This window comes from Coturnix japonica, chromosome 4, assembly GCF_001577835.2.
Source record: "Coturnix japonica isolate 7356 chromosome 4, Coturnix japonica 2.1, whole genome shotgun sequence".
Taxonomy (NCBI): domain Eukaryota; kingdom Metazoa; phylum Chordata; class Aves; order Galliformes; family Phasianidae; genus Coturnix; species Coturnix japonica.
In genome coordinates, this window is record NC_029519.1 from 2880377 (window position 1) to 2949932 (window position 69556).

Here is a 69556-nt window from a genome sequence, read left to right on the forward strand (position 1 = left end):
TTGCAGCTATGAATACCCTTCTGTCCCTATCAGCACTAACAAAGAGAGCAAGATGGGCTGCTGGTGGGAGGAATTCCGTCCTGGAGCTGCTGCTGAGAAATACTTTTTATGAGCTGTTTACTGTCCTCTTCCAGTAACCGACTCTTTTTTTATAGAGCATATTGGTCAAAACCTGCAGACTATTGTGAGGCTGCAATGTGAAATGCCAAGGCAGCTCCAGACACAAGCTGCTGGGATGGGAGTTCTGGGAGTGCAGGAGATGAGGTTTCTGCTCACCCATCCTAATTGGCAGAAATGCTTTTCAGTGCCAATAGATCAAACATCCATGCAAAAGACAGAGAGAATTCACAGATATTTGCCCATCCAGATGAGTTCTTAGCCTTCTTCATTGCTGAGCACACACACGGGTTAAAGCACAGCTCTGCTTTTGGAGAGCCCCTCACACAGACCATCCCAAGGCTGCACACTGCTCAGGGGACTAACTGAAATCCAGCCTGAAGGCCTGTGCTTGCTCTCAGACCTGCAGACTGCTTTTGTAGCAAAGTTTCACGTTTCCTAAGGTGGCTGTCATCACATAGAGCTGTTGGTTTGTCCTCATCTCGTCCCACTTAGGAAACATTAAACATTAGCTGCAGACTACTGACTGAGGAGGAGGCATATGGAAAAGACTTTCTGCTCTATTGGAAATAAGCGTGGCTGTGACTGCAGAATGCAGAGCAGAGGGGAAATGAGCTGGGCTCTTGCCATCTGACGGCTGATCATTTTACAACACAGAACTGCAGTTTTCTTTTTTTTTTTCTTTTTTTCTTTTTTTGGAAGAAAATATGCCTTGTTTTTAAAATGAAGCTTGCAGTAGTTTTGATGTTGATTAGTCACTGTTCCAAGTGAGGTATGCGGAGGGTTACTGACCTGCAGCCTAATGTAAATGATTTCAGCAGCTGACAGCCACGTACTGCAATGACCCAGCTACCTAATAACCTTGCCTAGAGTCAGGCACCAAGAGAAAAATTCATTTTAACATGTCTGGATCAGCAAAAAATAGAACAGCAAGGGCTGAGCACAGGGAGTACAGTGGTGAGGTGGGGAGGGAGGGAGCTCTGCTGCCAACTGGAGCCAGCACTCTGTGTGCTGCTTCCCTGAGGATAAATCCATGCTGCTGTGCAGTGAGGACAGAGCTGAGCACCTCTTACCGGGCTGAGGTTGGGGCTAAAGCCGTTGCACACAGCACATCCTGCAGCTGCTCCATGCATCGCTGCTATACTCGCTGTGCTGAGTGGAGTTCTGTGCAGGTGAGGAGAGAGAGAAAGCCCAGCCTGGCTGGTGCTGCAACAACCAGAAACTGAAGTCCCAGAAAATGGGGCTGGAAATCCTTGGAGAAGGCAGCTGCTCTGTTCCATGCCCCATAGCAGGATCACCCCAACCCCAACCACTGATTGCTGTTTGCCCTATCCCTGCAGTTCCTCACGCTCTTCCCATCCACTGCAAGCAGTTCCTCTGCTCTCTGCCCTGTCCTGCACATCAGTTACAGTGAAAGCCTCTTTATTCTCAGCCACTTCTCTCTTTATCTTCTGTGACCATAGCAATAGCACTTGGAGTATGCAAAGCTCTGATATGTAAATGTTGTCCGAGGCACCAGCAGCCACCCACCTTCACACTCAGGAGAGCATCCCTGCTTAGCACTGTGCTGGGACACAGCAGCTCAGCCCTGCAGCAAAGCAAGCCTGCAGTGTCAGGGTGCTTGGACAGCTCTGCGGGACACAGGAGGAAGAAACAAAGCCTTTAATCACTAGATCTGCAGGAGAAACTGTTCTACTTGCTGTGCTCTGGCCACTGCCTTGGGTTTCCTGTGCACTGGACCCAGCCAGAGCTACACAGGTGTTTGCTTTGGCAAGATGTTGTGCAGCCTGACCTCAGAGCTGTGGACAGCCACCTCCAACCCCAGCCTGGAACATGGTGAGGTTACAGCGGGTCCTCAGTCTCCTACTGGGTATAAGGCACACATGGCCTGTGCAGATTGCCCCCTGTACCCCGGGTTGCACTGGGAGCAGCTCTTGCAATGTGGCCTGAGGGCAGCAGAGCAAAGGCATCCATCGCAGGCAGACGGCATCACTCACACTGCTGCCTTCATACACAGCGCAGCGCCTGCGCAAACACACTGGACAAAGAGATATCCAAGTAAGGACAGGCTATTTTTCCCCTTTGGTAAATATCCTTATCCAAGATCAGCAAGTGGGAATTCTGTGAGTCTTATCTCGGTCTGCAATTTTCCTGCTTTGCACAGTCATTAATAATTCCCTATTTATTAGCACTGGCACATGTCCACGCTGTCTCCCAAGCGCCAGGCTTGCAGGAATGCAGACAGCACTGCTCTGCTTCCTCTCACTGTGGGGTTGGGAGCTGGTGGGATTGCAGAGTTCTGGAGGAGCCGGGGGAGTTCTGTGGCAGTGTGAGTGAAACGGGGGAGGAGACAAGAGGTAGAGGGAAAAATAAAACAGGGAAGGTGAGAAAAAGGTTTAAAGGAAAGGAGAATACGATATCCAACAATGTATTCTGGACTAGGAAAAAATAGCTCTAATTTGGCTGTGATCAAATGGGGGGAATATGAAGAACACTAGAGGAGGTCAGAGCCCTCGAGAGGCAAAAACACTTCCCCGGTGGTTGAGCACAGCCTTGTATTCTCATCCACAGCTGATGGATGTCACTCACCAGCTGCCATGCAGCTCTTTTGTGCCTTACTTAAGCTTCCGCCAAGGGAAGGCAGAGAAGGCTGGTGAGGACCCAGAGCTGTGCAGGTGAGTCCTCTGTGGATACCCTGTCCACATCCCAGCTCTTTCCATCTCAAGCTTCCTTACACCATGCAATGAATATTGGGTGTTTTATTTCCCCCCTTCAGTCCTGTCCCAGTGCAGAACCAGCTGCGTGAAGTACCGCCTTGGTATCACTCCCAGCATGCCAAAACTCCTGCCTCCTCCTCTCCCAAACTCCTCCTAAAAACTCATTCTGGAGGGATGTTGTCCAGCTCCAAACATGCTGGCAGGATTTAAGAAGAAGCTGCAGTCATAACCATTCTAACACCTGCAAAATACTCAACCTAGGTAACTGACCCAAGTACCCAAAAGGCAGTTGCATGGGTAGGGACTGTATATTCCACAGCCTGCCAGCCAACTCTGCTTGGTTGTGTGTTTGACCTTCTGCTGCTGGTGCTCTCTAGAAGCACAGTTTGCTGTGCAGACAGTTGTTTGCACCTCAGAGTCTGGCCTTGCTGGGTCAGTGCATTAAGTAAAGATACAAAAGCACCTTCTCACTGCCGTGCTGTGTTTTGTTCTGAGGTTTGTTTGGTTTTTTTTTGGTCTACAACAATGAAGGAGGGAAGTTCGTCCTGTTGATGGGAACTGCAGATAAAGGCTCAAGGCAGCCTCTCTCCTGCGGGCTTCAAAGGTCCATGGACCATACAAACAGCAGGTAGGGCTGCACAAAGACACGACACACAGCTTTGCCTTGCTGCTTCTATACTGGATGGGCAATCACTGCAAAACTCTCCTTGACTAGAAACGCACCACAACATACAGTAGAAAGTAGAATAGAGACAGTGTGAAACACCAGGTGACCCCAGAGGCCCACAAGCAAGCAAGCAGGGGCAATGGTGGTTTCACAGTGTGGTGCAGAGTCCCACCATGCGGCACAATACTGGGCAGTGGGGGTGGCAGCAGTGGTTGCATTGACCAGGTCTGCTGGATACACTGATATTTATTTCCCCAAAGCTCCTTTTAAGCAAGGAAGTGCCCAGAATTATTTGAGTAAGTGTTTCTAGCAGCACATAAATCCAGTTTGCTCCACCCCCAAAACATGATGCTGATTTCCATCTGCTTTTATTACTATTATTATTACTATTTGCAATAAGGAAAAAAGCAGTTCCAGCTTATTACCGCACCCATAGTGCTGCTCTGTTGTTCTCCCTGATTGATGACAAGTGTTTTGGACATGAATATTGCGGCCCCTCAGTTCTGCTAATGTTGTAAATAAGTGCCCGCAGAAAACAAAACAAAGACCTAGTTGAGAACAGATGCCCTAATTCTAATGGCAGGGCTTCCCACCAGCTCCTTTAAGGGCTGCTTCTTTAAAGCCCGCTTCTGATGTGGGCTTTGCTGCTCCCTCCGTATGCTTTGCAGCTCCTCTGCACACCCCACATCACAAACACACGTTTTTAATGACCCTGCCTTCCCTCCATCCAGATTGTTGCCACCCCTCAGCTACACTCTATGAGGGTTTAAAGGAGCTGCTTTACACGTGGGATGTCAGGCATACCTTGAAAAGACGCCCGCCATGCGGTGCTGGGCTCCATCTCTGAGGGCCGTGTTGTTTCCTCTATGCTGGTTTCAAAAGGCACCATCTCCACTTAAGCAAAATGTGGTTTTCCTTGGCAGTGGTGCAGCAGCTCTCAGCCTGAAAGCAGGGAGTGCTGCCACCGAGCAGACAAGCATTATTTACCCTCACAGTCCCCTCATTTCATGTGACTATTGCCATGATACAACAGCCGTATGCAAATGGCCATAATTATCAGCTAAATGTACGTATTATTCAGTAACACAGCCGCATGAGAAGACTTCACATTGGTGCAGTTACATCTGTGCAGGGAAATGGTACAGATGTATTACTGAGCTGCCGTAAGGGAGGCTTCCATTTAAGCAGGCGTACTTACAACTCATGTAACTCACTTGTGTAGCACTGAGCCTGCAGAGGGTCAGTGCTGCTCCATGCCATGCCCAGCTGACACACATCTGCAGATTACCTAAGGATGGGCAGCTTCTTTGGCTTTGGAAAGTGGGTATTCATTGGTTATATAGAAACTAATCTTCACTGAACATTTTAGCGTCCCACTCAGAACAGAGAAATTACATTGGGTGTGCAATAAGCCTGGGGACCGGAGTGTGATGTCTATATCAGGATAATAAGGGGTGGTTGTATTCCTGCTGAATGAATGGACTTGCCCTCTGGAGCCAAACTTTCATTGTGTCCGAAGACGTGGGGAAATCCTAATGAAGAGACAACTGGTACATGTTCAATATGTTTAACACTTCACTCCCTCATTCTGAGAACAAAGAGTGGCCTGTTTCATAGTCCTGCTGTGGACAAAAGCAGGGCACGCAAAAGTGTAATCTGCATTTGCTGAATGGTGCGGATCTACCAAGATGATTTCCTGTCTTTCGCTCTGTTCTGTTGCTGTTCTTCCAAAACCTGACCCTAAAAAAACCCCCAACAACCCTCAAGTGTCTTTTCTCCCCTCCTAAAGTTCATAACCAGAATCAAAACCATAGGCAGCTCTGTCATGCTGGTGCTGAAATGTGCCCAGTACCAGCGCAGGACTCCCACCATAGCATGCCAAGTATAGATGGCTATAAAATTACTACAGCGATCTCCAGAGAGCTGCTCTGATAAACTGATGAATATGTAATTCTTCCTGACACCCAATGGGAAATTCAGCTGTAAGAGGAGAATAAAAGGGTGGGAGCAAGAGAGCCTGATTCTCCTCGGGAGCTGCTCCAGCTAATGGGATGAGGAACCTCCTGCTGTGAGCTGTGTTGTTCCCATCATGTGGAACCACTCTGCCAGATCCTTTCATTGCACAGCTTTGGAAAATGAGCTGCAAAATGTTTTTTTCCTGATGGTTTTGACAATGAAATGTGATTTTCTTTATTCTGTCATGACCAGACCGGCAGACTTGCTGTAAATAATTCATGCAAAGCCATATCATTTGTGACCGTACATTTCTGATCTGGAAATGTGCACCTCTAACATTGGTAATGTGCATAAATATTCATCACGATGGATCCTGCTGGCCAGTCCAAGCTAAATATGTCCTACATCTATTTAAGTTTTAAACAGAAGAAAGGGAATGATCTACTGCTGGTGTGGGCCATATCTAATTGTAGTTTGTTAAGTAACCAGTGCCCTTCTGCAAGCTCAGTTTTCTCACCATGGTGGAAAATAGCGAAGCACAAAGAAATGGGACAAGTGTTATTGCTCTCTACAAGACCTAACTAACGTCTCACATTCACACTCCTGTTTACACCTGTGCTGTTCTCACCTCTGGGCTTATCTTTCTGAACTGAAACAGGTTGTGTGTCACACCTCCCTCCTCCCAAAAGCAGAAGGCATTCAGGCATCAGCCTGTGTTTTGTGCTGCTGGAGGTGGCAGTGCCACGCTGGTGGCTCATGATGCTGGGAGGTGTGAGGTCTCATATTTGGGACACAGCTTTCAGGCCCAGCTCCAGACTGCAGCTCCAGACCCATTCTTTCTATTCACCTCCTTCCACCCTGAGTAGGTTTTGTTTTTCTTTCTTAGCTCAAGGCTTTCCTTCTGAATTAACTTCTGCTCTTCATCACTTTTGTGCAGCAGCATCCCCAGGGCCCCTGGCTTCCAGCAGTTCTCAGTGTGAATGTCTGTGCAGCAAACACAGAAATGAGGCCAGGTATGAGGCCACCTATCCCAAATCGGGTGGCTGGAAAGCAGGGAAAGGCCACAGCAATGCTCCATGTGCAGAGTGTGGAGTGCAAGGAGATAGACACACACACACACCCACTGCTGGGGGGGGTCTCTTGGGAGCCCCCTACCCGCTGTACCCACCAGCATCAGCTCCACCTGGGCATCCTCAGCACCTGCAGCTCAGGGTGGGGGTGGTAAGATTGATAGAGGAGCTCTGAGCCGGGAGGAGGAACGCATACCCAGGGATGCTTGCAGGACAGAAGGGATGGCAGCCAGTAGGGAAGGAGAAAAGCACGCAAGGGAAGAACGAGGAAAGCTTGCAAGATCGGAGCAACGCGTGGATGGGAGGTGGGATCCACGGAGCGGGGATGCTTGTGGGGTGGCGGGGCCACGCGGAGCAGGGCAGGACAAGTCAATGCGAGGCATAGCAAAGCAAAGCAAGGCGAGGCAGGCGGTGCTCCGGGCCGGCCGGCTCCTCCCCGCCCTGAGTGACTCCGCAGCTGCCTAATCGCCGCTGCGGGCCGCCGTGATGTGCGGCCTCCGGGGCCCAATCCGGAGGGGCGATGGGGCTGGGGCACACCGAGCGCGGGCAGCGGGGCTGGGGCACGGCACGGCACGGCACGGCACGGCACGGCACGGGGCGGCTCGGCTCGGCGTACGGGCGGTGAGTGCTGCTGGAAGTTCTCCCCAGCGCGGCTCTAACTTGGGGTAAAAAGTTGCTGTGCACTCTTTCCGGGCCGAGCATCCTTCCAGAGGACGCGGAGGTTCCGCGGGGTTCGGCCCGGTCCTGCTTGTTTCCCCCCTACCCCGTGGACGGCGAGTGGCCCCGGTGCGTTCCCGAGAGCGATGGGGCTCTGCGGGTCACGTTGCGGCCGTGGAAGGGACTTTGGGTGGTTGAACCCCGTGGAAAATGCCCCCCCGCTCCGGGCTGGTGAGCGGCCGAAGACCAACTTGTGCTAAAGTTCGGGTTAGTGAGAGCTGGGAAAGCTGCGGGGAGCCGAACTGCTGCTTTGGGATCCGGCAGGGCGGCACTGAAACGGGGACTGCGCTTCATTTTGGTCTTTTGTGCAGAAGAACGTGGCCGACGGCAGAAAAAAGCGAGGAAAGAGGAGCCGATGAAGGGGGTGGCGTAAAGCGAAGTCGTGGGGCGAGCGTGCGGGTTTATTTTTGTACGTTTCTAATTGGGGCCGGGAGAGGAAACGTCCCCGCGCTCCCCCGAACAATGGCTTCTTGTTGCGAGGCTGCGAATGGAAGGGGAGCGGTGGGGGCTTTCAGAGAGGGCGAGGCTTCGGGCTTTCTTTGGCACGGTGAAGGCTGGAGAGACCCGGTAGGAGGTAGCATCAAACCCTGATGCTGACAGAGGTAACGTGTCCTCCAGGGCGACTGAGTGACTCTTAAGTTTTAATCTGAGTGAGGGCAGTGGGGACGCGTGGAGGGGGATCCAGCTTCCACTTAGCGGTTGTGATTCTTTGGGAGAGGCTTCCACGTGTTCTGCTCTGCAGGAGCGTCCGTACGGTGGAGCAGAGCATCACTTTGGGCTCGTTTCGCTCTTTTTGGGGGAGCTGTTACATTTGCTCTGAGCAAATGCCATTGAATCAGCCTCGGGGTTGTTATTGCTGTTACACAATCCCAGAGGAATGTGTGTGCAAACTGGAGCTGGGCTTCCTGTTTTTGGTCAGTCTGGGGAAGAGGCTGTAAAAGATAATAGATATCTCAGATAAATTGCTTTAACACGAAAATTTGGAGCCGTTGTTCAGTGGGTAACACTTGTGACTCCTCAAGTGTGCCCGGTAACTTGAGAAGAAAACCTCCTTCGTGCTTGGGAGACTTATGGAGTCACTTTAAAGACAACAGCTGGAACCTGGATATAAAGAGGGAATAGTTGCCGAGATCAACATATGTTAGTGCTGCGCATAATGATGTATAGAAATTCAATCCGGTTTGAAAAGGCATCTTGTTCAAAGAGGAGCTGCCTGTAGTCTGGCAGCGGGCAGCAGCCGTGCAGGGGATTAGCTGCCACAGGGCCCGTCCCTTGGGTGCAATATTCTGCTCATTTCAGCCCCAGGGGCACCGCGGGGTGTGTGTGTGTGCAGGACTTAGGATGGCGTTGGAATGCTTTTAAAAAGTCTCGTTTGAGGCTCATTTGTGAAGGGCAATCTTTCTTTTTGTGGCACCGCTGCTCTTATCGCAGCCCGGTCATCTTGCCAGGAGTTGAACAATTTGAGGATGTTGCCTGGTTGTAACTGAGCTCCTAAGGAAGAATTCTCTGCTTGTGAAAGACTCGTTAGAATTACTCATTCTTTGTCTGGTGAAGAGATCATAACGTGATGATAGAATTCGGTTATTCAGTACGGGATATCAAGAGCCGTGCTTAGCCGGGGTCTTTGTTCTCTTATCAAAGCCAATCAGACAAAGTCACCCCTCCTATAAAGTAGGCAAATATCCACCTGGATTAAAGCATGCCCAGATCGCCAGAAACTTATTTGTTTGGTTTTGACTGGATTAGCTTCGCAGTGGGGAGGGCTGTGGGGACTGAAGACTTCATTAGGTGTTGCTCAGGTTTGGGATAAAGGCAGGGGACCGCCCCCCCGTCCCCTGGGGCTCCCTTCCTACCTCCTATGTTTCAATAGCGGTGAGATCAAGGCGGTGAGTGGAGGAACTGCGGCCTCTTCCAGCGGGTTTGATGCTGCATCCACTCCAACAGGATCTTCTCTGAACTTTTTCCTGTGTTTTCTTGGCCCTCGTGCAGCATCTTAACTTGCTGTAGACAAACGAGTAGCAAAGGAGAACGCTGCTTTTAATGACCGCTTAAAATGAATGTTAGGGGCAGTAATTTTGCTCAGCTGCCTTAAGTGACTTAAGTGCATAATGATGCAAATGCTCCAACTTCTTGGAGCATCAGTGCTCAGCATCGGTGGAGCAACATTTTGCATCCCTCGCCTTTAAAATGCTGAACGCTGTAGGCCAGAGCCCTGCAAGGAGGTTGGACCGTCTCTACATGTAGACCTGCCAGCTTGGCTTTTCCTTGGAGGTCGGTTTAACTTCCCATGCTACATTGTTACCTTGCAGTTTGCCAACGGGCCATTGCAGTTCGTTTCATGGGAAGGCAGATGTTCCTGGTTGTACTCAATGCCCGCTGCCCGAGCATGTGACTGCTGGGCTGTCAACCCCATGGTGCAATCACAGGTATTAATTTGTAACTTATTGGTTACAAGGCAGAAGTTCCTCACCACCCTGGGAGCAGCTGCGATAGGAGGTGTTAGTATATAGGAGCTGACTGCTAAGCTTTGTGTACTGGATACTGCTGCTTGTATGTGTTTAACTGCTCCGTGAGCTCTATGTCCATAAAGCTGCTAATGACATCAAAAAGCCAAATGTAAATCTAGCTGCAGAAGTTCCTGGATTCGTGTTAGAGATAAAACTGGGTGCTCATTTTGGAAGAAGCTCATTAAAACAACTTCAGCTCATGCACGGAACAAAACACTCATTCCAAGCAGATTAAAAAGAGCTGCTCCTGGTTTTGTGATGAGGGTGATGCAAGGATGTGTTAAGTAATGCTTTTTTATTTTTATTATTATTATTATTCTTTTAATTGGGTTAGTGTAATGAATGACACAACATCACCTTGCTGTGCTCCTCCCCCAACTATTAGATAGGCAGCTGTTGTTGACATCTGTGCACATACGTTCCTGTTGACCCTTGGGAGGATTGGAGCATTGCACAAGCAGCTGTGGCTGAGCTCAGCGTGCAGTGCTGGTGGCTGGGTGTGCATGAGGACCTCTGTCCCCTTCAATAGCCCCTGAGATTTGCTCAGGCTGTAACACACTGCCAGCATTCCCTGCCTGCATCCTTACCTTAAGGCCCTTTCCAGCCCAGAGAGGCACCTGCTGTTCTCATGACTGTTTACGGGAGCAGGTGGGAAGGTGAGAGGTGTGATCTCAGGACTGAAGGCAGCTGAGCAGTGATCTGAGCAGGGTTCTGGGTGGTGGAGCTGAGAGATGCTGATGGCTCTGAGCAGAGCAGCTCAGCTGACAGTGGGTGGCTGTAATTACTGCCAGCCCTGTGACTGCTGCCCATCACTGTGCCACTGTTGTGTCCTCTGCTGCACATGGTTGGGTTTTGTTCAGCTGGATGTTCCGTTTCTCTCGAGCTAATTGGATGGCAAGGGACTTAATGAAGGTGCCCCTGCTGTTGGCTTCTCTAGGGGAGTGCTGGGATGCTTTGGGATAGGTGAGGGCTGGGTTGTGCTTATGCGTGCCAGCATTTAGCATAGCTTTAGTCCTAGCTTGCAGTGCTGGCTTGTGCAGCCCTGTAGATACCCAGCCCTGTCCTGGTGTAGTCTGATGGTACAGCAAGGCTGATGCCATGCCTGGAGGGGATCAATCCCACATGCCCCCTGCTTTACATCAGTGCAAGGGATCTTGCTGTGTTGCTCAGCTCCTTCACAAAACTCTTTTCTACCAGGTTTTGTTTTCTCTGCTTGAGCAGCAAGCAGCATAAGACTGTGTAGCATTGCAATGGCCAGTGAGGGGTCAGGAAATCCTGTCTGTTAGTAGTGGTTGGGCCCCATCACAACCCCAGGATGGGCACTTTGCAGCCCTGTATGCCTGTTGCATACCTTCCTGACAAAGAGTGGCTTTGACAGCAGCCCCAGTATGGGACTTGGGCTGGTGTATGGCTGCAGGGCCCAGTGCTGGGCAGCAGGCACCACTGGCTGTGTGTCTGAGATACGTTCTCATGCTGGGTGTAGTGGGGTTGGTGAGCTCTGTGATCTGTCAGCCATACACGTGGCAAACCCTCTTCTCTGAGCGAGAAGCAATGGAGCAAGGAGGCAGAAATCTCTGCTTCAAAGGCTGGGAGAGCAGGACGTGCCAGTGTGTGCTCTGCCAACACCAGGCTGCTCAGTCCTGAGGTGTCAAAGCTCTTTGTGCACAGGGCAGGGGCTGCTCCCAGCATGGTGTGCCCAGGCTGGGCAGGGTGCTGGGGCATCCTGGCAGCCTGACAGCTGTTGGCTTTTTTGGTCACAGATTAAAAATGTGAAGAACGACAAGCAAGTCCTGTCTGGCCTGCTTGGGAGAATTAGATCGGGTGTGCTCCTCTAACAACTAGTGGGTCAGGTGTGTGTTTTGTGGGTCCAGCCCACTCTTTGTCACCGGGTTTGCAAGTGATGTAGGGATGAAGAGGCAGCCCACGTGTCCTTAATGGTGTTACTATCAGCAAAGAGCTGTTCTTTCCCTTTTTGCATGTGTTGCTGGTTGACTCCTGTTAGTTTATCTCTGTCTTTCAGCAGCTGGGAGTCACAAGGATGGTGGCTGCCTGTGGAAATGCAGCGTCCCAGGCAGGCTGGCTGCTGGGGCTGTGCCCAGGTGGGGTGCAGCAAACTCTTGCACCACCATGGCTGTCCCACAGGGCACGGTGGCCCTGTGTTATTACTGACATGAATTAAATAATGACTGGTTTGACATGCAGCTGAGGATGTGGGGAGCAGGACAACTGTCTGACATGGGAAGCTCTGGTCAGGGCTGCGGCCGCTTGCTCGCGTCAATCCATACGGGCCAGATGCTTATAAGCAGTCTCCTTGTCTCATTTCCTCCTTTGAAATGCTTACAGCTGTTTTTCCTGCCTCTTCAGTAGGTTTTTGTTCCTGTCAAGAGACCGACAGCTCACAGATGCTCCTGGGAGTCCCTGCTGCATAGCTGCGAAGAGAGGCTGTTACTGTGATCTTCAGAAGATAAGGTGCAGTGTCTCTGCTGGAAGGCTAATTTCGGATGTTTTGGAGTAAGCTGGTTTGTTTGTTTGTTTCTTTTAAAGCTGAAAGTGGCTCGCTGTGATGGGAAGCAGGAGAGCAGGTAGCAGGTGCCTTCCTTTGTGGGTGGAACAAGGTGGGAAGAAGGGATGCTGATTGTGAACATCACCTGGCATTAAGAGACATCTAGAGACCACTCATACTGCTTTGCTAATGAAATCTCATGTTGAGCTTCACAGCTTTGCGTCGATGTTTACTTTTTTCCTTGGAGACCAGTGAGTGAGATGCCGGTGGTGCATGGGGTGCAGCAGTGCTGGACCTCAGCTTTGTTCTGGTTCTCATTAGTCTGACAGCTCACAGATGGTCATTATTTCACTGAATATTCGCTTCTCTGATGGAGCTGGATTATGAGTGCAATTAAAGAGGGATGGCTAAACAGGAAAATAATGGAAACACACTTAGCCCAGTGGACTTTCTTTTCTCTTCTGCCCCTTTTTTATGCATTCTGCCAAGAGAAGTAATTGCAGACTTCTGTAATGATGTTAATAATCCAGCTCTGGTCAGGCAGGGAAGGAACTCTGGAGATACTGATGCCAGTGTTTTGTGGTCTGTGGATGGATGTTAAAGGAGCATCTGAAAGCTGTAAGAGGAGCTGTATGTACCCTGTTTTAGACCAAACTGTGCTGTGAGGAAGGTGGAGGTAACGTGGTAGGCAGAAATAGCGGTGTCAAGTTGGGTTGAATGCCTTTGTTTTAAGGAGCTGTTGGGATGTAACCTGTAATAAATAGAACTTAGGCGTCCTTTTATGTAGGAATTTTGTGTGGTCTGACTCTCTTGTAGGTGCTGAGAGTGTGTGAACCACCTCTGTTCATGGTGGGTTGCCTGTTGGCCATTACCATAAACATGCAAAACTTCTCTTATTTTCCAATTATCAGGTCACTTTGGCAACTCTTTGTCCTTTTCTTGCAATCCCAGCATCAGAAAAGAACAAGGTGTCTCAACAGATATTGCAGTGGTGTCAGAGAGGAAAGCTCCTTGCTTTGGATCCCAATTGTATGTCTATGGCTGGTGGCTGCTTTCCTGCCTCATCCTCCCAAGGGTCTCACTGTTGTGCAAGGAGCCTTGGTTTGAATTTTCCTCCTGTACAAAATATTTTGGGGCTGCACTCTTCTGTTCTCAGCCCGTGATATAAAGGATACCTTGTAAACTGTGTTTGGAAATAGAAAATAAAGCAGTTCTGATTCATAGTCTTTACAGCTTTGTTCTTTAGACCAAAATACATGGGATAAATCTGGCCCTTCCCTCTATTCACTTCTCATAGCCGTCTTTGTTTTTTAATTTATATATCTCTTTTTATTCTAAATTTCTCCTATCCCCAAAATAGAACAGACATCAGCCTGCAAGCAAAGGTTGCCAGGCATTGGTCTTGTGGATTGTAGTGGTTTTTTGGCCTGGTTGGACACTGAGCCCCACCCTACATGGGCTTGGATTGAAAATAGCTTTCAGCCTGCTGAAAAGAAAGGCTGTGCACAACACATCCGTGTCTTGGCTCCTGGGATGCTGGCAGCCATAGGAAGCCCTTCAGCTGCAAAATGCCTTAGAAAATCTGCTGTTAATGCACCTGAAAGCGTAAGGATGACCCTTGTCAGTGCACAGCCCAAAGTAACCTCTACCTATGCAGTTATTGCAGAGATGGAGTGTAATTTTTAGCTATGCTTCTTGGCAGGAATTGAGTTGAAAAGTGTAAGCCAGCAACCGTGGGCTTTGCAGTCCCTCTCTGCAGTGGCCTGGAGGAAACACCTGGTTCACCCTCATTAGTGGAGAGGGTTAGTTGGATGGGATGACCTTTAGGAGGACCCCAGCTCTCTGAGAGGAGAGTTTGGGGCTAAGAAGGGATCCTGGCTGGGGAGATGCTTTCGCAGAGGGAAGTTGCTGTGCTTCCTACATCTGTGAGCTTGGTAGAGAGTCTGGTGAGAAACTCTATATGTGCTGTGCATTCACTGGGAGGTAGCAGCCTTAGCCCCAAATCAAAGCTTTGTATCAGCCTGCATTCTTGGTGAGCAGCGTTTTTATGCCCAGCGTGAACCGCAGCAATGTTTTAGGGGGTGCTTTTGGCACTGGGCTGCCAACTGAGGTAAGTCTCAGCCCAGGAGAGCTGTAAGGCTTGGAGGCTGCTCCTGCCCTGCAGTTTCCCACATGGTCCTGTCTGTCTGGACCTGAGCTGCACAATCTTCCATCCTCTTATAAAACTAAACAACTGGAAAAAAACCACAAACAAACAAACCCAAACATTAAGGGCAGGAGATCGATCAGTGTCTGGGATGGTGATCTCATTCTGCCCCACGCCTATTAGAAAAGTCAAGTTCTAAAGCCAAGACTGCTCAGGCAAGTTGGAGTGGTTGGCTCTGGGATTGCTGTCCTTGCTTTGGGCATCGGTCCTTTGTGTAGTTAAACCTCGGCTGTTGACTTCTTGCCTCGTTTTATGTTGTAAGCATGGCCAAGGACAACAGAACGAGGCAGCGAGTTGCTCCTGCAGTGACAGCCAGTTGCTGTCTCCTGCCTGCTCTGCAGGGATGGTGGCAAGTGGTGCCTGTGGGACTTGGAGCAGCCTCCATCCTATGTGGATGTTCTGCATGAACTAAAGGAACGGAGGAACATGAGGGAGGAACAGGGACAGGAGGAGAGCAGGGAGCCCCTGCCTGGTGCCTGTTTCACAGCTATTTCTGACTAGCGTGCTTCACAGGCCTGGAATGGTTTACATGACCTTGATGATCAAACGTCTCTCTGAAGTGCCTTTTTCTCTTCCATTTCTTTGGACTCCGCCTCGGCCTGTTCTGTTTCTGGTTCTTCTAATCTAGGCTAGACTGCAGAAAAAAAAAAACTTCAAGATGAGGAAATATTGTCTAGTTTCTAAAACCTTTGTAAACAGTTGTGGAGCTGAGTGTGGAAGGGCAGCAGGAGGACTTTTTTCCTCCTCAAGTTGAGAGACAGAGCCTGCAGCTTTTGCTTAATTCAACTGTGTGTTTTTACTTAAGTTGAGAGTCAAGAGTCTGGTAGCTCACCTCTCCATTTCTTAAAGTGGAAAACCTGACTCCTGCAGTCCTTCCTTTACTACAGACGTTTTTGTGCTAAAGGGAACTGTTTTCTCTTTATTTCCCCTTGAAAAGAACGCTAGCAAGGCTGCCTTTAAACATTATATAAATGCAGGAACTTTTGTGAGGCAATGTGATTTGTTGCCTGCTGCAGAAGCAAGCCAAGAAAAGGAAAACCTGCAGGACACTGGGAGCAATGGGAGCAACTGCAAAATAAGCAGAAGGAAGTGAAAAACGTAAGGAAGAAAATCTAATGATGAGGGGTCCTCCAGGCAGGTGGTGTGACTGTTCTGTACCTGTTTCTCCAGCACTGGGTGCTGGTGAGGCTTTGCTTTGGGTGGATGCTCTGCAGGTGTGGGTGAAAACAGTGCAGCGATGGTGTGCTTGGCTCTGGGTGCTGGAGGTCACCCTCCCCATGCTCTGGGGTCCAGTTGTGTGGCTCCTGCCAGGTTTGTTGTGTACAACTGCTTCTCTTGCCTTGACTCCAAGTGATGGGGAGACCGTCCTGATAGGAGAACATAACTTGCAGTGCAGCGTGGATGTCCTTTGGATCCCTACTGGAATTACAGCATCTCATTGAGGTGGCAGGAAACGAAGCTTAAGGAAAATCCCCTTTGTTCTCCCTTCTTTAAAGATGGACATATGAAAAGTATTTAGATCCTAGAAGGGGGATAGGAAGGCACGTGATTCTGCACTCAAGTTTTTACATGTGGGACTGATTTTTGCCAGTATGTTTGGGCTTAATTTAGGGCTTGCCACAAGTGAGTGCACAAGAGATGCTTAAAATGGAAGACGATGGATGACAAACTCACACCTATCTGGCTCAGATGGAAGGTGATGCGCAATGTGGAGTCTGTGAAATAACTGTGTTGTCACCTGTATCCCACCTGTGTGTTCTGTGCTCATCTTGTTGGGATCAGGGAATTGTAGCTAAAATCCCACTTTTCTGTATGCCCTTTTCCTTCAGACATCTTTGTTGCTTGACACTGCAGGAGCTGACAAGTTGAGGTGCGATCCTGCTTGTGCATGCTGGAAGCCCCATGTTATACTGGCTTGTCAGTGGCAGGAAAAGAGGCTGGGAGTGACATTGTGTTGATGCGGTGGTCACACAAGTCCCAATTGCTCCCCTACTTTTGGGGCAGGTGAAGCTGCTGGGTGAGCACCAGAGTTTTCAGTGTCTCCAGAACAGCTCTGCCCAAGTGGAAACTTCAACTCGAGCACCCCATCCCTGTGACTGGCAGTTGCATTTCATGAAGCAGCATTTTAGCTGGGTCTCTGGCTAAACAACATCAGAAAGGTCATAAATCCCAGGTCCTTGTTTATGCTGCTGTTCCAATCTTGCACTCCTTCTGATAATCAGCTGGGAAGGGTCTGCTGAGCATTGTTTGGGTTTAGAGCAGTGCTGTGGTTTTGAGATTCCAGGATGCTGAGTCTTGTCCCAGGGACTGGCTTGGATGCTCTCCTGCCTTGGAACCTCTGTGGCAGGACCCTAATGAGCAGGCTGATGCTGGACTCTGTTGCTGTTTTCTTTGAGTTAAAACAGTGTTTGCCTTCTTCTATGGGCTGCTGGGCAGCTGCAGCACTGCAGTGGAATATGCGTGTGTGTGTGTATATATATATATACTGCTATAAATCCTGTAGTTAAACATTTCCAACATAGAACAAGGTGCTTGCCTCCAGCTGGTCACAGGAACAAAGGAAATGAGTTGAAAAGCAATATTACAATTAAGCTTTTTCTTCCTGAATTCTGCACAAAACATTTTTTTGCCTCCAAAAATAGACTGCCAGGACCTTATTTTGGGAAATACAGAAGGTGTGTGTAGAGTTATCCCATCATGATTGGTGTTGCAGATGGGCAAGGGAGAAGGTTGGTGTTGCTTTCCAGAGCTTTTTCTGTGGTCGTAACGCTTCTGAGTGCACGTCTAACTATTTCCATTTGCTTTCCATCAACCTCCTTCAAGTTCCTTAGTGTGCTTGGAAATAATGAGCAAATTTGGTCTTTGTTAAGGTAAAATCTACCTCTGCTTAGAGGAGAGAAGGGAAAGGAGGCCTTCTGAGGGCTGAAAATGTATTGAGTGAGTGTCCTGGATGTCTGACCTCAACTTTAGTCTGTTCCTTTCTGCTCTGTTTGGCCAAGGTTAGGCCTAAGCTCTCTCTGGGGACACAGATAGGACATTCCGGAGCAATCTTGCCTCTGCCCCGCTGCTGCCCACCCCCTTCGTAATGTTCTCGTCGATCTGATTTCCAGCTGGGCTCTTGCCACTGTTTAATACAAACCAAATGCTTTATTCAAGGCAGTGTAGCCAGACTACTTATTGAAAACTTGAAAAATGTACATTGCTTCTGCTTGGCTAAGAAGCTCTTGGGAGTTACCATTGCTCTTCTGGATGGGTGGTTACAGCAGCCCCCAGTTACAGCCATCGCTGATGGTGTGGCCTTGCAGGCCTCCCTCCCTCTGCCTTCTCCGAGGGGTGTATGACCTTTTGTTGGGTTCTAGGGGATTGTTTTAGTCAACCTCTTTGTTCACTGACTTCTGAAGGTCTATATAAGAAGTTCTTGGAAAGCCATTAAATGCACTGAGGTTCAGCAGTTCAGCCCTGTGCTAATGGCCTCGAAGCCCTCTCTTATGCAAGCATCTTTATGACTGGCACCAGTCAATAATTCACTTTAGTTGTTAAGACTTTGTCTATTGAACACCTAGTAGAGTAGTGCACTGTTAGCACATTGCTGTTTCATGTGTTATGTTCCCAGATAACACTCTGGATCAGCATTTGGATCTCTTTGGCCTAATCTGGGTTGTACCTCGTGATACTATTGCTTGCTGCTACAGCTTCTCTTCCTGCCTCACCTGCAGTTGCTTTGTGCCTGCTATGAAATAGTTTGCCTTAAGGCTTGGCTTCATGCAGGATCCATAAATGTATGTATTTATTTTTTATTAAACTTGGAAACGTGAGGGTGTTCTTTTTTTCCCCACAGTAATACATATATTATTATACTCAGTAGCAGTAATGGACTTTTAGAGCAATTGCACTCTTAGAGTACAAGAAATCAGCAAAGCAAAGAATGACTTCACAGCACAGAGATCAACCTGCTGCTAGTAGCTCTCTTTATGGTCCGGAAAATATGAGGAAGCTTACTAATTAGCAGCATAATGAGCTGCATGGTGAAGATAGCAGTCTAGGGACCTGAAGGCTATGAGTGACAAACTGCACTTCACATGCGAGTCAGTGGCAACCCAATCTAGTACTCTCATCTTTTTACACACCATAGAAATGTGCAGTGGATGTAGCACTGCTGGAGTTGGCCTTTCCAGTAGATCCAACCTACAGAGATATTCTATTGGGGCCTTTGGAAGGAACAGTTGTGGGAGAAGCCAACAAATCCAGCCAGAAAGCTAAATACCAGGAAAAGCTTCAAAGTCCCTTGAGATAAGACTGTGGACCAGTCCAAGGCAGCTCAGTTTGTAGGCCAACTTGCACAACTCAAAGAGTCGTGTGCCAAAACCTTCATGTCTTATGGCTCTTGGCTACCTCCAGCATCAGGCAGGATGCCTGGGTGAGATACCAGCAAATCCTTAAAGGTCCTGCAGGTCTGGGCTGGGCACCTGACTGCTCTGACTGCACAGTCTTTACCTTGACTTGTCAATGGTGGGACCTTCCTGACAGTGATATTCACCTGTTGGTGGGTTGAGTGAGGCTGAAGAGCCACCCAGTGGCTGCCTCCCACAGCCTCACCACCAGCCAGGATCATTCCACAGCAGACTGGTCTGGACAGTGGTCAGCAGCTGGTCAAATGCCTACTTACTGGTCTGAGAATGCCGTGATGAGTGCAGGGGAATAATCTTATCTTGCCTATAGGTGGAAGATATGAGCAGTTCTTGACCTCTTCTGCATAATTGCCAGTCTTGCTGCAGTCCACAGATTTATTTTGAGAGCCACATCCTTTTTGCTGTTGAAATCTTATTTTGAAGATTACACCTATTTACTTTCTGCTTAGTAATCTAATAGGCTGCTTTTGTGGGCAAGTCACTGGTTGTACTTGACACTGGGGATGGCTCTTGTTTGCTGTTGGCTTTCAGGTCAAAGTGAGGTAGAGTTGGTGGCTTTTGTACCAGTGTTTTAGTATTTGCTGAGTGGGTCTTCTCCTTGGAAAACTCCAGCTGAGGTTGCTGGAATGCCTGTGGAGATGTTGTCACCTCTCAGACTGCACAGCACTCAGTGGTGGTGGGAGGTGACAGGGCTCATGGCAGACTGGTAGGAAGATACAGATCTGTGCTGTACTTTGTATTGTGGTCCAATACAAAGAGCTGGGCTTTGGTGAATGCAGATTAACCTGAAGTTTATTTCATGAGCATGCAGTCTGTTTAGGCTTTCCATATGTCTCAGTTGTAAATGTGACTCAATTGGGTGCTGCCAGATAATGGAACGGAATAGCTTCTCTGTTCAGATGTCGTCTATGTGGGCAGTCCCTTGTGTTCTGTAGTGGCATGGGATGCCTAAGCCACATACAGGCTAAGCACCCCATAGTGCTGGTGCCCAGCTCAGCCCTGTGCAGTTTGCTTCTGCCCATGAAATGCAGCAGATCCAACAGCTGCTTTCTGCAGTGACAGTGCAGGAAGGGTTCCCAGCCCATCTGTAGCCTCTTGCTTTACAAACCAAACAAAGCCCTGCAAGTCCCCTTTGCCCGTGATCTCAATGGAATAGCTTGTTCTTTATTGTATATTTTTTCTCCACTACACATATCCCCTCTCCACACCCACCTCTGTCTTTAGAATTTAATCAAGTGGGTGACTCAGGACTAAATATAAAGCCTGCTTCCGGCATCATCTGCCTGTGGCTCATTTCCTGGAGCTGACATCAGTGGAGCCTCTGATTTCCTTATGAAATAGCAAGACATGAGAGATCCTTTGCACGGTGTTCTGGGCATACTTTCTGACTTCTGTGGTGACTGTGTGGCTCCCTGCTCTGAGCTGGGAATAAACTACTCAGTTAATTGCTGTGCTGAGCTTTGCCGCAGCGCAGGGAGGGTTGGGCAAATTTTTGAGTCTGTTTTACACTACAGATTCAGGCTTTGGTTTGCAGGCCCTTTAAAAATAAAGGCAAACTTTCAGACTCTACCACATATGCAGGTTTTTATTAAATAAGCATGAGCCTGACTAATGTCTTGCTTTCTTCCTGCTGACAGGCTTGTTGAAAGAGTGGCTCAGAAAGCTTTTAAGGGGCAAACCCAGCAAAGACATTTCTTTTTTCTTCTTTAAAGGGACTGATAAATTGAGGAGCTGAGGTCAAATGCTTGTTCCTTTGTTGTCAAAGCCTTCTATAGATGTTTACATTGATGGAATGTACTTTGCAGTTGATCAGCTGCGATGGTGAAGGCAAGAAGTGTATAAGACCTCAAGGTATGCTAAAAAGCACGGGGGAGAGTGCTTCCATCCATCGTACATAACTTCATTAAAACCCTTATCTTTAAAGAGAATGTGCACAGAATGGAGGAGGGGGGAGTGATGGTTTGGTAAGTGGTTTCCAATCCCAGCTACAAAATGGGATGCTGGCTGGTGATCAGCCTTGCTCTCAAAATCCCTGCCTTGCAACATGTGGGGGTTTTGTTAGAAGAGGCTATTTAGGTTTCCTGGTTTCTTTTCCAACTAGTTACTTTTTTCCTTATATCCTCTCTTTCCTTTTTGAAGTAGGAAGATGTACTTGAAAACACTTGGTTACGCCAAGGAGCTAAGACAGAGCGAGCAGGATGTGTTACTGTACTGCTACGGAGAGGCTGACAAGTTTAAATTACCCTGGCTTTTGGAGCTGCTTGTGACTTGCCCTCCTGTTTTCCCATCTCACAGAGCAGACCTGCAGCACTGAGCAGGCATGGGGTGGGCATGGCCCCTACAGCTGGCTGGATGTCAGGGTGTGGGGGAGGCTGTGGTGCAGCAGGCAGCTTTTTGCTGCAGGAGCTGGAGATGCCTGCAGGCAGAACCCTGCCCATGTTATACCCTAGGGCTGCTACAATGTGCTTTCTGGGAACTTGTGTTTCACCTTGGGTTTCATTGACTATCCTGTACAGTTTCCATTATTAATGTAGCATCTCTTGGCATTGCTAACTAGAGGTAGAAAGTCTTCCGGAGAGGCAGGAAAGCAAAGTGTCTGGGAGCAAGTGGAAGTTTTCTAGGATGATGTGAAGAGGGGGATGAGTTGAATCCTGGTTGCCCTCTGTGCTGCCTCACCTGGCTGGCAGCTCCTGCTCAGTAACCTCTGGAGGGCAAACGCACTTAGTGGCCTCCCAGTGAAACTTGGCAGCTGGAGCTGGGGAGGAGACGTGCCCTTGCCTTGCGCAATGATGCGCTGGAGGGATCCTGTCCCTGTGCGTCAGCATCAGCACCTCCCTGTGCTTGAAGGGCATTTTGCTGACCCTGACAGCACTGCTGTCCTCCCCCTGTGCAAATCTTGTGACCGTGGCGTGGTGCTTCCACATCCCTCCTGCACACGAGTGGTGTTGGCAAGCTTACAGGGAGGGGAAGTCTTCACCTTAACATTGTATCCTCTTGCTAGAGCCCTGCAACTGGGACTCGTGCAGGAGATCCTGCTCTTTTAGCAGGAGTGTGGTAAATCTTGGCTGTGTTGTGGTCAGATTGCTCCAGGTGTGTTGTGTGCTTCCAGGTCACTGGCAATGATGAGGGAAGGGCTCCTTGGCCTGGATATGTCCCTCACTGAGGAATGGGTGCCTTCTGCTTGGTGCAAGACGTGCTTTGTCACCCAACCAGAGCGACTTCCGAGCTCCTTGGGCATCCTGTGCTTCCCTAAAAGGCTTTCTTAGAGAGGGGAAGAGGAAAATACACTGGTGTGCTGAACTGACCATAGAACTCCTATTTTGGAAGAGGGCAGGAGCTGTTCTGGCTGTGCTGGAGGAAACGGGCTGGGAGCAGCGTGTCCCCAATGCCGTCACCCACCCGGGGTGTGCCGCAGCAAGAGCAGCGCTGGCACTGCCTGAGCACTATTTTGGGCTTGGGTGTAATTGCAGGTTGCAGCAATAGGGCTGGGTTTGGGGATATTTAGAGAGCTGAGTGCTTTTCATTCTGGCTGCCACTGGTTCTCTGCAAATATAGATAGTTTCATGCACGCCCTTGTGTGCATAACTTCGGCTTCTCCTCACCCGGGAGCTGCTGAGCATCTGTGCTGGCTGTGGGGTGTGATGCCTTTTCCCTACCCAGTAAAGGGATTGCTGGCGGCTATTTGCCACCTAGGGAGCATGACTGCCACCTGAATGTGAAAATGGAATTAGTGGAGCAGGAAGGTGCCCCTGCAGCACGGGGCTGCCACCTACAAACCTGCAGGTGTTGCTTTTCCATCCCAGCACCGTGGATATGCCAGAGGCAAAGGAAGGCTTTCCTTTGCTCTCCCTTACTCCTATGACAGCTCTGCCCTTCCTACAACAGGGCACGATAGAGGAAATTGCCATCTAGTTTAGGAGCTGAGCTTTTGCATGATCTCTCCAAGACCTGCAATGCCCCAAAGCTCCGGTGCATCCTAACACAGCATGAGTTTTTACTGTTTGCTGTACCTGAACGTAAAGCAAAAACAGAGAGGGATTAAACTTCCTGAAACAAAGCTTTTCTATTCTGATGCGTGTTTGTGCCAGGCTCCATCACTGCTGTGGTTGAGCTCCTTGCACCCAGCTCTGCCACAATGCTGAACCCAGCTGCTGCTGATGCAAACAGGAGCAGTGCTGAGGCTGCTCTCCCTGGTCCCCACCTGACGTGCAGACAAGCTGCTCCTTTTGGCCTGAAAAGCACTTTTGCGCTCCATCTTCTGTCTTTTGCAGTTACAATTTTGGGCATAAAAACGTCTTATTTTGGTTTTCATTATATTTCCCGCCCTGAGGAAGCTGTCAGGTTGTGGGTTTGGAGGTGGATTTTGGTGTGTGTGTGTGTGCTTTTTTAAATGCCTCTTTTTGAAACCTCACAGCTGGAAGCTCGATTTTCAGGTAATGCCCAAGAATTGGGGCCAGGCAGTGACTCACCTTCCTGTCTGATGTAATTAAAGAAAGGAGGAAAAAAAAAGAGGGGGGAGGGGGAGAAAAGAAAGGAAAACAATGAGCCTATTGGTCAAGTCTTTGTTATAATGGCCACAGGTTCTTCAAATTCTTTACTAATAGGAGCGTTCTGCTTCTCGGTAAGTGACATCCTCTCCTTTTTGCTATCTGAGGGCTCAGGTGTTGTGTGGATGGACCTAACAGGAGACCTCTAACGTGTGTGGTTATTACATATCATATATGTGGTTATTCTTTGGAACTCCTTTGGACTTTTTTGGTAATGGATCAATTAAAAAATAAACAAAAAGAAAGAGGAGTAGTGCACGATAGCACGATGTTGTGGTTGGTTGTGTCTTTTTGGTTGGTAGCAGATGGCTCTGTTTCCTGTGGAGCAGACAGGGCTTAATTGAGGTAATGCAATACAGCGCTGTGCCAGCTCTGAGCTTGGAACTTACAACTGTGTTTGTGTTGCTTGTTTGTTTTGGTTTTGTTGCTCCATGGGGTCTTCTGGCTGCATCACTTTGTGTTTGGAGGAGCAGTGGGGTGAAGCAGTGGGTGACTGGCTGTGCCTGGAGCTCCTCATTGCATCCGATGGGCTGAAGGCATCCATCAACCAAGAGCACCAAATCTTACAATGATAGGCTGTCATGGGAAGCACAAACTCTTGGCTGTGCACGCTGGGAGTGTTTAATCTGTAACAGTAAAGATAACCAAAGAAACGAGTTTGCTTGCCTAAGTTTCTCTCTCAGTGCCTCGTGCTGCTGAGCAATGCTGGCTCAGTACCAGGCTGGGGCTCCCTGTCCGTGGGATGCTCAGTGCCGCCCTGCTGCCCGCTCTCCCCATTGGTGGCAGAGCTGTGGGCTCTCCCTGTGCTGTGGGTGTGGGAGATGCAGCGGCCGTGCACGGCATTGAGTCGGCGCAGCGGGAGCAGGGCGAGGTAAGGGCTGTGCGCTGCTGGCTGCCCCGCGGCTGCAGGCGGTGCTGCTTATTGCTTTCCTTATTCTTCCGTCTGCTATACGAATAGCGATCGCTAGCGCGGTAGCGGCGAAAGCAGGGCAAAAAGGCGAACGGCGAGTCTTTAATCCGGTGGAGGATCGTTGCCGATCTGTGCACCTGATTGAGCTGGGAGTGTAAACAGAGCACGGCGGGTGCTGGGACCGACTTTGCATCGCGGAGGAGCGATCTGTTTGCTAGTGAGCACCGAGGGTGTGCCTTCCCAGAAAGCCGCCTGGGGCACGTCCTCCCCACTCACAGGCTTTTAAACAGCAGAACTGCTTCAACTTGCAGCCAGCCTTGAATACTTAAACGTACTCCTTGCAGAAAGAATGGGGAGTTGTGGGGAAATGGCTGCTGGCTTCGGTGGCTGCCCGGCTTTCAGGCTGTGTTGTAGCGGGGGGGTTCGTGCTCGGGCTGCAGCTCAGCTGTTGCATTGGGAAGTGCACGTGGCACCGCAGGCAGCGGCTGTTTGTTTCCAAGCTGCCGAGTTCATGTCGCTTGCAGTGTTTTCTGGTGGTGCTGGGAGCTGGGATGGACCTCCCCAAATGCTGACTGTAGCACTTTTGTACACCAAGTCCTGGAACATACTGAAATGCTGGAAAGCGTGGACTTAAGGAGTTGGAAAATCACGCGGTGCTGCTTTTTCATAGCCTGTTTCTGCTTATGCTCAACCTGTTGCTCTCAGGTGTCTCTTAGCGATGTTTTGCTCTTGCCCTGCAATGGTTCTATGAAGCATCCAGCTGGGAGCAGTGATTCTGCAGCTGGAGCTCTCCTGCCCTCCCGGAGCTGGGATGGGCTGCGTGCTCAGGATGGGTTCCTTCCCTCTGTGTCTGCTCCAGCACTGTGCTGCTGGAGCTGGGAATAAAGCAGTGTGGGCTCCCAGGAGACCCAATTGTATACTGTGCTCATCAAGCTGTGTTTAGCACAGGTGAGTGCTCCAAACACAGGTATGTGGCTGTGAGTTTGGTACCTTTGCTCCCTCTTTGCTGTTGCAATTTGTATTATGGAGCAGTGGGAGGAGCACCCTGCTGTCAGCGTCAACCTAATTTCACTCTCATGGCAACCTCCTGGGAGGCAGCGAGAGCAGCTCCCTTCTGCTCTTCCAAGCCTTTCACATTAATCTTTGAGATTAATGTTTCTGCCTTTGTTAAGGGTAGATAGGATCTCTAGCATCTCTTCTCTAGAGAAAATGAGTGTCAAACTCAAACTTCTTTCTGCTTCCTGAAGCCAGTGGAACGGCTGTGCAACAACACTGACTTATTGCTGTCTGGCATTATTTCTTTCAATGAACTGAATTGCTTTGACTTCTTTCTTTGACTTCTTTCCCCTTCTCCCAAGTACTCTCCAAACAAGACTGCAAGTAGTAGGGAATAGTAGAGAAAGATTTTCCTCCTGTTACCAGCAGCTCTTTCCAGTAAGAGATCAGCTAGGGTGGGATTCCTGTTCTTCAGATGATTCTGGAACATAATGCAGCATGGAGCATAACAAGACATTCAAGGTTTGGGCTGTAGTTGCAGCATTTGACACACTTCTCTCCCATCATTTGTTGTGTGCTGTGTGGTTGTTGGGATTTCAGTCCTGGCTGTGCAGCCACAGGACAGCTCTGTTCACTTCCGAGCTGATAGAACAGCCTGCAACAAATTGTTTGGCCGTGGCTTTTGAAAGATGGCACAAACCTCACCCAACCACAGTTAATTGCTGCAGCTCCCTATCATCCAGCTCACCAGGGACCAGCAATGTCATGCTGGGTGTTTGGCTTGCGGGAGCTTGTATGCTGGCATGGAACAAGCAGTGACTGTGCTGTGATTTAATGTAGGGATTGGGTTGATTTCTCTTCCTGGAGAGGCAGGACTTGTAACTGGCAGACTGAGTAATACTGTTCTTAATCATGGAATATTCATTATCAGTAGCTCCACCTGCCAAGTAGAGGTGCTGCCTGGGAATGGCTGTTCTGTAGCAAATACGTGGGAGAAGCTCTTGGGGCGTGGAGCTTTTAGGGGCTGAGGAGCCCAGCCAGGGGCTCTGCGGTGCTGTAAGGACCCTTGGCAAAAGCAGGGAGCTGTTGTGGACATCATGCAATGGCTGAAGCATCTGCTGTGACTTCCCAAGGAAGGGAAAGTCTTTGGGCAAGGAAGCAGCATCCTGTGCGTGGTGGATAGGGATGGGTCTGGGCTGTGTGGCCACAACTGTCTTGTATCTATGAAGGTCTTTAGCCAGCTGTTGTAAATCCAGGGCACAGCCTGAGGGCCAAGTTTGCCCTTGTAAGGAACTGAACTGATTTTGGGCTGAATGCTGAGCAACGGAAGTGTGCATGCCTGAAGAATGTTGGGGGTAACATGCAGGTTTCAGCAAGCAGGCTCCAGTCGCTCCTGGGGAAGGAAATTTGCTCTGATTCACCCTTGTGATCCTCAAACCTTCTTGCTCATGCAGGCGGGGCATCTGCTGCTTTGCCAGCAGGGAGCTCTGGGGCTCCTGTTGTTGGATGAAGGCTGCCTTGTTGGGTTTTGTGCATGGGTGCTAAGAGAGCACCCACCTCTTGGTCATTTATGGTTAAGAAACAGAAAAGGCAGAAGGAAGTGTTTAATGTTCTTCTTTTCTAGGGGGGCTGTACAAGAACAAGGATTACTACGAGCATAAGAATTTCCTGAGATGTTAGTATGACTTTTCTGTGCCAGAGCCAGAAATTAAAACCCAGCCTTCTGAGGCTGAGTCCATTAGCTGACATGTGACCCCCGTCATTCCCCTTCTTGCCTCTAGGTCGGAATTCTCCCTGACAGATTGCTTTTGCTTTTGCGAGTTCCAGACAGGATGAGTCTTCAGCTCTTCCTTTCCTGAGAGGTCTTGAAAGGATGACCTGGTTCACTCTCTGACAATGAATTAATGGGCAATATAGTTCTGTTTCCACTGATGCGAGCGAATTCAGAAGTAAGTTAAACTGATCTAGCAGGTTACGATCTTGGATGCATGCTCATCCTGGAGCAGCTGCTCTGCTAGAAACAGAGGCGTGCCAAAGTATGGCATTTTGGAGAAGCATCTGAAGAATGGGCTTTGAAGGTCCAATCATCCAGTGCCTCCAGAAGTGCTTCAGCCACTTCCAAGTGCTCTGTGGGTAACCCTGGTGGGCTTGGAGCAGTGAGGCAGACAGGGTGCTGTAGGTGTGAGCCTGCAGCGTGATGTGGAGATGGCATCCAAACCTGAGAAGGCTTTTTCCTCCCTTGTGCAAATGGAGTGGGGTGCTTGTGTTAGTTTGACTTTTCCTTCCCTCCTCTTCCAGCCTTCGGGCAGTTGGGTGCTGTGTGGATGAGCATCCTCTATTTCTTGCTGTCTTTCTGTATCTACAAGACACAGAACTTTCTGTTTGGCTGCATCCCAGTAAGACACCTTGGCTGAGCTGGAGAGTCTGAGGCGTGTGAGTTGGCTGGTGGCTCCAGCAGTTGTTTTTAATAAAGATTTAATAGGATCAAAGCAGTGAGTCTGGTTCCGTCCTGGGAGAGAAAACAGTTGAAAAAAAAATGAAGGCTTGATCTGTCCAGGTTTAGGAAAATCAGCTTGCTGCAGTTGTTTCCATACAGCTGGAGTCACCCCGCCTCTGTGCAGCACTGCTTCCTGCTGTGCATCCGCACAGAACAATCCTGCTGTTCTTCCAGCCAGATCGAGCTGGGAAAAATGAGGCTTTTCACCTGGACCTGCTGGAGGAAAGTGTGTAACCAGAAGTGGTGGGTGCCTTACGGACACTGCTCTGGATCCAGAGGGCTGCTGGCCATCCAAGGGCAGTGATGGGCTGCAGTGCTCCTCCGCTTCTCAGGGCTTTGACATATTCACCTTATAGTGGTGAGGAGTTGGGTAACAACAGAGGGGAGTCTCATCTCTGCTCCTGGATAAAAATAAGCGTAGCAGTCTAGCATTGCAAAGCAATGCCTGCTCAAAGCCTGTGCCACTTCCCCTCCTGAGGTGAGGAAGCAGCTCACCGAGGTGCTGGGGTTGCCCCTGTGCTTTGCGTGCAGGAGTGCTGTGTTCGTGCAAAGAGCAGCAAGCAGCAAATTCACTTCTGGGGGATGGTGGTTGCAAGTGGGTCTCAGCACTGGTGAGGTGCTGGGTGCAGCTGGTGCAATACAAAGGACTGGCAAGGTGTGCTTTCAGCTTTTTGCTGGTGGCTGTCTGGAAAGCAATTGCCAAATTCAAGTCTCTGTGCTTCCTGATGCTTGCCAATAACCACACGTAGTGAGTGAGCACTGCGCTGGGGAGGAAGCTGATGAACAAAACAGCTTCAAATGCACACTGGTGAGGAGCAGGAGACGATGGATTGCTTGATTGGTTTGCACTCAAAGGCCATCACTCCCTCAGCTTCCCTGTCTCCCCAAAAAGCAGCAGTGAGTTGCTCCGCAGACCAAACTTTGCACGCCATGAGCTCTCACTTCTTCCTTCAGCTGTCAAGTTTGAAGCGGCTGTCTGCAAAACCCCAAAGGCTTTGCCTGGGCTGGACCAGAGAAAGGAGCCAGCAGAGCTGCTGGGTGTGCTGCTGCCATATGGGTGGGTGTGCGTGTGTCTGTCTGTCTGCATGGCCTTTGGCAGCTCCATTGTGCTGGGTGGGCACGGAGCTGCTGGCCCCATGGGATGGGCTGAAACACACTTGTAGGGGCCTGCAGGAGAACCCATAGGCTGGCTGTCCTGCATCTCGATGTTCCTGAAGCAAAATTGATTCTTGCTGAATAGTGGTCAGAAATGTGCAAGCTCTGAACTATTTTTAATTTACCGATGCTGACTGATTTGCTTTCTCTTGTCTGGAGCCTCTGTCGTGAGATGACAGCAAAGCCACAGGTTCCTCTGCAAAGGGGAATGCACGCGGCGTGAGTCACTGCTCCCTGATGGCTCCATCTCCTTGTCTTCATCTGTCTTAATCAAATGGAAAAGGTACTTCTTAATACGTTTTTGTTGACGCTTTAATGCGTCTGTGTGTGCGCCTCTTTGGGTAAATCAGTCGGTGCTGTTAATCAGTCAGTCGCAGGGATATTAGAACAGGGTGGGCCTGGGAGGGACAGAACAGCTCAGTTTTCAGACGAGTGCAGAGCTGCTAAGAAAGCAAGCTCTTCCATTTGGATCAGAAGCAAATTCCAGCTCTGTTTCTGTTGGAAGAGTGACTTGCTGGCAGGAAATACCTGTTTGCTGCATCCTTATTGGATTAATCCTCCTTCTTTCAGGGAGATGTGCAGCTGTTTGACTTTCCATCCCCCCAATCCTCTCCATGGGACGCAGCTCCCAGTGCTTCCCTCCTGGTCTGCATCTGGAGACCCTTGACATGGATGGGAGTGCCTGGAGCTGCTGTGTGAGCAGTCAGAGGCCCCGGTCTGCTCCTGGTGCTTGCACCTGTGCTACAAGTGTAGCATGTGAGCAGATGCACCCATCACCTGTATGGAGCATCCCTGCTGCAGCTTGTCTCCAGGTGGCTCCCAGCTGTGGAAGCACAGGGGCTGGATGTGACCTGCCAGTATGGCACGTCTGTCTGGAGCAGAAATAAATGGGCCCCGAGTCGGTGGCTGTGGTGCATTTAGAAGCTATAAAGCTTGATTACACAGAAATATGATGCAGTTCCTATCTGGGAAGGGAGTTGATATTGGAAAACCTGAGATGCACTTACAGCAGCTCTCATCTGCAGCCAAGTGAGGTCTTGCAAGTGCAGCATGGCTATGTGCTGCTGCACCGTGGTGGTGGGGAGCCCCACGAACTCTTGTTCCATGCCCAAGAGATGAAGGGAAGAGGTAGGATTGGGGTGATGTTGAGCAGGAATCTCTTCCTTTAACGCTGTGTTTCGGTGCACATTAACCAGCGGGCCTTCCCATTTACACCCATACACCAGTGTACTAAATGGGTGTGGGATCACTTCCTTCTGTCATCTTTTGTTTTCCTTGTTCGTTTGGCCTTCTTTCCTTCTTCTACAATGGGGCTTTAACCACGGTTTGTCTCTGGCCAGCGTTGTGTGTCCTGCCGTGCCAGAGGCTTTGCCCAGCAGGAGTCAGTGGGACGTGGTGAGGCGTGAGGACCGCAGAGCTGGGTCTGAGTGAGACAGCTGATGTGTGATGGCCAGCGCTGCATTACAAAGGGGGTTTATGACCGTGAGAAGACAAAGCCGATTGTTTCAAGACGCATCTGAATGAAAGAACACAATTCTGAATGCCCTTCGCTTAGAAGAAACAAAGCAGAAAGCTGAAAAGCTTTCCCAGCCTCTCCAGCCCCGTGTGCCAAGTGGAGGTGGAACCCCTTCCTCTGGGGGAAAGGAGGGTTGGGGAGGGATGGACCCAAACAGCATCACCTGTTGGTGACCCTTGTAACTCTTGTATAGACTTGGTAAGATGAAAAGCATAGGGAATAGAAAGGAAATTGTTCTTTAAGTGCAGACCAACACCACCAACTGCAGGGTGTATCCAGAGCGTGATCGTTCCCTGATAAAGTCAAACAATGCAGCTTTGATTTCATCTCAGCTGCTCATTCTGCTCTTAAAGATGGGAGAGACAGCAGCAAACCCGATAAGGGCTTAAATAGTGATGTGCTTGGAGATCCCTTCTTAAGGGAAGACCCGATGGTTTGAAAAGGAGGCTTAGGCAAAAAGTGGTGAGGGAGGCTGGGCTGAAGTTTTGGAGCTCTGCCTCTCCTGCCATCTGATGCCACGCAGAGCCAGAACTGCTGCTCATCTCCAGACCAGTGTGTTTCTGCCAGTTGTGAAATCCACCTTTGGTAGCATGCCCTGCGCTCACTCAGAGCTGACTTTTCTTGCTGAGCGACTCCTTTATCCCTTGGGAGAGCACCTGGGTTTTGGAGGCCCTGAGGATGGGGCTGCTCAAGTGCTGCAGGGGAACCTGGCTTGCTAACAGTGAAGGTCCTGCTCTGGTGGCTGTTAATCTTACCATGGTGCTTTTTTACTCCATCAGCATGGCTGGGTTTTGCAGTAATTCCTCCTCTGCCCTGTTCTTGCAGTACAAGCCTGGCAATGAGGTTGTTGAGCTCACAAGTGGGCTCTGCTCGGCTCTCCTCTGTGCTCTGCAGTGGTGAAGCTTCTTGGTGCCTCTCCCTGCTGCTGGCACCCATGGGTGCTGCATTCCCAGGGTGCCTCACCTGCCCATCACTCTCATCTCTAACAACTTTCCAGACTTAGTGATGTGTGTTGCAGAAAGTGATGATTTACAATGATAGGCAAACTCGTGTTCTTAACCAAACAAGTGCTTGCGGAGCAGCTGGGAGCTTCAAACAAGAGAGGTTTGCTCATCACAGCACGGGTGCTGCTGAATCTCAGCCTGGGTTCTCACTCCAGCTGTGAGCCAGCCCTTTGGGATCCCCTCTTCTGAAGGCCTGTAAATCTGCATTCATCCTTTTGCTCGCAGAGAAGCAGGCTGCGTCTGTTCCCATTGGCAGAGGAGGAAACCTTTTTAGTCTTCTGCTTTGTAGCTAACAAAGTGAGAGCTGGAAAGTCTTGGGTTGAAGATCTCTTTGGAAGTTGCATGGAGCCACATCACCATTTTTAAACCTTGAGCTGTAGCTGTGTGCATACTGGGCTGCACCATTTTGCTCGTGAGAGGCCACTGAGCAAAGCTTGTCTTGTTTGCACACCCAATAAATCACCAATCTCTCTTGTTTGTATCGACCAAAGTACCAACATCATCATCAGCTGCTGTCACAGACATCGCAGGAAGGGGACATGGGCAGATACCTGTTTTACCATCCCTATGGCACTACCTGTTTTCCAGTCTAGCAGGTGGAACCGAACTGCTCTTCAGAAAAGGGGATTATAGCACATCTCAAGGGACTGGCTGCAGGAAATCAGTGTTTATTCAGTTTTGTTGTTGAAAAACAGACTGTTTCCTTTGGGCAAAAAGTATCGGGTCTGCTACTTTGTGCAAGAAGGCTTTTCTTCAGGTACTATTCAGTATCTTTGTTATTTGGTTTTCATAGTTGTGTGCTTTCCTGTGTGCAGATGAGCAGGCAGAGCCCTTTGGTTGCTTTAAACTGTAGGTTTGTGTCGTTCAAAGCTGTGCAAATCCCTGGATGTGGGAACTGTTCCTGACTGCAGCACACAGCTGCAGTGGGTGCTTTAATGTGTGCAGAGCAACACAGCCTGTCAATTAAAGACACAGAGCTAAATATTGACAAAGTGAGTGGAGTTTCTGATTTGGTAAGGAGCACGTTTCCCATCTTCCAAATTTCACATCTATCTTTCTTATTGGGAAGGCAAATGTGACTTTGAAAGCCGTAGTAGCCTTAGTGCTGCTTGTTACTATAGTACTGTTCAGAGCTGTCTTTGTTTGAGTGCAGCTTGGTTTCACACAAAGCCTTTTTCTCTCTTCAGGTCCCCCCTAAATCCATGAGATGGCTGTCACCATGCAGATCTCCAAAGACGAGCTGGAGGAACTCAAGGAGGCCTTTGCCAAAGTTGGTAAGTGGGAGCAAGGAGGACACCTTGCATCTGTCTACTGTGAGCTTGGACTGAGTTTCTCCCACTCCTGAGAGCAGCAATGCCGGTAAGATGTGGGCATTCTCCTGCTGTCCATGCCCAGGAGTCACTTGGCAGCATCACTGCTTCTGAGTGTTACTGCTAGCCAAGGAGTGCAAAGGGAAGGATGTGGGCATTGTGTTACTTTGGCCAGGCAGCACTTAGTATCATAAAATCATAAAGGCTGGAAAACGCCTCTAAAATCATCTCATCCAACAGTCAGCCTGTCACCTCATTGCTTCAGAACTTGGTCCTAGGAGTGCTGTTTTGGCAGAGGGAAATGTAGGTGCTCTGCTTCTGGTGTGTGGAGGCACTGAGTTTAGTGTGCATATGTAGCAAAGTGTAGTTAGTAGCTGCATCCCTGGCCATCACCTGTGCTGATGATAAGATGCTCTGTGGGCACTGTGCATTGCGGTGCCCTCTGGTGGCTCTGTGGCTCCCCGGGTCCCACCTCCCTGGCTGTGGGCAATGCTCGGGGTTGCTCTGCCTGCTCCTGCCTCCCTCCTGAGCTGGTGTGGCATGAGCCCATTGCAGGCTGCTTGGGGAAGCTTAGATGGGCAGAGAGCTGACGTGATGGAGAGAAATTGTTTTCTGCTGGTTTGGTTTCCTCATGGGGCTTGCTGGAGGATGGGAGGGAGCTGGGTGGCAGCAGCAGGCTGAGGTCAGAGTCTGCAGCTGGGGCTGGGACTGGGCGGGAGCAGGTTATGCAGTACAGGCCAATCCCAACTCCCCTCCCAGCTGCACATCAAGTGCTGCCTGGCATCTGATCAAAGCACTGTCTTGCTGTTAATTCACAATCTGCAGCAGTAAAAGTGGATTTCAGAGCTAACCGAACAGTGGTGGGGCGTGAAGCGAGTTGTGTTCTTGGCAGTTTGCTCTCCCATTTTGCTCTTCCCCCAGACCTTTAGGGCAGGTGGGAGTCAGCTGGCACAGAGGGAGGAGGGCAGCAACATTGTGCTTCACAATGCATCACATACTGCTAAAGGCAGGTGTTGTTGAATGTAGGGTGCAGCAGCCCATTCTGTGCTTGGACAAACTGAAAGCAATTGACCTGGCTGCAGTGGGGTGGCTTTTTGTCAGTGAGGTTGGTTGGCTGCCTTTGCACTGGGAAACCCATTCAGATAGTGATTTATGTTAGGGAGCTAGCTTGCTCTAAGGGAGATGGATCTCTGTTCAGTTTAAATGGAAGCGTCAAAGCTTAAGTAACAAGAAATGTGGTAATTAGCTATTAGCATACACCCGCAGGTGTGATGGGCTCTGCTTGTCCTCTTCAACAGCCTTTGGTTTGTGTGGTTTAATCATGGCAGAACCCACAGACGCTGCCCTGGTGTCTGTCAAGAGCACCTTTATTGCTCTCTTTTGTGCCTGAAGGAGCAACCTCCACCCTGGGCTCTATAACTGCCTGGGATGTTGTTGCAGGGCACTGAAGTTAGCTGCAGTGCAGACAAGCAGCTCCAGCATTCAACAGCAGGATATTGCTGTGGCTGTTTGCTCCTGGCCAAACAGTGGCTCTTGGTAGAGGAAGAACAGCGGTACAGAATCTGCAGTCCTATTTGTCTTCCTTCTCCCTGTTCCCGATAAGCAGAGATAAGGATCATTTCTGGAAATGCTCTGTGCTTAAAAACACAACGCGGATGAACATTTTGTTCAGTGCTGCAAGGTGGTAAAACAATGCTCCGAAATGCTGGCTTATGGCAAGCAGGGAGCTGTGACCCTGCTGAGAGCCTGTGTCCTTAAAAGGGAATGTGTGGTTACTTTCCCCTCTTGCATCCTGTTATTTAAGCTATTTTAAGGACTTGTCTGGAGGAAGCTGAGCCAGAGCTTGAAGCAGCTTTTGGGATCTGTTTTCTGTGGCTTTGCTGCGCCACCTGTATACGGGCAGAAGATGGAGCCATCTATCACTGCGCTGACCTTTGGCAGGCTGAGCACGCTGGCACCATGCATCTTTCAGTGGGAATAGGAAACTTCAGATGTGCTGTAGTTTCCTTTCCATCGGGTGGATTATAATGAATCCAGGCTGTAGCTTGTCTGGTAAAACAATTTTGCTTTCTTCCATTAGTAATTCTGGGTCGTACGCCGAGGGATTTTGCTTGGGATAGCTTCTATTTTGACAGCCTCTTCAGCTGTTGGATAGCACTTCAGGTTCTGTTAGGAGTGGGGTTTTAGACCCCCCTCCTGTCTGAAGGCTGGCCCTGTGGCAGGACATCCAGCAAGGCAGCCATATGGTGGACCAGCAGTGATGCTGCACGCCATTACAGAGCTTGATAGTGCTGCAAAGGTGAATCTTTTACTGCTGCTACACGATATACTGACTGTGTTTTCAGAGGGGGAGCGTGAGTAGGAAAGTAGCTGCTTTGTGGGATGGGGTTTCAGGCCCTGACAGGGCTATGGTGTAATGCCTTTTTGATGTGTTAGGGAAAGAATGGGTCCAGATTCCCCTGCGCAGTGAGCTGCTAGTTACTGGGCTCTGCTGCCAAGCCAGATCCATGGGCCATCACATCCGGCAGGCTTTAACGCTTAAATGAGCCTTTCTGTCTGAGCAGCTCGAGCTTGATATGAGACTGTCCTTACTGGAAGAACTCTGGCTCAGTGTGGGGTCTTGCACCTGAGCCAACAGACCTGCTTTGCTGGTAAATCCCCTCCCGCAGTGTCTGGGGTGTGTGTTTCCTTTTAATCCATGGAGTAAATCAGCGACAGCTTTTCCCCAGGATGCTGTAGAAGTGTAATTCTTAGAGGTAGGTGTTTGGGGTGTCATTAAGTGTTGGAAGAGCTATATGGTGGAGACCCAAGGTTTTGGAGTGCATTTAGGTGAGATTCTTACCAGTAGGAGCTCTTTCAGTTCGCTTGATTTCACATGATGTGAAATTGCACTTGTAGGCAGTGAGCTGCTTGGAAGGAGGGCTGGTTGGGTGCTTCTGAATTCACCTGTTTATTTGGCAGCGTGGAGAAGGATTGTGGTTGGTTTAGCCGAGCACAGGCTCAAGCAGTAGGTGTTGGCTTATGGCAAACTGGAGGTGAAACTGAAGTTCTGTTTCAGGTTAATAGGCCCCGGAGATCAGCAAATCCCTTCTTTTCCTTATCAGTGTGTTTTTATTTCTTCATTTATTTATTTATCCTGGATATGAGATGGGAAGAAGCTGCAGACCGTGTGGTTATAGTTAGCAGTAAGAAAGCAAGCTGTAGCGGAGGAAGCTGTGATGTATCTGCAGGGGAAATAGCTTGCTGATGACATCTCAGACTGGACTGTTTAATGAAGCCTGCCTCTGTAAGCTCATGTTATTTTGGAATAAAACTCTGAAATTGAAGGCCAGGCAGCAGCCGGTTGCTCTCATTAATCATTGTCCCCAACCACTGTAATTCATCAGCATTATTGGAAACACTGACATTTCATGAAGCAGTTTAATGTATTTATTAATTGGCTGGACTTGGTGGTGTTCTTCAGTTTGAGATCTAGGGGCCATTCCTTTGGACATCTGCCAGCAAGCATTTGAATGTCGCTTTCTTGCTAACTCCTCAAAACAATTGTGGAATCCCATATGGGTGTGGAAGATGAGGAGGGCTGGGCTGGTGGTGGTGACGACCTGCTGCTTGCTGGAACGGTATTATTAGTAGTATTATTTTAAATGCAACTTAAAAACCACCACTGTCACATCATTACAAGTCAATTGGCTTTCAGAATTTGCTGGCAAACTGGACTTCTGAGCCACCCCGACTATTTTAATGTAGGAAGCATCTCTGACCCCGGTGACTGCGATGTGAGATTCCCTTGGGAACAAAAGATAGCATTGCTGAGGCTGCTGCAGCCCTCCCTTCATGCAGGCTGTGGTCTACAAGGCTGTGTGGGGAGCAGAAGCTGCTGCTTGAGCTCAGTCGAATTCTGTGGCCTTATGGAGAGTCTGCTGCCTTATAAATAGCACTCAACCTGCGCCCTTCCTTGGCTGCAGCAAGAGCTTGCCTACCTGCAGAAAGAGCAGGGCTGCTGGGTTTGTGTGGTCTGTAGATGGGACGCTGTCAGCAAAGGGGCTGGGATGTGTTGACATGCAAAGCTTGAGGTTTCCACTTGCAGAGGAAGAAAACAAGAAGCAAACCATGCAGGTGATCACATCTTGCTAAGCATGCTGTGCTGCTGTGTCTTGGTAGCTGCCAAAATGCCTTGCATAGCATTTGTAGTCCTTACTGAAAGTTCTGGCAGCATCTGTTTTTGTCAGTGCTAAGTGGAGAACATCATTATCAGCATGATTAAAAAGTGAATGCAGAGCTGACTTAGATTTTTCAGTTCAGAATGCAGAAACGTGCTGCGTTTGGTGACCTTCTATTTTTGCTGCAGAAACCAGCTGCAGTGCAATTCAGATGCAAAAAGTAACGCTCTGGAGATGATTTATGGGAACGCAGATGTTCTCTTGTGAAACTTTTAGTCCAGGCTTGGTCTTGTGCACTGAGATGGGCCTTGTTCAGCTCTGCCTGGAAGCTGCCATAGCACAAAGCTGGGCCGAGCTCATGGCACACTCTGTGTCTCTGAGCATGAGCTGTGTGCACTGAGCTTGTTCTATTGTTTCCTGGGTAGTGTCAGTTGAGCCCAGCTTCTTGGGCTTGGTGCTTTTAGTGTGGGTGTCCCACTGTGTGTCTGCATCCTACACAGATTCTGCCTTCAGCAAAGACACATGACCCATGCAACGTGGCAGACATGCATCCCTATAAAGCACATCTGAGCATGGGAATGGTGTTTCTCCCCCACTGTCTGGAGCTTGGCCCATTGGATGCCTGCTGTGTTCCTAAATTGCCTTCTTCCATCCCTTTTTCTTTCCCAGACCTCAACAGCAATGGCTTCATCTGTGACTATGAGTTGCACGAGCTCTTCAAGGAAGCCAACCTGCCTCTCCCTGGGTACAAAGTGAGAGAGATCATCCAGAAGCTCATGATCGACAGTGACAAGAACAAGGATGGGAAGATTAGTTTTGAGGAGTTTGTCTACGTAAGTGCTATTTCTGAATTTCCAGCACTCTCATATATGGTCTGGGGTCTCCTTTTAGACAGAGACAAAGAAACATTCTGACAAGGGCTGACCTTGCCCTAATTCTAGTTTTGTTTCCATGCACAGATTGCTTTTGAGGTAACAAGCAGCTCTTTGGTCCTATAGAGACCTCTACAGTCTTCTGTGCTGTTTATCGTCAGGCTGTAGATTTGGACAAAGTGGAAACACATTGTTTTTCAAACAAAACAATTTTCTTTTACATGCTTTTCCTTTATGAGAAACCCATTGGAGGCTGGAACTCTATTTCCACATGGGGTGGCAAGTGGAAAAAGGACTTCCAGTTCTCCAGGCTCTGAGGACTGACTGGAAGCAACTCTGTTTTTCCAGGCATGTGGATGAAGGCTTGTTTTCCCATAGAAGCAGTGTCATTTCCCTTCTTAATTTAATTGGCCCACAAGTACTTGCTAAAGATCTGAAAGGGCGTTTCAAGGCACACTTTGAAATTATTCTAGGTGCCAGTCCAGGAAAGTTCAGATCTATGTGTTGCCTTAAAAGGGAAGGACAGGAGTAGGGAGGTGGGAGAAGCTGGTGGATGGTCCAACCATCAGAAATAGGTCGGATTTTATTATTAACTTGCTTTATTTTGTCTTCTCAAAAGGACAACGCTTCCTCTGATGTGCTTGTTCAGTATCCATCTCTTCATCCTTTTTATACTCTGAACGCTGGAAGAATAATACCATAAAATACGTGTAGAGGAGCCTCTCTCCTACTTTAGGGAGCTGTTCTCATGTCAACTTAAATTCACCTCTTTTTGTTCCTTAGTTGTTTTCAGACCCTCTGAACTTTTGAGTTCGGAGCCAACTAGTAAGTTGGAGTTTGTTTGCAGTCTGTGAACACTTGCATGCTGGGTGCATGGTTCAGCTGTTGGTTTGGAGTGGTCTGTGACTCTAACTTTGCCCTGGGAAGGAAGAAATCAAATCTTTTCTGTCAGACTTGAATGGTACCAATGATGAAGTAACCATCAGGAAAACACATTACAGGCAGCCAGTCTATACAGCAGAAGCTGTAATAAGCTGTATAAGTTGTAGGATTTCTGTGGACAGAGCTGTTGTTTTCCAACTCCAAGCAGTTCAATTGGGGTTTCTGGTGCCAGGTAAGACATGAACCCCCTTGAGTTTGGGGTCAGACGACTTGGTGACAGCTCAGCATTAAAGCATGTATTTTCAATGAAGCTGTGTAATCCCACTACTCCAGCAAATGTAAAAAGACACAGGCTTTTTGGTTTGTGTTTTCAGCTTGGCCGGAAACAGCTTGCTTAAATTTTGAGGGCATTACAGTTTGATGTTTGAACGACCTTCTATTCAAAGATCATTCATACGGCCTTGCATTTGTTTAACGGTTTCTTGGTTCTATAGAACCTCAAGGCCACTAATAGTGGCATGCAACCTGCAGAAACCACATGGTGTAATCTCATGATAGAAGAACCCTTCTTCCCTGAAATGCAGGGTGTTTTGACAGCTAGTCTAAGCCTGATGGAAAAAAAAAACCTTACCTGTTGTTACATGTTATTGTAGATTAGATTGCACAACGTATTGTGTCGATGTATAGGTGATGTTTTTGTTGTCTCCTCTGGGTTGTGGACAGAGCCTTGTGTGTGAACTAAAGTCACAGCCACGTGAGCATCCGGCTTACACAGAAGGGTTAAAATTGCACAACAGCTTTGGTGCTGTGGAAACTGCTGCATGCGGACCTGCTCTCATAGTGCAACATTCTCACTTTTTGCTCCTGGTCTCATGAAATCTATGTGGGAAAGTTTGTGTTAGAGTGGGTCAGCTCTGCCCGCTGCCCCTGTTGCATTTAACCCCACTATGACTTCGCTAGGCCCTTCACGTGTGCTGGTTGTACCACAGAGTTTGCTTCAAAGCTGAGAAGCAGAATGTAGCTTTTCTTTGTCCCTGCTTCTTCTTTGCAGCCCTCTCATTTTGTGAAGGCATTTCTTGTTGCTCTAACGTAGCCCTTTCCATTGTAGATATTCCAAGAGGTGAAAAGCAGCGACATTGCTAAAACGTTCAGAAAAGCCATCAACAGAAAGGAAGGCATCTGTGCCATTGGAGGCACCTCCGAGCTCTCCAGCGAGGGAACGCAGCATTCATACTCAGGTACATCCCTGACCCTCTGCTCTTCTCTTGGGTGAGGGGAGGCAAAGAGAGAGCAGATTCCTGCAGCCTGCCATGTGTTGTGCTTTCTCAGTAGCTGAATGATCACAGATGGAGATGAAGAGCAGGACTGGATGCAGGGTAATGGAAGATAAGCAACATGTGAATTAAACATGTGCTTATTTGTTTTGTAAACTGCTTGCTGATGAAGTCCTTGTGGACTTAGCCTCGTGGATGTGGCTAATGTGTAATGGGTCAATGACAAGAACATTCTGATAGATGGAAGTTAATTTCAGGCACCTTTGAACTCTGTGCATCCAATAAAATAGTGATTCATTCTGGGCTGCTGTATGCAGCTGTGGGAAAATCTTTGCTACGTTGTGAAGAAGCCTGTATTAAATTTATATTAAATTGAATTAAATTGCAGAGGAAGAGAAATATGCGTTCGTAAACTGGATAAACAAAGCCCTGGAAAATGATCCTGACTGTAGGCACGTTATTCCAATGAACCCAAATACAGACGACCTGTTCAACGCGGTGGGAGATGGGATTGTGCTGTGGTAAGTCCTGTTGGCTCCAGAAACAAATAAAATCAACCCCCCAGATTCCACGGGTAGGTGAATTTCCATTGTATGCTGGGCTGGTTTTGTGCACCAATGCATCTGTACAGTGTTGCATGCATGAAGAAGGGCCCAGTCACCCAGGCTTTACTTCTATGTGTGAAGTGTCTGTGTACAAGCAATTTATTTCCACAGTTTCAAAGTATTTCAGTTATTCAGGCGAAGACTGAACTGAGTAGAAAACAGTTCACGATGTAAAGAAAAACGTGTTGTGTTTTCTGCTGACTGAACATCCATTTTGCTCACACGTTCCCCACTAAATGCTCCGTGTTTGCACTTTTGTTGGTGCAGTTTCTCTTGCCAGCAGTGGCACATCTGCACAACAGGAGGAAGAAGGTTGTCTTACTACACTGCAGCACCTGACAACACGGCAATGAGCCTTCAGTAGTTCAGTGTCTGCATCTGTGAATAATTCATGTGCTCTTTTTGCTCCAGCAACTGAGATCAATGGTGGCTGGGGAGATGTTTAAGGTTTCAGGCTTAGCTATTAGTTTCAGATACGTTCCAAATACAGTCTTGATAACATAAATATTAACTTCTGATTTACACAACCTTGATTTAGAAAAACAAACCAAAACAGCCCAAAGAAGTGGGGAGATAAAGACAATGTGCTGTGTTGAGCATCGTCATAATGCAACAACTTGCTGAGATGAGAAATTGGATGTTGTTCAAATGTTGTTATTTTTCCTCCTGACAGCAAAATGATCAATCTTTCTGTTCCGGACACAATTGATGAAAGAGCAATTAATAAGAAGAAACTCACGCCGTTCATCATTCAGGTATGATACAGCTGTGTGTGCTGGCAGAAATGCACACTCAGAGTAATGGGGAGCTCAGCTCAGTGGCTCCAAGAGTTACTGTGGGAATATAGAAAGGATGGAGTTTTCTAACTTGCATTGAATTATTAAAGGCAGTTTTGCCTGGTGTGTAATTGGCAATCATGGTGTGATGAGCACAGTTCAAAAGACAGGAATGAGAACTTAAGGACAAAATGGCTGGAATGGCTGAAATGCTGTTCCCACTTACGTTGCTGCGGTCATTAGATACAGTGCAGTCTTTCCAAAGCAACATGGTTATTGGACTCTCTGAATTGTTTTGTAGTAAAGCAGGCTGGTTTTGCACAGATGCCCACACGTGCACGTGTGTGGATACCTTAACACTTCTCCATCCATGTTCTTGTGGATGCCACAAAATGCAACCGACTCAAAGGGTGAAACTAAATACCAGAGGCTGAAATTAAACCCTTGTGCCTCCTTTGGTTCTTATTGATTCAGCCTGCTGCTGACAGCTCCATTAAAGCTTCAGCCACGAGAGTTTCCTCCAAGCTGTTGGGAATGAGGACAAGGGGGAATTCCCTACTCTGCTCTGCCGGCGCTGGATGAGAGGCAAAGTGGCATCTCCTTGTGCTGTGTCTGACCTGGTTGTGTTGTCTGCAGGAGAACTTGAACCTGGCGCTGAATTCTGCGTCCGCCATCGGGTGTCATGTTGTCAATATTGGTGCGGAGGACTTGAGGGAAGGGAAACCCCACCTGGTTCTTGGGCTTCTCTGGCAGATCATTAAGATCGGCTTGTTTGCCGACATTGAGCTCAGCAGAAATGAAGGTAAATGAAGCTCTGAGTGATGACTTGCAGAGCATGAATACAGACTTGCTCCCACGCTGCCGAGGTGCTCGATGTGCTGCTGTGCCTGCGCCGGGCCGTGCTGCTCGTGCTGTCACCTCTGGCCCCATCACCTCTTCCCTCCCCTGTGCCGAAAGGGGAGCGCTGGCCGTCAGCTTCGTCGAGGGTGTGCGCCAGGCCAAGTGCCCGCCAGCTGGTTTGTAGCTGAGAAGTTGGCTTGCTCGTGCGGGATGTGCATGTTTGGCGTGGTCCAAGTGGATGTTATAGCGCTTGTAGTTTGCTCTCATAGAATGGCTTGGGTTGGAGTGGACTTTAAAGCACATCCGGTTCCAACCCATGCTATGGGCTGGCTGCCCCCCTGCTAGTTCGGCTGCCCTGGGCATCATCCCTGTGGCCTTGGGCAGCTCCAGGGATGGGGCACCCACAGCTCTTGGCAGCAGTGCCAGGGCGGAGGAAGGATTCAGCTCCTTGGGAATGTGTTTGCCATGACTTTCTTCTCTTCAGATCCCTCTTGCTGTGGGAACATCATACTGCAGTCTCACTGTGCTCGCTCAGTCCTTTGCTGAAGCTCATTCCATGCATTCACAAGTGTTTTTCTTCCAGCACTGGCTGCCTTACTTCGTGATGGTGAAAACCTGGAGGATCTTATGAAACTATCCCCAGAAGAGCTGCTCCTAAGATGGGCCAACTTCCACTTGGAAAATGCAGGCTGGCACAAAATCAATAACTTCAGCACAGACATCAAGGTATTGAGAGCTTTCCTGGCCACATGCATCTGGGAAAAGGCTGGGGGTTGCCAGGGCTGTGTTTGCATACATCTGTGAGGCCCTTAATGCAGAGGTTAAGAGGACCTCTCTTAACCTTAATGCTCCAAATAATAGGTTTAAGAGAGGTTTCGTTAATAGTATATTGAAGGTATCATAATGCTGCCATCTCTTGCCACGCAAATGTATGAGTGTTTCCTCCAGTGGGATCCTGCTGCACAGCTGCTGTGTGTTTTAATTAATGTTCCTCATGCATGTTCAAATGTTCTTAGTCCATCTATTTTATTTTAAGGGAAACAGTTTTCCAAGGTCTCTTAAGAAGGGCCATGCTGCAGCTCACACAGATGGATGCAGTCACGAGCTGCATTCCTGAGCTCTGTGATATCCACGTTCTCTTTGTAGCTGCTGATGTTTCATCCAAAGTATCACAGGACTGGGAGAGGAGGGGAGATGAGACCCCTTGTTCTCTGCTCTCAGCTGAGTGTTAATGTGAGAGGCGAGGCTCACAGAGGACTTTTCAGGTGCCAGGGGTGGCTCTCTTCTCACTTTGCCATGGTGCAAAGCAGGGGGTGATGATAGCTCTTGGGCACTGGGGGATTCTTGCAAGCTGACCCCATCATGTTCTGGAGCTGATTTTCTTGGCTAAGAGTTGGGAGGAAGAAAAAGGACAACTGAAATGGACTCTGGGATAGAGGCCCTTGGAAAAGTGCACAGCAGGGTGTGCCGTAAAGGCAGAGTTCACACAGTTAAAAACCAGAATTATTCACCATAAATATTTCTAACCTCTTCCTTTTCCTTTTTCTTTTGTGCTGCCTGGATCTCTGCCATCGTGCTCTGTTACTATCTGTCAAGCTGACAGATTTTGGTAATTCAGTAAAGGTACATAAGTCAATTAGCCATGGTGACTTGGTAAAGATGAAATTGAAGAGAATTGCTGTGGTGTCTTCACTGCTGTCCTTCACATGCTATGCAACCTGAGCTTTATTTTTCACCCATTTCAGGATTCTAGAGCTTATTTCCACCTTCTCAATCAAATTGCACCTAAAGGGCAGAAAGAAGGAGAGCCTCAGATCGATATTAACATGTCGGGTTTCAATGTAAGTATTCAGGCTGTTGTGTCCTCACTCTGTACAGCTGCTACTTGTGACCCTGTCGTTGCCCTCATGACTTCTAGGTAACCTGGTATCTTAATTTCAAGTGTGTGTAGGGTGTCAGTGGGCGCGTACTCACCTCAGGTCTGTGTTCAATGAGTGGCTGTTGCAGACCTGCCAATTAACAGGAGTAATTAAGAAACATTTTGCATTCGTCCTGCGTTTGGGAGCATGCTGAATCCTGCTTTCGACCCAAGGATTTAAAAGGAATGGAAAGTATAGAAGCTTGGAAAGGGCTTTGCTAGGAAAAGTGGGCACAAACTGTGGGACAAATGTATCAGCAGCAGAAGGGATTAATGTGGATGCTTTGTCCCTCCATTTGCTGAATTGATTAGCAACTGATGCTTAGTGAAGGCGGGTGGAGCGGTGATGTTGTTTCAGCAGCTTCCCATCTGCTTTGCAGCCCGATCTCTTCTCTGACAGCTCTTGTCCCTTGTGTTGCTGGCAGGAGAAGGATGACTTGCGCAGAGCAGAGTTCATGCTGCAGCAGGCAGAGCGGCTCGGGTGCCGGCAGTTTGTCACAGCCACTGATGTGGTCCGGGGGAACCCAAAGCTGAACTTGGCATTCATTGCCAACTTGTTCAACAAATACCCAGCGCTTACCAAGCCTGAAAACCAGGACATCGACTGGACTCTGCTGGAAGGTGATGGCCCTATCAGTCACAACATTAGCAGGAGGGAAATATCTCCAGTGAGATCTCCTCTGACAGCTCTGAGCTTGCAGCAAGGTGCATGAACTCTTTCTCTTTCATTTAGGAGAGACCCGTGAGGAACGGACCTTCCGTAACTGGATGAATTCCCTTGGTGTGAACCCCCACGTAAATCACCTCTATGGGTAAGTGTTAGGCTCTTGGGAAGGACCCAGCTTAGGTCAGGCTGGAGATGTGCCCACCCCATTGTGCTGCTGCTGCTCACAGTACTGAGGAAGTAGCTGGAGGAAGGCTGTTAGGGAATAGACAGTGCTCACTGCATGCTCCCTGCAGCCCTTAGCTTAGGGAATTCTGGTGCTGGCATACCAGCAATTGGTTTTAAGGGCTGAAGATGGTTTGTTTTCTCCTCCCCTTGGTAAATTAGTACACTGACTTCCCAATGCATGTACAGCTTGAGCAACAGGACCTGCATTCATATGCCATCTAAATTTCAGGCTTGACCAAATGATTGTAATTCAGAAGCAGGATATGCTGGGTCCCTGTGGGCAATGGAAAGGTGTCTGCCTCTGGAATTATGTTCTGGACCTGGTGGTGTGATCACATGAAAGCCTGCATTAGCTTAGCAGCTCCCCAGTGTTAAACAGGGACTATTTCACCTGCACTGAAAATCACAAGATGTTCTCCTTTTAGAGATACTAAAATTGCAACAGCCTGTAAATAATAGTAATTATCCATGATATGACCATATCAGAGTGGACTCCAACCCTTACGTGTCACATTCTGTTCCATTTTCAGTGACCTACAAGATGCACTGGTAATACTACAGCTATATGAAAAGATCAAAGTTCCTGTTGACTGGAATAAGGTTAACAAACCCCCATACCCAAAGCTTGGAGCTAATATGAAAAAGGTAAGCATTCGGATCAAGTTTCCAAGTGGTTGCGAGCACCAGGAGCAGAAATAAATGTCAACTATCCAGAAATTCCTATTTGAGGTTTCAAACACAAGTGAGTGTGTTTATGAGTGATTGCTCTTTGCACTCTTTTTCTGTGTAGCTAGAAAACTGTAACTATGCTGTTGACCTGGGAAAGCACCCAGCCAAATTCTCTCTGGTTGGCATTGGAGGGCAGGATCTGAATGATGGAAACCCAACGCTGACACTGGCCTTAGTCTGGCAGCTGATGAGAAGGTAAGGGCTGTCTCAAACACGTAAACCTATGGATTGCAGTACTGAGCTTGTGAAGATTTCTGCCAGGAGGGCACTGCAGCAGTGGAGCAGATCACCCATCAGAGTCTGCCAAACCTCTATCCTTGGCAAGGTTTCAAGACTCAGCTGGATAAACAGGCAGGGCTGGTCCTGCTGCTCATGGAGCTGGAGCACAGACCTCCAGGGAGCCCACAGTGGATCTGTGTGCGTGCTGCTGGCTAGAATCTTACCTGCTCAAGGCTGACCTGCATGTGGGAACCCAAAGCAGGACTGCTTACCCGACATCTCTGTTCTAATGTTTAGTAGAATGTTGTGATGAGAGGAACATTTCAGTGCTCCTTCATAACCCTGGAAGTGGAGCAAGGGGGAAGGCGAAACTTAAAACTGGATATTGACTCAAAACAGATGATCAAGTTGAGATCCTTCTTTCTTGTCTTTGAATTCTTCTAAACTAGGTGAACAAAATACATAAGCTATATCTGCAGTCCTGTTGTGCATCATCTCCATGTGTGGTTCTAGAGGCCAGAATACTAACGAGTGAATTGATCCAGGCCTCTAGGAGGTGTGTGTTACCCCTCTGAGCACATTGCCAATGCTCAAACAGTTTTACATTAAACAGTTTAAAAGCATCCTGAGCCCAGGCAATTTTGAGAACCTCCATTAAAGGACTCAAAAGGCTAAATGCTTTAATATAAATCACATTTCAGGTAGGATAGATGGCTCTTCCTTTTTTCTGCAAGGGTTGCTGCCATGGACTTGTGCTGGCTCTTGTTGCATCCAGGCTGTGTGCTCTCTGGGTCTTAGCTCAAGCTCTGAGCCTAACCTCGTTGTCTCTGCTTGTGCTCAGGTACACACTGAACGTCCTTGAGGACCTGGGTGATGGTCAGAAAGCCAACGATGACATTATAGTCAACTGGGTAAACCAGACACTGAAAGAAGCTGGGAAGTCCACCTCCATCCAGAATTTCAAGGTGCAGGTTCCCCTCTTACACCCAAAACAAGACAAGATCCAGACTGTGCTGGGAACAAAGTGGCTTTGGGCTGCCATAGAGGAGTCTTTGAGGACTGCCCATGGTGGGAGAGTAGCAGTGAGCCTAGTGAGCTGATAGGAGGGGTAGGAGTGTGGTCGGTCTCTAGGGCAGTGGTAGGGACTGAGGTGCCATTAAGTGCTGAGGCTGGAGTTGACAAATGTTTTAGGCATTCTCCCCTGTGGTCTGGTCAATGGGATGGATATGCTGCCTGTAAATGCTTTGCAGACTGGTTACAGTAAATTGGAGTCCTGATCTCATGTTATTACAAAAAGAGAAGCAACACTTTGGTTTCCCTGTGGTCCAGCTGGGAATAATCACTCACAGTGCTGCTTGGAAACAGCTTGTTTAAGGCTTGTTTTGTTGCACACTGCAGGGCAGTTGAATTGAGGTGAGAAGTACGTTTCAGGATTAGATACTCATCTTTGCTTCTCTGCTTTTACTCTCCAGGACAAGACTATCAGCACAAGCTTGGCAGTTGTGGACTTAATAGATGCTATACAGCCTGGCTGCATCAACTATGACCTTGTAAAGACTGGTCATCTATCGGAAGATGACAAACAAAATAATGCTAAGTAAGTCTATCATCTTGAAAGCTGTTTTGCTTTGGCAGAGTGCACCTACTATGCCGTGACTTAAAGCTTCAAGCATTTTTACTGTGTTTCTGTGGTTTTCAATCTCTTTTAACACTTAATCTTTCAGACAGGAAGTGCTTTTTGAAACTGAATTGCTGTTCTTCTCAGTAATGCCTGAGGAGTGCTTGGCTGGACTCTTGCCTGCTGAGGAATGCAGAATAGCCCAGGCACTTCTTAGGAGAGAAACAGATCATTGCTGTTTGTTCAGGCTTGTGAAATGTTCAGCCAGAAATGAGGGTTTAGAGACTGAACATTGCCTGTCTCTCATCTTGTTGAATCACCATGGATTGTCAAGTTTAAAGCACATCCTGCCTTTGGAATGTGTGTTCTGCAGCTCTTCTGCAGTGGCAGAATGGCAGGAGATTTTCATGTAGATAACGGCCTCTCTTGGTTATTGCTAAAAAGCAAACAGAGGGAGGAATATAAACGTGAGCTCAATTATGCATGCTAGCTATGAGCCCTAAGAAACATTAATTACAACTTTAAACTGTTGATAAAGTGAGCTGGAGGTGTCAAAGGTCAGTTTGCACATGGGAGACGCTTGCCTGTGCCATTGGAAAGGAACGTGGCAGAAGATCCAATAGACGTGTGAAACTGGTGTGAGAGAACTGCTGCACACATCACACAGAATCACAGAATGACCCGGGTTGGAAGGGACCTCAAGGATCATGTAGTTCCAACCCCCCTGCCTAGCAGGGCCACCAAACATACACCTTTACTAGATCAGGTTGCCCAGGGCCCCGTCCAACCTGGCCTTGAACACCTCCAAGGACGGGGCATCCACAGCCTCCCTGGGCAGCCTGTTCCAGGGCCTAACCACTCTCCTAGTAAAGAACTTCCCCCTAACATCCAACCTAAATCTTCCCTCCTTCAACTTAAAACCATTTCCCCTAGTCCTGCTATTATCAGCCCTTTCGAAGAGTTTACTCCCCTCTTGGGAGTAAGTTCCCTTCAGGTACTGAAAGGCTGCAATGAGGTCACCCCGCAACCTTCTCTTCTCCAGGCTGAACAAACCCAACTCCCTCAGCCTGTCCTCATAGGGGAGGTGCTCCAGCCCCCTGATCATCTTTGTGGCCCTCCTCTGGACCCTTTCCAAAATCTCCATATCTTTTTTGTACTGAGGGCTCCACACCTGGACACAGTACAACAGATGGGGCCTCACAAGAGCCAAGTAGAGAGGGACAATCACCTCCCTATCCCTGCTGACCACCCCTCTCCCGATGAAGCCCAGGATCCCATTTGCTTTCTGAGGTGCCAGAGCGCACTGCTGGCTCATGTTAAGTCTCTCGTCCATCAGGACCCCCAGGTCCTTCTCTGCCGAGCTGCTCTCAAGGACCACTCCTGAGAGTGCTGAGCCCAAGTGCTTGAGCTCCTTTTGACACCCATTATTAAACCCTGAGCTGCCCCAGCTCTGCAGCTCAATCTGAGCCCAATCCTAGTACAGGAGGTGAAATGGTGTTGGATAGGTTATAGGTTCCCAGTCCATGTGCTAACAGACCCTTCTTTCCATGGCAAATAGGTATGCTGTATCCATGGCAAGAAGAATTGGTGCCCGAGTCTACGCTCTTCCAGAGGATCTTGTAGAGGTGAAACCGAAGATGGTCATGACCGTGTTTGCCTGCTTGATGGGCAGAGGGATGAAGAGAGTATAAAAGGGGAGATCTGTGTAAAAATCAAAGCAAACAAACAACAAAACGCAACAAAAAAAACCCAACCTGCCACCCTGGGTGCATGAGTAGCAAGCAGACCAGCTGTGTCCATGTTTGAAAGCTGTTGGCCTAGGAACTGCTGAGGTTCAAGGGATGCTGTTCTGCTTTTGCAAGGCAAACATATCAGACCTCTCAGGGAGAGGAGCCTTACCCAACAGATGTGCTCTTTTCCCAAAGGCAAGTTGAACTTAGCAGGAGCTCACAGCAACGCATTCAGAACAGACCAGCATCTTACAGTGCTGCTCTGGAGCTGTTTCGCCCTGTTATTTCTCCAATACTCACTGTGTAGTTTTTGATTCTTCTTTTTTTATTTCCTTTTGTTCCTTTTATCTCTTTTTCCCCCCAAGGGCCTTATGAGGTGGTTGGTATGAATTGCAGCGGGGATGAGTTGTATTTCTATCTGCAGTCTGGTTTAATTGCTGTCATTTGGTCCAAGCTCACTTTAGGTCTGACCACTTCCTTGACCTGGCAAACAAAGCTTGGCACAAAGTCCTGCCTGCTAAGCCACGCTGAACCTTCTGTAGCTCCAGCTGGGGCCTGCAGGGCAGCTCACAATGCTAAGTGAGAACCGCCTCACTTCTGGATGGATCTCCTGCTCTTCTCTCTACGTGGTGCTTCTTTTTATACCTCTCACTACTCTGATGACCTTACAAACAAAGCACGGCAGTCGGTGTTCTTTTTCCCCTCTTGCCACTTATAAAGAAGGGTTATTTTCCTTGTATTTTTCAGTTAGGCTTGATCTGAGAATAGCACCCTCCTTGAACGCCGTAACACCTGATATCTCCTTGCTGAGGGCACAGCTGAGCGTGAGAATGGAAGCGAGTGCATTTCTGTCTGCGCCCCGGCTCAGCGGTGTGCACCTAGAACCTAATTTTTACAGACGTCTGCATGGAAATTATATATATATCTTTTGGTTTTTTATTTAAAACGCTGTTGGATATAAAACCACGCTGCGTTGGGGGGAGGTTTTATGCAGGGAAGAGGCAGATATTCTTGAACAGCAGGGTTTGATAATCCGAAGAGCAAAAAGTGCTGGAATATAGAAGTATTTTTACAGGTGAAAGGAAGCCTTGTCGCCAAAGAAGGAAGATGCCGTATCCATAGGAGTTAATATTATCTTGCTTTGGCAAGCTGTTTGCTATATTTTGAGATCATATTGCTATTCTGAGCTATTCCAAGTGATGTCATATGGTGGCAAAGCATTAGTTGAGATAATAATAAAGAAAACAAAACAAACCACAGACCCATTTAAATGCAGTGTTCTCTTTGCTTTGGTCCAGCACAGCAGCCTGCTCTCAGTTGCTTTTAGCGTTGCTTATCTGTGTGTTCTGCACCAGGAAGAGCCACAGAATGGAGGGAGCTGTCTGAGGTTGGGCTGTATGACCCCAACTACATCAGCGTGGTGTGGGTTGTCTCGTTGTCAGTCAGCAGGTTCTGCGGAGCAGCGGTGGATGCGCATCCCAGAGAGCAATAACACGCGTGGAGCCGAAAGGCTGCGGGGCCACCAGGGGGAGCCGTGCGGGGCCGGGCTGTGCGGGATGCGGGGCGGGCGCCCTCCGGGGGCCGCTGCTGTGCTGCGTTTCTCCTTCACCCAACGTGGGCGGCCACGCTGCTGGTCTGCAGCAATAGCTGTAGTTGCTATACAGCGAGCAGGGCTTGAAAGCCCTTTCGTTTCAGTTTCTATCTTCCCCTCGCCTCTTCTTCCCTCTCTGCTGGTGCTGCAAAGGAAGGAGGGAATTTCAGCCCCACACACACATATCTCCATCTCAGCCCCGCATACATCATCTGTACCCCATGTGCAACTCCGTCTCAGCCCCATCTGTGTCTCCATCTCAGCCTCACACATCGACTCTGCCCCACATGCATCTCCACCCCACACACGTCTCCATCTCAGCCCCACACCTCTGGAAGGTCTGTGCCAGAGATAACCCCCTGGTTTCAGGGGCCCAGAGCACCATGGATGTGCAACCCATGCCTGCAGAGCTGTACCCACGCTCTGCCCCTTGCAGCATCTCAGCCCCATACACCATCTCAGCCCCACGCACAGAAGGTCCAGCCCTGTCCTTTTCTGCAGAGCGGCCCCACATGTTCAGCAGGTTCTTCCATGCCAACAACAAGCCATAACAGCATTGGTTTACATGTGATGTCAGCTCAGCTTTACCCACAGTCTCCACTTTCATCCCCTTTATTTACCTCAGCTTTTCCAGCCAGGATTCCTCATCCTGTGACCAACATCTCCTCAGCCCCACGCATCCTAGTACCTCCTTGGCCCCACCCAGCCCTCAGCCCCACAGCTGTGGAAGGCCATGCCAAGAGATAACACCCTGCTTGCAGGTCCAATAGCATCAGGGCTGTGCACTGCCATGCCTGCACTTTACCTCACAAACACTCACTGTTCCCATAACCCACATTTCTCCCTCAAAAACCCATCATCACATCACCCAACCCCTCCACCCCACCCCAAACCTTCCCTCCATAAGCCCACTCCACACCACAGCCCCAATCCCAAACCTCCCTGAGCTGTCCATAACAGCCTAAAACTTCACAGCTGTGACCTTTAGACACCCATTATTAAACCCTGAGCTGCCCCAGCTCTGCAGCCTTTTATAAAGGCAGTTGGAGGCCCAGCAGCCCCATGCAAGAGGAGCTGTGCAGGACAGCCCAGTCCCTGCAGTGACAGCAGCACTGACAGCCCTTCCAGGTGACTTGTTTGGGGCTCAGGGTGTTCTGTTAGGTTTCTTTTTCATCTCCTCTTTGCAAGTTATTATTTCCATCCCTAGAGGTGCCTATGGGGCAGGTTGGATGGGACTCTTAACCCTAGAGGTGCCTATGGGCAGGCTGGATGGGACCCTTAACCCTAGAGGTGCCTATGGGCAGGTTGGATGGGATCCTCATCTCTAGAGGTGCCTATAGGCAGGTCGGAGGGAACCAGGGCTCTGCTCTCCCATTTTTTGGGTGTGAAAATCCTAATTTTCCACCTTTAAGGAATAATTCTTGCTTTGAAACTTCAGTAGTTGTTAGAAGTATTTATTCCATGGTAATCCCACTGTTGATACCTGGGGTTGTATTCAATCTATCTGTGTAGGACAGAGAACAGCTTGGTGTCATCTCAGCTATCACTGAATGGCTGAGCTTGAAAGGGCCATTAAAAGTCACAGAGCTCCATTGCCCACCACCAGCTCTGTGCCTTCAGTAGCCATAGGGCAAGTCTCATGGCAGTACATAGAACCATTTGAGTAGGAAGGGACCCTTAAACGTCATTCAGCCCAGCTCCCCTGTACTGAACAATGATAACTACAGTGGTTTCCACAGTGATAAGTGCTGGAAACTCGGTCATCTCTCTGCAATATTACCCAGCTATTCTTATGTTTCTAAGTCAAATGAGATAAGATAGGGCACTTATTGGCCACTTAAAACTGAGTGGGATGCTTGGAGCAGCTGTGCTGGGGATGGTGATTGAGGAGCTCAAGGAAAGGTATGGGCAGTGATGAAGCTCTAATCAGATCAGTTTAATCACAGGGCAGGAAGGAGCCTTGTTCAGCCTTGAACTACACCATAAGTGTGGTTGATCCCTGGCATGTGGCTGCTACCAACCCTGAGATACTGGAGTTGTTTGCAGGGGTCCTGCAGTGTTTTGTTAGCTGAGGCCGGTACTGTGAGGAGCAATGGAGGGCTGAATGTGTTATTTTTGGGATGTTTGTGCCCACTCCTCCAACACTGCCCTGGATTCTAACAGCAAAGCAATCCATACACCAACTACCACAAAGGCACTAACAGACAGAGCCAGTTACAGAGGCTCCAGTTGTGCTGGAACATTTGCAAGCAATTCATATTTCAGTATGAACTGAACACAGGAAATCCTGCCTCAGGAGAGCACACGTGGCTGCAGTCAGTTAGCAAACAGGGTGAGCAGAGGCTGCAGTGGGGCCATGCTCCCCAGCCCCCCATCCATCCCCCAGCCCCATATCCATCCCCAGCCCAACCCCCCCAGCCCTGTGCTTGCTATCATTGGGTTTTATTTGCACACAGATGTTACCACTGAATCTCAACACCAGCATTTCAGATTTAATCACTGCCTGTGAAGGAAAGCGTTTATTCCTCTATTAAAAAAAGAAGAAGAAAAATAATAATGCTCTTTTTTCATAGTAAAAAAAATCAGCTGTGATGAAAACCATTGCTCACATGCAAATAGCAGGAAAATAAGTGTCCTCCATGTTGTATCAGAGATATTGTCAAAGCAAGGCTGCTGAGCTGACCCATCTCCTTGCAAAATACCACGTGTGGAAGGGGACTACCAGCAGGAGGACCTTACAGGTGGGTGCAGGATGCCCAGGAGCTGTGCTGATACCGGCTGCCCCACACTTGTCCTTGCTGTCCAGCTCAGGTGGTGCCGTGCAGTCCATGGGGTCCCCTGGTTGTGGGATGCTGAGGGCTGTTGTGTTGTGGTGGATGTGGAAGGCACAGTCCAGGCCTTGGAGTGCTCCCCTGGACATCACCGTCCACCTCAAGAACCAAACCATCCTGCAGTCACACTTCCAGGGGTTGTGGGACAGGAACACGTACCTTAGCTTGGGCAGCCCTACAAACAAGCGGAGGGGCAGCGAGCTGAGGTTGTTCTTGCTCAGGTGAAGGAAGTGTAGCTTGTTCAAGTAAGAGAAAGCAGAGTCTGAAATGGAGGAGATCTGGTTGTTGTTCAGGTACAGGCTTCTCAAGTTGAGCAGCAGTCTGAAGGTGCAGTCGATGGCAGTGACCCTGTTGGCTTCGAGGTGCAGAGTCTTGAGCTGGATCAGCCCATCAAAAAGCTGATTAGGCAAATCAGAGATGAAGTTGTGTCCTAAATTTAACACGCCCAGCCTGAGGAGCTTCGTAAAAGCGCCGTCCTGAATGATCCAGATCCGATTCTTCCTGAGATTCAGATCATACAGGGATTCCAGGGCCTTCAGGGAATCTCTGCCAATGGCTTCTATGTGGTTGCTCTCCAGGGACAGCCTTGTAAGACTGGAGAGATTGCTAAAGGCTTGAGGAACATAGCGCATGTTGTTGGAGGCCAAGTCGAGTCTTTCTAAAGAGGGCAGGTGTGAAAACAGGAGCGGGTGGATCTCAAAGATGTTGCAGTGAGACAAGTCCAAGCTGATGAGGTTTAACAGCCCCCTGAAGGTGTTTGCGTGCAGGTAGGTGAGGCGCGAGTTCCTGCTGAGATCCAGCTCCCGCAGCTTGCTAAGAGCATGGAAGGTCCCTGGGGAGAGGAAGGTCAGGTTGTTTCCATCCAGCCAGAGGCTGTGGAGGAAAGTCAGGTTGCTGAATGTGTTGGTGGTCAGAATCCGCAGGTAATTATTGGAGAGGTTCAGGGAGACGGTGGATGCTGCGATCTCCCCAGGGAGGGCTCTCAGTCCAGCTCTGTTACAGTGGATAACCTCCTCGGGTGCACATCTGCACATGCTTGGGCACGAATCAGAGACATTCAGACTCAGTCCAGCCTTCGCTGCACAGTTAAATGTAAATATAACAAGAAAGAACATGATCTGCCACAGGTCAAACACCACATCTAATCATGGATAGTAGAGAAGACAAGGAAAAGAGCACGTACCTTTTGGATACGTGAACCACAAGCATTGCAGGGACCTTTGGGCTGAGCTTTTAGCACACGATGAAATTAAATTAGGCAGTTCTGTCTGCTGCAGCCCAATGGGGATCAAGTCTTAGGCAGATAAAAGCTGATTAAGTGTTGCTGTGCTGCAAAGGGTATTACTGAGGCAGAAAGATTTCTGCAGCTGAGCATCGTGCTGCACAGTGCTGTTTTTCCCACCTCCTGCTCTCTGCAAACAGCAGCAGGTAACAGACTTCCCCCCAGATCTGAGTGACCCTGTTGATGAATGTGGCTCCTCAAAGGGAGAATGTAATGAGCTGAGCAAACCTCGTGCTTGCTGCCAGCCAGAAACATGCAGGACAGTGCCACGTCCTGATGCTGCATTGCTCCGGGATAAGCCCAGAGCCATCCGTGAGTGGGGAATGATTAACCTGGGGGGCAAAGCTCAGAGCACCCCAAGGGAATGCTGCTCTTCCCTGCGTCTGAAGGTGCCGCTGAGCAGCAAGAGCTGAGCTTGGGCCCACATGAGGGCATTGCTGAGCCATCCTCACATTGCCCTGCTCAAGTCAATCCTCTTGTTGCTCGTGCCCTGGAGAAAGTGTGAGCAGCCTCTAGGGGCCCTCACTTCTCTGTATTGAACTCATCAAGTTTGTGATGTGTTTGAAACCCCTTATCTCAGCCCCATCCATTCAGGTGCCTCTCGTAGCTTCTTGATCTGCTGGCTCTTCTTTATCCTGGTTTACAGGCTTGGATTTCCTCCCCAGCACTCTCCCCTCTTCTGGCTGTCAAAACTTGGCCTGCCAGCTCTGTCCAAACAGTGGCTCAAAGTATATGATATGCCCAATGGTGTGAGCTGGGCAGGTTTACAAACCCCACTGTTTGCTGTGCAGAAGCAGATTAGCTTTCCTGTGCTGTTAGATCACCATGTTCTGTTTTCCTCCTCATTTTTTTTCAGGCAACAACCCTCCAAAGAATAGTTGCTCCCAGTAAGCTTGGCTGGGGCTGCTGTGTTGCGTAATGGAGTCCATCTTCCAGCTGTAAATAACATCATCTATTTAGTTAGACAGGCTTTGCCTTGGCCAAATGCTGGTTCTCACCCTGACAGCAGAGGCGTCGTGGCCTTGGCAAGGGGTTTGTCCTGGGAGCACCAGAAGAAGATGGAAAGGTGCTGCTGTTACCTTTGGGGCCACACCAGAGGCTTTAATGGTTGAACCTTTGTGTGTTCTGTTTCCATGTCTCAGCTGGGACTATAAAGGAGCCAGGTTTCTGCTGGGCTCCATGTCCCCAGCCAGGAATGGTGTGTCTTGCCTCTGGCTGGAGCATTGCAATACAGGCTGAAGAAGACAGATCACTTGTCCTGATGTCCTTTTAATTCTACACAGCCTTTCTTTCTGGTTGCTATTCCATGAGTATTGCCACACTTTCGCCCTTATTTAAGTCCTTCTCTCACTCTGTGGTTGTCCCATTCCATCTGCTAGGAGGCTTTTCTGGAGTACATCATGTGTTTGGCTGCGGTGGCTCATCCTTCTGGCACTGATGGGAAGGCTGAGCCACTACAGGTCTGCTGTCAGAAAGCACTACACCACATCATGGCCATTGGTGTGTTCTGCCTGTTCTTCACTCACTAATTTCTCTGACATTTGGGATTTGCAGAGCACCGCACCTACTTCAGAAATTATTTGTAGCCGATGTTGAGTGCCCTGCCTAATAGTGCAGGCTTTAAGGAGCTGTGTTTTGCTCATGAGATGGACAGTAGTTATAAGCAGTCCACAAAGCATCTACTTCGGGACAGTCATGTGGGTCTAATGGACTTAAAAGAGGAAGGTTTGCTTTCTTTAAACTTCCTGGTGAACAAAGGTGAGATGGGTGGAATCACTCACAGCGGGAGGTGATGTGATGCTTACAGCAAATGCAGCTCTGAAAAGAGGGGAGATTTATTTATCTTTTTTTTATGATCTCTGAGCTCTCTGGAGCTCTCAGCTGTTCCTAAAAACACGCTTTGAAAACATAAAAAGAAACGTCCTTTACATGCTGGGTTATTTACAGATGTATTAGTACTAGTAAAGCAGAGATTGGGCACATGGGAGCTCTCTCCTCCAGGCTGCTGGCATTGGGTCACTTGGCTTCAGCAACAAGTCTGGGGTGGGGGGGAAGGGAGCAGGTGAGAACTACCTCTGATGGAAGAGCTGGTATTTACTATTGTATTGCTGACCATGAGTTCCCAAGTGTTCCTGTTGCATTCCTGCTGAGTTGGTTTTCATTCCTGAAATGCTTTGCTTTGTCCATAGCAGCATCAGTGGGAGGTGGGCTCCGTGCTTGTTGTGGACAAGCACTGGTACCTGGAGCACAGCTCAGATCCATGCAGTGCTTGGGCATGGAGCTCAGGCCAGGCATGCTGTGCTGCTCACCCTGAGGTGCTGGGCTGTGAGTGCACGCACTGCTCCTGCTGGCACTGGGTGCAGCGTGTTTCCAAAGTCACTTATGTGTTTGTTTTCTGTACTGCTTTTAGTAACTTGTAAAATGCTTGGGGCCAATACTTTGTTCGAGCACTGTCGTGTTGGATAAGCTCAGTGTTAGTGCTGCTATCAGCTGGACACACACTGCAGTGTGTGAGCAGGACTCGCTGCTTCAGGCATCAGGTTTTAATGGGGTCTGCTCACAGCCACATCCTTAAAGGGATGTGAGGGTCCCCCAGAAGTGCGCTGCAGAGTAGGGATGTGGGTACCTCAATCTTACAATTAATACCTAAAGAAACTCTTAAACAAACAGAAGTGGGAAGGAAGAATGCATATAAAACTTTATGGAGTGCGGAGGGAACCCAGCTGTAGGAGGAACAGTTTTGGGGTGTGTGTATGTGTTTGCAGAAGGCTCAGTGTCCAGCACAGTGTAGCCACATCACCCCCAAGCTGTGTGAAGGCACTGAGTCCCCATCCTCTGCTGCTGCCCTGGGACCATGGGGTTTTTGTAGGTTGTTTTTTGTGGGGGAGGGATGGGGACAGTCAGGGAATGCTGCTATAAATCAGCACTGAAGGGGTCAGAGCCTTTCTGACCCACACAGAGCGAGTTGGTGTGGGGAGTACATTTAGGAGAGATTTTTCTCTCTTACTTTCTCCAAAAGAAACAAATGAAGCCCATTAATATGTTCTGTTGCTGGATCCCATGTTGCCTGGAGAATGTGGCAAGGTTTAACCTCAGGAGCTGGCTCTGACAGTCTGCTGGAGCCATCTGATACACTGCTTGCTTGGAATATTCCAGCCCTGACAACAGCACTGTCATGCTAAAGACCAAGATCCTGGAGCTGGGCTGCATTAGTTCATGTTTTTGAAGGGTTGATCCAGAAGCTGTTACTCAAATGGTGGACGCGAGTTTTGTGTGGCTGCTTTTTGTTTGCTTGCTTTTAAAGACTTCTAATGGCCTCTTTTGGTGTATAGACTTGAGAGTAGAAAGGGAAGCCTGAGTTTGCTCAGAAACAGCAGGAGGAAGAAACAAGTGGCATGGAAATAGAAGAGGCAGAATTTTTGCACATGATTAAATGAAGCTTTGTAACAGAACTTGGCATCAGATAAGGGATCCCATACATGGAGCAATGATGTATGGGGAGAAGAAGAGCAGGATTTGGCAAAGGGCAGCCCAAGGTGGGACTCCCACTGTGCTGGCTGCATCAGATCCAGCTCTTTTCTACCAAGAGATGTGGACCCAGAATATATTTTTAAGCTGCTTTTGTGGTAATGATACAACAGGAAAGAGTGCCAGCATTTGTGAGGATCAGAAGTATATCTGGAAGGGAAAATGTTATATTGAAATCTAAACAATCTGAGGTTGTTATCTTTGCAAAATAAACATTCTCATGCTTCCGACTTTATTTTCCATGCTTACAAAGTGCACTGTGGATGCTGGATGAAGGGCGGAGCAAGAGCTTTAAGCGGCCATTTGCACACAGAACAACCAGCAGCAACTCCTAGCTGAGTGTGTGCTGTCACGTATGGTTGGTAAAACACTTAATGGATTTGGGTAAAGGGGAGTGCTGACAGTTCACGTCACTCATCCAAGAGCCAGTCGTCCTCCAGAGCTGTGGCATGTAAGAGGAAGGCTGGCTGCATTTTGTTTGCTTTGCAGCAGGGCATGTATCTTTTGCATTTGCACATCCAGCTGATGTTTGGTTTGAAGAAAGGATGGGGTTCTAAGGATGTGTGTTTAATGCCCCTTGAGCAGAGCTGCTGTCTCCCAGCATTGGTTGTGGTACGTTTGAACAGAGTGCAAATTATTTTTGTCTTAAAGCTAATTAGTTAAGTCTTTTATGTTTTCAGCCCCTGAACTATCATGGATATTATTGCTGCAAAGGCAATCACTCGGCTTGCCCCCAGCCACCACCATGGTTGAATACCCCTACTATATGAGGGGCATTTTGTGGCTGGCACGTGCAGCCTGACTGAGGAGCACAGTGCCCATCTCAACAGTGGATGTGCTGCTGCTGCTGAGATCACACTCAGAGCACAAAATGTTTAAGGCTGATGGATGATTTCTTTGCCTCAGTGTTTATTCTCCTTCAGCCCTCTTGGACAAAGCAGGAACTTCTTGTAGAGGGAGCCTGGGGTCAGGCAGAGCATGAGAGGTGAGGAGGAAGCAGATGGATAAACTCAGATTTGCGTGGATGGGAAGTCAGCATGACTTCTCAGTCTTGCTGATGTGCTGCCATTGATCACGCACTCCCCTATGGCAGCCTCAGATCCAAACTTTTCTGTGCCACATGGATTTTTCCTGCTGCCCTCCTCCCTCTGAGCATTGTGTGTTATCATCTCAAGGGCTTGGGCAGCATCTTTCCCTTGCCACTAATAGTAAGACAGGCTCAGAGATGCTGGTGTGGATACTGTGATGTTGCTCTGCTTTCTGCCTCTGTACAGCCACATTCCAGACAGGTCTGCCAGCACTAACAGCCTATTAATCTCTCAAGTACGAAAGCAAGTACTGGGACTCCATACAGTGTGTGGGAATCCCCCTGCCTGCTGAAAAGCACAGATCCTTGCATTCAGGCTTGTATGTGTTTCATGTACAACGAGGGGTGGAGGTGGGGCAGAAGGGAGCTGTGTCTGGCTGCATTCTCCTGGCCCAAGTGCTGCTGGAGAAACCTGCGGTGATATTTATGTGCATTTCCTTTTGCGTCCTTGCTTGCTTTTTTTTTTTTCCTCCTGGTTGTCTTGTTCCTCTCTCCTGATTTACTGCATTTGCTCACGTGGCTTTGGAAAGGGGGGTTCTGAAGGCTTTCTGCTTCCAAAAGGAAAAGGAGCTGGCAGGCATTCATATTTCGCTTCTCGAGTTATTTAGGGTAAAGCCTCCCAGTGGGAAAAGGGGAGATATAAGAGAGCAGAGAGCTGGAGGTGATACTTGCCAGAAGGAGAACAGCAAAGAGGAGCGTGTAACTCTGAAGCTTCATCCAGACCGAAGTGGGGTTTCAGAGGTATGTTTGCTGTCTGTTGTTGGATAGAATTTTCGCTGATTTTATACTATTTGTGATAAAATGCCTCGTTGTGTCTCAGGTAAAAGTAGGAATGAATTTTGGAAAGAGTTTCTAAGCTATGAGTTGTTTGTGTTCAGGGAGGGATGAATCTTTATCAACAAAATGTTACCACTAATGTGGCTAAACTCGGGTATGGTGCAGTCCCTCTATTAAGACAGGGATATCAGGTTGTTTTTTCTTACTGGGTCTGAGATTTAAGCTCCTCGCTATTAATGTGAAGGGCTCAGAACATCAGAGCTAAGGAGCAAAGACGACTTCATACCCCGTGCTGTATCTTGCTCAGTTTAAGACCTGTTTGATTACACAGCGTGGGTTTGTGATCCAGTACCCTGAATACCAGCACGCTGCTGAAATGTGTGTTAATATTTCCCTATTGAATTGTCATTATTATGAGACAACACAACTGGAATTCAGTTTTGTCAGTGCATTCAGCGGAGGGAATTGCATCTTTGGCACTGAGCAGATGATAAGGAATTGTTCACTAAACTGTTAATGCAGAGAATACTGCTGAAATGATCAGTTACTCTCTTTTCAATGACACCTCATTACTCAACTCTGTTATCTTTGCTTGGTCAAAATCTCTGCTGCTTTAAGGGCCCTTTGAGAATTCTTAAATACCTGACTGGCTCCATTAGGACTTAATTAAAAAGGAATTGTCTTTTCATTAAGTAAAATGAGAACTTTGGGTATGATTTCTTTATTAACTAATTAACTATTAACTATTCAAGTCTTTAAGTTCGAAAAATGCTCCGCTTGAAGCACAGGAGCAAAGTCTGATCTGTCAAGAGAATCTCCCATTTCAGATGCTTGGTAGCTATATTTTTCCCTACTGAAAACCAGTCCTGATCTTCCTAACTGAATGGTAAATAATGCTGTTACATCCACTGCCTGCAAGCACCATGTATTTGGGTGTCTACTTCCTATATCTGCATGGGATATATTTCTTTTATCCTTCTAATTAAAAGTCACTGTGGAAGTGAGAGATGTGGATTTGCTTTGATAACGACTAACAGTAAGGGATGCTCTGCAGAGACCCTTCAGTGTCTTTGTATCCAGCCCCGTGAATTAAAGAAGTCAAAGCTTGCTTTTTAATAGCCTCACTAAAAGGCTGCATTCACGCCTGTGAAGTCCCAGGAGATCTTCAGGTGTGAACGACCTGATCCCTGCTGGCAAGTGCTGCCTGTCTACACTATTTTAACTGTTCACAGTGCTGGAAATAGAATTAGAAATCCAAGAGAATGATTGCAAAGGAGCTTCAGTGCTGCCTTTTGCCTCAGAAGTTCCTGAAGTATCTGTAGCTCCAGAGTCAATCATCTTTCTGTTCCACTGGCTGCAGCAAGAACCATCTGTAATAGCAGATAAAACCCAGCTGCTCCCTTTTCTGCCCAGCTAATTAAAAAGTGCCGTGACCTCCCCAGTGCTAATTGCATCCTATTAGTGGGATGGAGGAAAGGAGTCCAGCAGGGTTGCCTGATATTTCAGCCCTCAGCTTTCTGCCATCATTTTAAGTGGTTTTATTTTATTATGACTGTGTGATTCCAGAGCTGAGATGGCTGCAGAGTGTATATCTCAAACTCACTTTCTCATCTGCAGGTGAGCCATGTGATAGCAAGGTGCTGATAGTACATGAATCTCCTACAGAACCTCCCTTTCTCCCAGAACCAACATGCAGGACAACTACTCCATGGTCATCACCACCAGGGAAACTCTGCAGATCCTCCATACAGCACAAGCAAACTCATCGGCTGCCTCGCACTCATCGCTTCCCTGCCCATTGACCTCTTCCAATTACCAGTTTGCATTAATTCCAGCGTTCTTCTCGGTGGTTTTTGCTCTGGGTTTGGTTGGCAATAGCGTGGTGGTTGTGGTGCTCTGTCATCGCAGTAGCCCCAAAACTGTTGCTAATATCTACATTTTCAACTTGGCTATGGCAGATCTGCTGTGTCTCGCCACACTCCCCTTTTGGGCTACCTATTACGCACAGGGGTACAACTGGATCTTTGGATCTCTCATGTGCAAAATCTCCAGTTCCGTCTTGTGCCTGAACATGTTTGCAAGCATATTTTTCATTACATGCATGAGCGTGGACCGGTACCATGCCATTGTCCATCCCATCCGCTCCCAAAGAAGAACTCCGCATCAGGCGTATTTTATAGCATTGGTTGTGTGGGGCCTTGCCTGTCTGTCCTCCCTCCCAACTTTTTATTTCCGGGACACACACTACATTAGCAGCATGGAGGTGAAAGCTTGCATTATGGCATTTCCTCCTGAGAGCTACGCGGAGTGGTCTGTGGGAACAGCCTTCCTGAAAAATGCGCTTGGCTTCTTCATGCCCTTGACGGTGATCACCACGTGCTACGTCTGCATCAGGAGGCACTTGATAAAAGCACAGGAATTTGGCAAGAACAAACAGAAGAGAGACAAAGTCCTAAAGCTGGTGGCTGCTGTTGTTGTGGCCTTCTTAATTTGCTGGCTTCCATTCCACGTTTTGACTTTTTTGGATGCCCTGGCTCATATGAATGTCATTGATGACTGTGATGTGACAGGGATCATCGACACGGCGCTGCCATTTGGTATCTGCATGGCTTTTGCTAACAGCTGCATCAACCCATTGGTGTACTGCTTTATTGGGAACCAGTTCCAGGAGAAGCTCCATCGCTTGTTTAAGCGTCGAGTTTTTTACCAGTTCAACAGCCAACGAGAGAGCTCTTCTTTGAGGAAAGGGAGCTGCTTCCGAGACACCGAGACAGCAGTGGGCAGGGAGAGGGAGCCCGAGTCCTGGCTGTAGGCACTGTGACATGGGGCTGTGTTGGTGCAGCTTCTGCTGTGGGGATGCTCCTCTCTCCTGTTCTGTTCATTCTGCCATCATTCAGTCATTGTCTATTTGAAGGGGAGTCTTTTTCTCATCCACGTTTCTATTCTTCCTTCTTTTCTGCAATGAGCGCTCAAGTTTTACACAGAGGGGAGATTCTGGCTGGGAAACTCGATGGCATTTAAAGTACCAGTTTATATGTGGCTGAGATCGAGCAAACGCTTCATACAGCACAAAAAGCAAAACAGACCAAAGAAACCTCGCACTGTAGCTACAACTGCATGGTACTGAGTAGCAGACCTGGCTAAGCTGATTTTCTTAAAGAGATTCTCATTTGAGAGTGTGTAAATAAAGCAATGAAGATACTTTTGTACCTTTATGTAAGAAAACATTAGACTTTTATTGTATACATACGTATTGTTATAGATAATGTATGTTAAATGTAACAGGCTTTCTGCTCCTGCCCAGTATCCTGAGAACACATGGAGACACAGATCTACAGATTGCTTGAGGTAGGAAAGCATTCCTAGGAGAAGTACTACCACATGCACGTTTTTATGGCTTTCTCATAGCAGGTTTACAGACAGATGGTCCTTAGCTCTGCTCCATTGTACTCATTTGTGATGGTAACAGCCTGGGAACTGGAGCTACGTGTGTGGAGCTACGTGCGTAAGTGCCACACACTGCCCAGCAGATGCAAGGACTTTCTGATCCTTTGGACTTCTGCATTTCAGACGTCAACTACTACTGTAATTTTTAGGTACTGTAAGCAAAATGTCTGTGACTATATCTTAATACCCGTAGACAAGACCGTGGTGGGACTTCTAATTCTTATCCGCATCTCAGTGCAGGTATTTGTAAATAAGAGCAAGGAGAAAAAGAGAGTATTTGGCAAATAGGGATTTTATTTGGAGGTTGTGTTTGGTTATTCAAACTTGCTTATGTAAGGTACTGATCCTAAGCACCAATCTGGATCCTTCTGAAAGGATCATGTTTGATAGGCTCGTTAGAAAAGAAGGATCTGATGGCACCATGATGGCTTTCCAGCAGGCTGTTCCCAGGCTGAATGACCCGCAGTGACCAAAAGATTGCTGGCTTCAGAGAAATCTGTCCAGCAAGTTACTCTTGAAGCTCATCTAAGCACTTCTGGGTCCAGAGGTCAGGAATTAAACATGCTGGCGGGGTAACTAAGATTCTGGCCTCTCTGAAAACACAAAGCTGGCTGTTGCCTGGAAGCCATGGGAACGTGGTGCAAGAGCCATTCATTGCTGTTAGGATGAGGGTCAGTTTCTTCACCGGTGCTCATGAGAATGGGACTTTGTGCTGGTGGTGCTGCCCTGCTGTGGTGTTCTGGTGCTGGGGGACGTGCTTGGAGAGGTGCTGGTCCCAGAAGACGGAAGAGGAGCTGCTGAGTTTCCCCTGGAATGTTCTAGTTGAAAATGTTCCAATGAGTTCGTGGCATCTGCAGCCTCGGATGTTTCTGGAAGGACAATGTGTTAATTGCTCAACAGTCAGCAAAACAACGCAGTCCTGCTACAAAGAAACAAATCATTACATAAAGGAAATCACCAGGTGTTCAAAGCGTCCGGCTCAGAGCAGTAATAAGAGGTTATGGAGCCTCATTACCTTTGCTGTGTTACGGATGAGGTCAGTAATGAGCACAGCTGTGCCACTAATTGGTGATCTCTGTAGTCACAAAACAAAACTAACTGCAGTAGTTGACCCCAGTGCTGCCTACCTGCTACCAGGCTAAGGCACGGGGTTAGTATGTCCCTTTGGACCTGCTCTAAAAGAATGGCTTTGAATAGGTCTCGTGCCTTCTGCCTGATGCACAGGTAGAAAAGTATGAGAGGAATCTGAGGTCTTGGCTGTGGTAGCATTCATGCCTGCGAGGGGCTGGGAAAGCTTTCCGGATGAGAGATCAGCAAAGCAGAATCTCCCATTGCTGCAGGCAGAGATTAGCGAGTGCTTCCTGGGGCTGAGGCGGTGCGGTCATTGCTATCTGCTCGGGAATGAAATGGAAACGAGAAAGGTTAGGTGGGAGGTGAGGCTGAGAGGGGAGGAAAATCACTTCTTCCACAAACCCCTACCCAGAAGGTCACCTTCTGTAAGAGTGACAGAGCAGGAGACCTCACTAGCTCGGTGGTGGTATTTATTACTTGCCAGATATCCCGTGTGTCTCAAACAGGTGGCGAGTTTGAGCACCTTGCTAAAACAAATAGCACCAAATGTCTGTCTGCAGAGGAACCCGAGCTGGGAGCAGGGAGGTGCTGTGTCAGAGCACTGCTTTGTTTGCACAGCTACCCGAATATGGAGAGCTCTGTGCCTTTCTTACGCTTCAGTTTCTGATGGCATTTTTCAGACTTTTTTTCCGTAGCTCCGGTGTGTTGTGTTCATTTGTTTCATGTTACTTTATTTTTCTGAAGAAGAATGTAGACAAAAATATAGGGTGGTTTTTTGTTTTCCTTTCAAATTGAGAAGCCGCTGTTTTCCTTTTAAGCGAACAGTTCCCTGATATTTGCAAACAGCTCCAAGTTGTCTGACACCACAACATTTCTCTGCCAAAACCCCAGTTCCCTCCCATGTCCCAGTCCTTCACAAGCCCTGTGTTCCCATAGGGATTGCTAGAAAACAGCCATGCAGCCCAAGGAGCTGTGCTGAGGCTGGGGAGCCCCACTGGTGCTGCTTTGCTGCCCTGCAGTGACGCACACAGTTTTTACCAGGGGAATGAGTGGTTGCTCAGTGTCCTACTTACTCTGTGAGTGCAGTGAGATGAGTTTCTGAGCAGCAGTTGGAGTTCGGAGGGCTGTGCCTGCTCCGTGTAGCAGTGCTGAAGAAAGCCTGCTGCAAAGGGGTGAATGATGCTCTTCCTGATGGAAATGTTAACAGATTTGGAGTCAAAGCTGAGTGGCAGCAGGGTTTGTTTGGATATGGGGATGTTCTGGAACAATTCCAGGCCTGTCAGTGTGTTCTTCCCCAGAGATGGCTGGAAGGGATGGTTTTTCCTCAGGTTCATTTGGTCTCTGTCGTAGTTGTACATATAATCCTATTTGCAGCTTACTTTTCTAGCCATACCTGAGTACTGATAGCTTAAATGAATTGCAAAGAGCCTTGATCCAAACTGCACATCCCATGTGCATCTCTGGTTTGACTTTAATATGCAGCTTTGATGGATGAAGCAAGGAAAACCACTGGCATTTATTAGCACAAACCAGTGCCGAGTGGTGAGCTAAATGCCTTGTTTATACAAGATATACAATAAGAAATGTTTGGTACAGCATGTTCTCCCTGAGAAGTCAGCGCAGCTCTAGCATGCCCTGGAATACACTCAGCACATTTGTCCTGTTCCTCAGGCCACATTATGGGCAGAAATATCATCTTGCTGCCCTGCAGCCAACTGCCACGGCTTGGCTGCTGTCTGTGATGGGCCCCTTCTCCTGCCTGTGGGACACAGAGTGCCGAGGGGCGAGTAAATTGCTGTGTTTCCCCATGAAAATGAGGGCCTTTGGATATCGTATGGGAGTTGTCTTGGCAGGAACACAGGAGAGACACAACATGTGGATGAGGTGGTCTGGCAGCCTTCTCTCAGTGCTGGCAGACTCACTGTTTGCTTCTTGACTCTGCTTCTCTCAAAGAAGCTCTTGTTGCAATGGGCCGTGCAGCCTGTACTGGGGCGTGCTCTCCTCATGTCTCCTGTGGTTTTGCCTTACCTGTATGGTGCCTGTATGTGGAAGGAGCCCAGGGCTGCTCTGTTTAGCATCACATACCCTTTGCCCCAGATACAGTGGCTGACAAATTGCAGTGTTTAATGAGGTGCCTAACTGAGAAGCAACGCTCCCCCATTTTGATAGGTTTCTCAAGAAATGAGATAAAAGAAGCAATAGTAAAAACAGGGATCTTCCTATTGGGAAAGCACAGGTTTAGTGAGAGGAGGTTGAAGTGATGCCTAACCCTGTTGGATACCCAGCCAGCAGCCACAAGCTTGGGTGCATTTCCCTCACCTGGCCAGGTGCTTGCAGACCTTCCCCCACACCATCATCTGCACCACTCTGCAGCACTGCAGAGCCCTCACAGGAAGCAGGGCTGGGTGTTGGTGGGCTCATGTGCAGAAGGAAGTGCATGTGTGGCTGGAGTCAGCAGGAACAGGAGCTGGGTGCTACAGTGGTAGCCCAGAAGTACCTCCCCATAGTACCTGTATCTTCTGTAATCCATGGGATTTCTATCCCTCCATCCATCCACCATCCATCATCCATTCATCCACCCACCCACTCATCTCTCCCTCTCCATGCCCAGGCTGTAACTCTATCAACCTCAAATACCAGCCCTTGTGTCTGTAGATGGTGGTGTAACTTCCCTCAGCTTCCAAAACCAGACTTCATTTCACTTTGCTGTCTGTCTGCTACTGGCAGTAAGCCCAGGGCGAGAAGCCAGCAGGAGGCTTACAAGGGTGATATGGCTGCAGTCCTGGCTGAAATGATCCTGGGCTCTGGCCTGGAAAGGGAGTGAGCCAGCCCTGCTTGCTGCCTCGTTCAGATGTTTGCTTTCCATTTCCTCTGCAGCTGAGAGACAATCTGAATTTGATACTATAAGCTCGAGACGGAACACTGCTAATCCCCAAAACATTTCACAGGGATAAACCAGAGGGATACAGAAGAGAACGTGGGTCGTAACACTGATTTTCCTGTTGCAAGATAGATCTGAACCTACACCTTCACCCCTCTGACAGCCAATAGCTCTTCTGTTTGAGCAAACATAGGCATACAAAGCTCCACTATATTCCCTACAGACAAGATCCAGCGTGAGTTTTGGTTTCAAAATGTGTGAGTTGAAATGCTGTGTTGTTTTTACAACAAATAAGGAAGTCAATAACAATATCCATCTCAGTGTGCTGCGGTGGTGCAAATGTGACACATCCCATGCAGATACCCTCCCCCCAACCCCTGTGCTTTGCCAGCAGATGCATGCAGGCACCTGGCAGCTGAGCTTGGAAGTGGGGAGCCACCAGCCACAGCCAACCCTGCCCCACAGTGCCCTGCTTGGCATGGTGCAGTGCCGTGCACAACATGCAGCACCCTTCAAAACTGACAGAAAACCAACTGCATTAAGCACTGGGATGGTGTCCAAACATGCAGCCCTTTCGCAACGACAGGAAAGTGAAAATAATGGATACAAAATGTGCAAGGCACGCAGCTGTGTCATGACAGCGTAGGAAAAATGGAGTGGCTACCACTGTCTCTTGAGAAAGCAAAGCACTTCATGCATTGCACAGCCTGTTTCTTCTCCAGCCTTTGATGAGGTGATGGTTATACAGCCTATTACTGTGCAGGGTCCTGCAGAACATGGAAGGTGTTCTTTGCAGGTGCTAACGTCATTGCTCTGTACTCCTTCAGCCTCTCTGGTAAGTAATGTCAGGAATTCTACACGTTAGGAAATAGATCTCATGACCCCAATGCTGCTGGCGTCTGGCCTTGCAAACCCCTTCACTGACTGCAAGAGATCCCTTCCAAAGTAAGGACAGCAGAATTTGATTAGCTACACAAATCCCTGCTGTTGTGAACTCAGGGATCTCAGGGCATCCCAGATCCCTCTGTAATGTAATGTGCTGGATGTCCTTGTATCACTGTGTCAGTAATCTGCCTTTAGATGAGTGTGCTGTGCAGAATTTGTTCAAGCTTCTTTGGAAGAGGATTCCACCGTGTGCTGTTCAGCGTGCAGTACGTCTGTTTGACAAAAGTCTGGATGGAAATGCACATTCAGACCCAGATATAATTCATGAGATAATCAACATATCAAATAAGAGAAAGGTTGCTTTTTCTTTCCGATGTGTGGCAATAGGCTGCTGTCTGGCAAAGAAATTATACAACCTAAGGGAGTTGTTTTCAAGGACAAGCCTGGAAAAAAGATTTGAGAGCAATATACTAAATGCACTACATTAACTGGGAGAAGTCCCATGGACAGCGCTGGCTCTCAGCCCAGGATTTGGCAGTGATTTCATTTTGATCCTGTTCTCCTAAAGGACTGCGACGAGATCTTTCTTTCATCCCAGAGATGAAATTACCCGGAAAAGTCCAAGTCCAGGTTGGATCTGTGCTGCAATAGGACTACCTGCTTGTAGGGGCTCTTCTGATGGGGTTTACTTTGCAGGCAGCTCTCTCCAGGAATTGGGGTACCAGAAGGATGGGAATGTTCTTAATGTCAGCCTTGTCTGTAGCTGCAGGAGTGTCCAGAGAGGACTTCATATTGAAGGCAGGAGCAGATGTGATCCGTGCCCGAGCTGGGTGGTAGAACATATTGTTACTGACTGC

At 48.5% G+C, this 69556-nt stretch overlaps 3 protein-coding genes across 9 annotated transcripts; 2 read left to right on the top strand and 1 right to left on the bottom strand.

The window, feature by feature from the left end:
• The first annotated feature begins 7081 nt into the window (after window positions 1-7081).
• On the top strand, window positions 7082-50590 carry PLS3 (plastin 3). Of its 7 annotated transcripts, none has more exons than XM_032444219.1 (18): window positions 7082-7148; window positions 12116-12262; window positions 32682-32768; window positions 37634-37797; window positions 39827-39956; window positions 40381-40513; window positions 41271-41352; window positions 42010-42175; window positions 42797-42939; window positions 43810-43836; window positions 43959-44054; window positions 44557-44752; window positions 44865-44943; window positions 45554-45668; window positions 45814-45947; window positions 46813-46936; window positions 47444-47568; window positions 49148-50590. In XM_032444219.1, the coding sequence occupies exons 3-18, from the start codon at window positions 32702-32704 to the stop codon at window positions 49278-49280; spliced, it is 1914 nt and encodes a 637-aa protein (XP_032300110.1). In that variant the 5' UTR covers window positions 7082-7148; window positions 12116-12262; window positions 32682-32701; the 3' UTR covers window positions 49281-50590. The 7 variants fall into 7 exon arrangements, with proteins under 7 accessions (XP_032300110.1, XP_032300111.1, XP_015715633.1 ...); XM_032444220.1 differs by having other exon boundaries at window positions 12116-12220; XM_032444221.1 differs by having other exon boundaries at window positions 7101-7148; window positions 12119-12262.
• Window positions 50591-53475: 2885 nt separating this feature from the next.
• LOC107312486 (nyctalopin-like) lies at window positions 53476-54856 on the bottom strand. Its single transcript, XM_015859954.2, has one exon. It carries the CDS (start codon window positions 54854-54856, stop codon window positions 53570-53572), a length of 1287 nt encoding a protein of 428 aa, XP_015715440.1. The 3' UTR covers window positions 53476-53569.
• A 2361-nt stretch (window positions 54857-57217) lies between these two features.
• AGTR2 (angiotensin II receptor type 2) lies at window positions 57218-65696 on the top strand. Its single transcript, XM_015860243.2, has 2 exons — window positions 57218-60379; window positions 62033-65696. Exon 2 carries the CDS (start codon window positions 62106-62108, stop codon window positions 63225-63227), a length of 1122 nt encoding a protein of 373 aa, XP_015715729.1. The 5' UTR covers window positions 57218-60379; window positions 62033-62105; the 3' UTR covers window positions 63228-65696.
• Window positions 65697-69556: the final 3860 nt, after the last annotated feature.

Coding starts and splice junctions, on each gene's coding strand:
- PLS3 (XM_032444219.1), top strand. CDS start 32,702: ATGGCTGTCACCATGCAGATCTCCAAAGACGAGCTGGAGGAACTCAAG. Junction 44,055..44,556: donor TTAACATGTCGGGTTTCAAT/GTAAGTATTCAG, acceptor TGTTGCTGGCAG/GAGAAGGATGACTTGCGCAG. Junction 45,948..46,812: donor GTCTGGCAGCTGATGAGAAG/GTAAGGGCTGTC, acceptor GCTTGTGCTCAG/GTACACACTGAACGTCCTTG.
- LOC107312486 (XM_015859954.2), bottom strand. CDS start 54,856: ATGTTCTTTCTTGTTATATTTACATTTAACTGTGCAGCGAAGGCTGGA.
- AGTR2 (XM_015860243.2), top strand. CDS start 62,106: ATGCAGGACAACTACTCCATGGTCATCACCACCAGGGAAACTCTGCAG.